Source organism: Ciconia boyciana, chromosome 1 (assembly GCF_034638445.1).
Source record: "Ciconia boyciana chromosome 1, ASM3463844v1, whole genome shotgun sequence".
In the NCBI taxonomy this organism is placed as follows: Eukaryota; Metazoa; Chordata; class Aves; order Ciconiiformes; family Ciconiidae; genus Ciconia; species Ciconia boyciana.
The window spans coordinates 54,960,754-55,020,193 of NC_132934.1; the positions used below are offsets into that span (position 1 = coordinate 54,960,754).

Here is a 59,440-nt window from a genome sequence, read left to right on the forward strand (position 1 = left end):
ATTGGTAAGTTAACGTGCTTGGGGGGTACAGGGTATGAATATTATCAAACTGCAGTTGTCCAAAGAAAGAGTGTCAAAAGGTTTTGTGCATTTGAAGGAGAAGTGAGAGTATGTCCTTCATTTGTTTTTTGCCCTGAGATCTGAGTACTGGCTTGTTAATGTTTCTAAAGTATACACCAGTAGCCTTGCTGCTACAAGCTCATTCCAGGGCATTCCTGCTAGACTGCCTTTGGCTTGGTTTTCCATTCTCCTCAAGTATTCAAAATGCAGGTCTCATCCTTCTCAGTACAGCTTGTCTGCGGTCTGTTTTGTTTTGCCTTTTTTTTTTTTTAGGGGGAGGGAGGGAAGGAGGGCATTCTTCAGAGAGTCTGACTCCATTAGTCTTATTTAAAAACACTTTGAAGATATCCTATGAAAGAGTCCTTCCCACAAAGCAGTCTGCCTTTACTTCTCTTAGGCAAAGAATCCCATTTCTGTAACGGATGACTCTCTTGTCTCTTTAGATCTCTTCCTTAGCTTTCATTCTAAACTTGCTCTTGTGATTTTGTTGGTAGCAACCCCTGGCCGTCTAGTTGATCATCTGGAGAACACAAAGGGCTTCAACTTACGAGCTCTGAAGTTCCTAGTGATGGATGAGGCTGACCGGATCCTTAACATGGATTTTGAGACAGAGGTAGGAATCTGCTAAAATAAGAGTTTGGAACACCAGATGAGTCCCTTTAAAATTGCTTCATACAGTCACATAGTAAACACTGAGCTGTTCCGTAGAAATTAATAGCAAATTGTGACTAAGATCTAATAATTGCACAAAAGTCTATGGTGGGAGTAGAACTTAGCAGAGTTCTGCAGAGCACTAGCAAGACAGTAGGAGGCATTTTGTCTCTGAAAACTACTGGTTTCTCTGGAGTGCCTGGCATTGACGCAGTTACTGTAGAACATGATCACACGCACATTCCTGCAGGAATATTGCCTGATACTTGCACTGCTATTGGACTTCTGGAGTTCACACTGCCTAACTGTCAACAAGCTATCGGCCTACACCTTCCCTTTAGAAGAGGGGAAATTTGTTCCTACTGTGAGTCTAAGTTGCACACATGCATTACTCTTCGTTTGGATGATCATTATAGTTGGAGGAGGCTTATGTCTTGATTGCTGTTGTATTCAGCATTTCCATTTCCTTTCTATTTTTACAGGTGGATAAGATATTAAAAGTGATTCCTCGAGACAGGAAGACATTCCTGTTTTCTGCTACCATGACCAAGAAGGTGAGAGCAGAGTACTCTGTTTTAGTTCTCCTTCCATGAGGCTATACTGTTGACTAGACTGTATGATACAGGTTTTTGACAAGATCTCTGTCCATCTAGTACTAACTTACATTGATCTTCCCAGGTTCAAAAACTCCAGCGTGCTGCTCTGAAGAATCCTGTTAAATGTGCTGTTTCTTCCAAATATCAGACTGTTGAAAAACTACAGCAGTACTACATTTTCATCCCCTCCAAATTCAAGGTAATGCCACTTCTGTTTCTTCCCTCTTCTGATTGTGTCGTGTCTTGCTGTTCCCACATCTGCCTGATATCTTGTCATCTTGTCTGGCTTATACTTACTCTTTAATGTGGCATATGTGGGGTTTTTTTTTTCTCCTTTCTCTGTTTCTTTACAGGACAGCTACCTGGTTTATATTTTGAATGAACTAGCTGGAAACTCTTTCATGATATTCTGTAGTACGTGTAACAATACTCAGAGGACAGCTCTACTGCTCCGCAACCTGGGGTTCACTGCCATCCCTCTCCATGGGCAGATGAGTCAGGTATGGGCATACCCCACAGAATGGAGTATATAGGACACCTGTCACTTGGGACATGGGCTGCACCATACTGAGTCACAGCTACCTTGCAGAAGGAGTATTTTGCAGACAGTGGACTGGACTGATCCCTAGAAATTTAATTAATGTGAATGCTGCCATTGATTCTGTAATAATTCAAAAAGAAATTAGAGAAGTGAGATTTTTGAGTAGTTTCTCCCCCAATTCCTCTGTACCAGTATTTCAACAAGAGCATATTAACCAGAATGAGCATTATTCTCTCATTCCCTTTTTGTCCTCCTCTCTTCCAGAATAAACGCTTGGGCTCTCTAAACAAGTTCAAGGCAAAGGCACGTTCTATTCTGCTGGCTACTGATGTTGCAAGCAGAGGTCTGGACATCCCACATGTAGATGTGGTGATAAACTTTGATATTCCTACACACTCTAAGGTAAGATAGTCTGTGTGCCAGCTGAGAGCTTCTGGTCACCGGGAGGCATAGTGAATCTAGACAAAGGAACAAAGACACCTTCTCGCTGTTCTGCTGACTGGAAGTCTAGTTCACACTTCTGTAGATTAAAAGATGTAGTTCAGTCTCTGCAATTGAGTTGGTATCTCAGTTTGGTTGGGTGGCCTCATCTGGATTGTAGAACTGATCCCATAAGTGAAGAGGCGAAGTGAGGGAAGTTCTGTGTCTTTGTATTTTTGCTCTTGTATTTCTGCTCAGAGTATGTGTTTTGCCATATTACATTAAAGGGCTTCTAGACTTTGAAAATAGTCTTGACATATTACTTGTTTCAGGCAGTCATCACTGTTCCCGTGATCCAGGTCTGCCTTCACATTTTAAACTGTGTTTAAAAAAAGATAAGTAAAAATTCTCCCATCAATGAGTATTTGATCAAGAAAGATGTCTTTAATATATTTCACCTTCATATCACAAAAGTACAGCAGACTGAAAAAAAAAAAGTGAGTTACTAACTTTCTACCTTACAGAAAGTATAGTATTATCTTAGGGGTGTGACACTGTTTCCCAGCCTAGTTTCAGAAAGCATACCATTAATATGCATTTCAGGAATTGCTGTTGTGCCTTATAATGATCAAAGATACTACACATTGCAAAAAGAAGAAAGTATGGTGGTTCTTTTGAAGACGCTACTTTTGACATTGTAAAAGGACAAAAGTTAAAAAAAAAATGGTGTGGGCAGCAGCTTGAATGACATCATACAGTTTTTGTGCCCCTCCCTCTTGTCTAACCATGTCACAGAACACATCCTTTCTCATGATGCTTCCTTTCTCCACAGATCCTGCATGGAGAAGGGAGTATTTTAATTTCCATAATGCAGTATAAAACCTGGAAAACAGCCTAGAACCATATAAACAGAAACCACTCAATAGATCAGACGCTTCCAAATTGTTCTCATTCATCCTCCCTTTCACTGTGCTTGCCAAATTTAAATCTACTTGCCAGAGAGTTTGTCTGTACATAGACTGAAAATGCAGGCATTGGCTCAATTCAGATATTAGCTTTTCAAGGAAGTGATAGTTCATTAACAAAGTCATGTCTCACAACTTTTGTCCTGCAGTCTTGAATAATTGGAGGTGGTCTTTTCCTTTAGAAAGAGAATAAATCAAATGTTGAAACCAAAGATGTGCCTCCGCAAGTCAGCATCTTCTCAAATCTTAATCCTGCGCATGATCCCAAGTATTTGATCCTGGCTGTGTTTTCTTCCCACTTTCTTGTTCTTTCCTAAACAACAATTACATGGGATGGTTTCTCATAACTTCTGTTTTGTGTTTGGTGCACATATCTTATTGCTTATCAAGAAAATTGTTTTCAGGATTACATTCATCGTGTTGGGAGAACAGCTCGAGCTGGGAGATCTGGCAAATCTATCACCTTTGTCACACAGTAAGTATTAAAATGTGGCAGACTTGTTTTTCCCAGCTGTGTTTCGGAGCAGAAAACATCTGACCTCATCCTAGGTGGGAAGAAAATACTACTTTTCATTTTGAGTTGCCAGTTAGATTTATTTAGTTAAAGGGGAGATAATTCAAAGCCCAGGGTGGGGAGGGAGGAAGGTCTAGGATAAATTCTAGAAGCAGGCATGTTATGAGCAGAACTAACTGTTCATAACTTGATTGTACAGTATACATACGTTTTTATAATATATAATGCAGGTTAAGTAAGTGTGGGGTTTTTGATAAGCACTGAAGTATTTGTCTAAAAAAAGTCTTTGCCAAATACTTCTGAACAGAGATGAGCTGAATAAATCACTGAAGCCATCCCAAACGATGGCATCATTCGAATGCAATTAAGAGTTGCCTGTGAGACCATCAGCACAAACTAACAATATCTGTGGGCTGGAGATAAGGAGTGATGTCTATGGGTGGTGACAGCTGAAGCACTCTGAGGAGGGCTGATTCAAGCTGGTGTCTTGTCTTTTCTCAGGTACGATGTAGAGCTGTTCCAGCGCATTGAACACCTGATTGGCAAGAAGCTGCCAGCATTCCCCATGCAAGAGGAAGAAGTTATGATGCTGACAGAGCGTGTGGCTGAGGCCCAGAGATTTGCTCGAATGGTGGGTGGTGGCTTTTTGTCCATCTACTTGCTGTTGTAGTCTGAATTTCCTCATGTGCCAGGACTCTTGGCCAATCTCTTGATTGCATTGCAGGAGCTGCGGGAGCAGGGAGAGAAGAAGCGATCTCGGAACGATAATGATGATGACACAGAAGAAGCTCTTGGTGTCAGGAATAAGGTGGCAGGTGGGAAAAAGAAGAAAAGGAAAGCCTTCTAGCTCAGTATTTGGACAGACTTTTTTATTTTTCTTTTTATGGCTACATGAGCTCGGCAAAAACGGTCTACCAAGCCTTCTCCAGTGGATTTTTTTCAGAACTACTTACTATGAAATTGTGTGGTCCACCTAGAAGACAACTTCCTCTCTCCTGCTTCACCAGTTACAGACTGAGCGTCATCCATTGTGGTACCATGAGACCAGGCTTCCTTTCAGAGACACCAGACCATCACCTCTGGACCTGAAAGCAGCTGTGGTCTGGTCATGCTCATTCACAAAGAGATGCAGTGTGTGTGCAGCTTTCCCACTGCTGCAGCCTGTCTCGCTGCCCAAACTCACTGAGTGCATCTGGGGTCAGATAGGCCTGTCAGAAGAAAGAGAGGAAAAAGTTGAAAGAAGCAACTGCGTTTCCACAGCACAGCTGCGATGTCCTTGCCTTAGTGAAGGGACATGTGACATAGAGAACTCCAAATATATTTTGCTTAATTTTAAAGCTACTTGGTTTTCCTTGTCTTAGCACTGACCTGTTCTGCCCATTTTGAATATCGGCTCTGCCAGAAGGTTTTCTTAGTAGGTCAACCATAGCGATTCACATGTGACATCACTACCTTAGATGTGTCAGCCGAAGAGTGGCCCAGCACAGAGAGAACCTGTTTCAGCAGGATTAGGCTATTCACTGCCTGGAATTCGATCCAGAATCTGTAATGATTGGCAAGGTCAAGGAGAGGTCTGGGTTTTGGGGTGGGGTTTTTTGTGGTTGATTCTTGTAGTACTTACAAACCAACACAAGAGGGTGGTCTTTACATAGGAAAGCAGCTCATCAGCTGGGTGATGAAGAAAAACGGGTATTATAGAGGCTCTTTCTGTGTTTCCCTATTTATTTCTCTGTCTTAGGCAGAGTTCAGTGCCACATAAGTAGACTCTTGCAAGAATGGGATAAATGTACTTATCTCCGTATCAAACCAAAAGGTTAGCGCTAATTCCCATTGACAATAAAGATTTTCACACTGGACATTTGTCCTGGTTTCAGCTGAGATTGAGTTAATTTTCTTTAGAGTGGCTGGTATGGGGCTATGTTTTGGATTTGTGCTGAAAACAGTGTTGATAATACAGAGATGTTTTAGTTGTTGCTGCACCAGTCAAGGACTTTTCAGCTTCCCGTGCTCTGCCAGGTGCAGGAGAAGCTGGGAGGGGACACAGCCAGGATAGTTGATCCAAACTGACCAAAGGGCTATTCCATACCACATGACGTCATGCTCAGTATATAAAGATGGGGAAGAAGAAGGAAGGGGGGACATTTGGAGTGATGGCGTTTGTCTTCCCAAGTAACCATTACGTGTGATGGAGCCCTGCTTTCCTGGAGATGGCTGAACACCTGCCTGCCCATGGGAAGTAGTGAAGGAATTCCTTGCTTTGCTTTGCTTGCGTGCGCGGCTTTTGCTTTCCCTATTAAACTGTCTTTATCTCAACCCTCGAGTTTTCTTACTTTTGCTCTTCCGATTCTCTCCCCCATCCCACCGGGGGGGAGTGAGCGAGCGGCTGTGTGGTGCTTAGCTGCCGGCTGGGGCTAAACCACGACAGTCCTTTTTGGCGGCCAACGTGGGGCTTGAAGGGTTTGAGATAATGACAGATTTGATTGGAATGTGCCAGATAGAATTTATAGCTGTTATTGCTGTTTAGCTATTAATCAGCAGGCTTCTGTGCTTGCCATAGGCTTGCTTGCCTTACTGTATGTTAGAGTCTAGGGCTCGTTAGTGGCTGCTTTTTGCTTTCACTGCTTGCCGTGCTGCTGTACTGCTGATCATCTTACTGTGCTGTGCCTGGGAACATTTTGATAACAGCAATGGCCTTGCGCCTGGGCTGGCAGATGGCCAGGACATCGCTGCTGTTTCTGTGCTGCTGTACTGGACAGGCTGGAACTCCAGTGTGAACTCGAGTCAAAGGGACTGTGACCTGTGGATGAATCCATGTGGGAGCAGGACACCCCGAAGCGTCTGTGCCCATGGATAAGCCCATGCCAGAGCAGGTATATCTTGAAACGTCTGTGGCCATGGTTATGTCTGTGCCACAGCAGGTATACCTCTGAAGGGATTGTGGCCCAAGGATAAGTCCATGCTGGATAAGGTGCACCTCGAAGCATCTGTGGCTGTGGATGAAGTCCATGCTGCAGCAGGTACACCTCGAAGCATCAGTGGCTGTGCATGAGGCCATGTTGGAGCAAGTTTACTTCTTAAGGTACTACATTCTGTGGATAAGTCCAAGCTGGAGCAGGGGCAAGGGGAGGACTTCATTGCTAGCCCGGCTAGCTCAGTCGGTAGAGCATGGGACTCTTAATCCCAGGGTCGTGGGTTCGAGCCCCACGTTGGGTGCCAAAAAGGACTGTCGTGGTTTAGCCCCAGCCGGCAGCTAAGTACCACGCAGCCGCTCGCTCACTCCCCCCTGGTGGGATGGGGGAGAGAATCAGAAGAGCAAAAGTAAGAAAACTCGAGGGTTGAGATGAAGACAGTTTAATAGGTAAAACAAAAACTGTGCACGCAAGCAAAGCAAAGCAAGGAATTCCTTCACTACTTCCCATGGGCAGGCAGGTGTTCAGCCATCTCCAGGAAAGCAGGGCTCCATCACGCATAATGGTTACTTGGGAAGACAAACGCCATCACTCCAAATGTCCCCCCTTCCTTCTTCTTCCCCATCTTTATATACTGAGCATGACGTCATGTGGTATGGAATAGCCCTTTGGTCAGTTTGGATCAACTATCCTGGCTGTGTCCCCTCCCAGCTTCTCCTGCACCTGGCAGAGCACGGGAAGCTGAAAAGTCCTTGACTAGTGCAGCAACAACTAAAACATCTCTGTATTATCAACGCTGTTTTCAGCACAAATCCAAAACATAGCCCCATACCAGCTACTATAAAGAAAATTAACTCTATCTCAGCTGAAACCAGGACATTGCTGGTGGGCAGAGAAGGGAGAGAAGCTCCTTTGTGATCACTCAACATGAAAAATTAATGTCTGTTAGAACCACTCATAAACTGTATTTTCTGCTACATGAAAAACAATGGTCAAAAGATTCCTTTTTCAGATCTAAAGGGAAAGCAGAAACTACTGCAGTAGTCAAGATGAGCGCAATGGTTACTTCATAGTGTCAGTATACACGTGTATGCTAGTCAGAATGCTTCTCTACTTTTGTTTGCGGCAGCACATCTTGCAAAATTACAAAAAACACAGCAGGGTTAAAACTAAGGGGAACATGTTTTTTATTTAAACAAGTTCTGTTGTCTTCATGAGGAACAAACATACTCTCTGGTGTGAGAGGAGTACCAGTGCTCTTTGTTCTTTTTTTTGTAGCAATTTACTCAAATCTCCTGAATACTCACCTTCAAGTTTGATAGCTCTAAAGCAGTCTAGGATCAGTGGCATATAAGTAAGGGTACAGATCTAGGGTATGTTGACTGCTAAGAGCATTCTTATAAAGCAGGAAGAGTCTATGTCTTCTATGGGTCTTAGTGCAGAGAGGCAGGGATGGAAGTCCAGTAATGAGAACATGTTAATTCTGCAGAGCCCTTTGGGAGGGATCCCCACAGGTAAGAGGAAGCAGCCCTAGAATGCACCAGAGAGAGGAATAAAATGAGTGAGCATATGGGTGGAGATGCAAATACTCATTCCCCATGGAGCAAGGGAACTCTCTCAACTGGTCTTCTGTCCTGTTGGATGCTTGAACAAAATTTCTTCTTTCACAAGTCAGACAGGATTGGTACTGCTATCAGCAAATTCCCTCTGGAAAACCTCTTGGTGTTATTCCCAGGTATGTGACAGGTGGCATGCAGAGTCAGTCCTGAACCAATCTTGTAAAGTGATGTGAAGGGCAATTTTACTGCTGGAGGAGGTAGGGCAGGGTCATTTCTTTCAGAAGTAGTATGAGGCTTTCTTTAATAGATTGGTGGAGTCTCTAGCATCTCTCTGTGTGCTTTCCTGTGTGGAAGGCTGCAACAGCAGAGGGGATCTGTCTTGCCCCTTGATGGGATCAAAGATTCTCTAGCCCTCCTCTGCAGTTGCAGGAATAACAGAGGAGAGAAGTAGAGCTGCTCCTTGTAAAAGGGTGCAGAGCCTCCTTGAGAGGAGTGACTCCTAGACAGCTGGCCACCTCCCTTGATTTGGAATGACAAGCCATAGAAACACTTGGCACTAGAAAAGCAAAGGTCTCACCACACCCACATTCTCACTGGTGCCTCACCTGCCACAGATATGTGCATTCAATTTCAACTAAAAATATCTCAACAGGTTGGAGGGGCAGGAAGTACTTTCTTACTGTGACTACGCCATGAGGACTAGGTCAGAGGATGTTTGTATAACTGAAGTAGAATAGGGAGTGTCTAAACATGTATTTGGTCAAAACAGAATTTGCAGCTAGGCTAAAGCAAAATCTGTAGCTGATCTAATGAAACATGAGGGAAAAAGAATGGAGAAAGACCTGTCTCTGGATAAAACGCAGTTCAGAAAATACCAGCACTGGTATGTGTGTGGCTGCATACTTTTGTACAACAACCGATGCCGGTGTGTTTGTTCAGTCAGGAGGACTCTTGAGGGGCAGTTCTGAAGCACACCTCTTGAGTCTGCACAGCAGGGAGCTGCAGTGGAGGATTAACTTCAGTGACGTAAGGCAGGAACTGGGCTAACACAACCTGTTGTTTTTTTGTGGTTGCAACTCAAGTGAAGTTTCAACAAAAGCTGTGTTCTCAAAAGATGTTCAGTGAGGATGTTTGCAGTTTGAAACAATTCTGCACTTCCCAAGTCCATAATGAGAAGGTGATTGTTTATATACTTGTAATATGTATTTTAAATAATGTTTTATAATGCTGCATAGCTGTCTACCTTGGGCAGTAAAGAATGGGGATATAGTGTCTTTCATTTACATGTTCTAGAGCTAGCAGAAGTGGGACAATCTTTTGGAGGGGAGGAGTAAAATTAAACACTGATGTCAGTGATGAAAACAGGGTGAAAGCAGTAGGAAACCAAAATTTGTGTTTCAGTTTTAACATTATTCCACATCAAGGTAAGTGAGGCTAGCTGTAAAAAGTAGCAGTCCCTGCAACCAGTGGTCCAGAGCAGAAGCTGTGCTGAATTGCCACGTCTGAAATGGATTTGGCTGTCTCCCTTCCCCAGTGCCATGCACTTTCTGCCCAGGAGCTGCAAGGGAAGACGTGAGCAAGGAATCACAGCTGGGAGCCAGGGTGGGGAATCCAGGGCTTTTTCTGTGGTGGCAGCCTGAGCGTATGTCTGCTTAAAATAATCATGAGGAACACAGGCTGTTCAAGGACCCAGCAGCCCCCTTCCCTTCCTGCCCCAAAAAAGTAGAGATGACCAAGAGAAAGAACTAAGTATGATGACTTTCTAGCAACACCATTAACTTGTACTGAGAAAAGGCTCAGTTTAGGAAGGAACTCTCGGAGTAAGAAGTGATTTGGAATCTGGAGGGACTTAGTTTACAAAGCAGGACTGAAATTAGTAAACATTCCCAGTTTAGCCAAGCACTGAAGAAGGAAAATATCCAACATACTTAAAAGCCCTTGGAAGTACTTGAGAAGGAATGGAGTTGATTGTATGACCTGTGAAAGACACAGGCATGTACCAAGCATTTCGATGTTGTATAAAGGTGAAGTTGTGGTTTGCCTGCAATGGCATGTGAGGAGCTTCTGTAAACATTCAAGTGAGCAATTCTTGTAAATGTTGCGGAGCAAATGCTGTAAAAATCCAGCTTTGGTGCCAGAAGTAGTCCATGTAGTCATTCTGAATTCTTGCTGCTCTTGCTTATGCACTTACCAGCAGATTGGGGGGGAAGCTATTACTGTGTAAACATGGAGAATCAGAATATGAGTTTCTGACAGAAACCCAAGCTTTGGGGTTAACCCCTGAGCTTTTTAAAAAAAAAAAGAATTCTAAGACACTTTCTTAGTCTTCAGATGGCTGCTTTTTCCTGGTCAGACTACGAAAGTTCCTTCTGAATAACTATTTAAAAGGGAGAGCTAAGGATGTTTTGTTCCTCTGGCACCTAAGAAATGGGAATGGTCACTTGCTCTCTGGCCCAGGGATGAATACAGCCATGCTTCCAGTGTTGTCTTTGTTCCTGACGATGATAATAGCACTTTCTCTGTGCTTCCAAAGCCCTCCTGGGACACAGGTACATGCCTTCCTGAACACGATAATCAAGTATACATCGTGTTTCATGGTAGGATGTGTGTTGGACTGTGCCAAGGTCATGCTTAGTTCTGCAATAGGAGACAGTGTCACTGTGCAGTCTTCAGCTGTTGACATTGTAGGTCCTCAGGGAGGGGTGGATGCCCTTGGAGCTTGTTCACCACTTTTTCAGGGCAGCATCTAGAAACTTGCAACTGTGTTTACTAGAGGTTAACACAGGGTTATTTTGCGTGCCCAAAGCGAAGAGGGCTATTTTTCTTTGCGTTCTCTGCTGGAGGATCCTCGTTGTTGCAGAGATGTACGTGCTGCTCTGTTGCTTCTCCTTAAAATAAAGTCTAGGGATAGGACTCTGTCAAAAGTTTCTGCCTGCCTTTGGGCTTGGTGCTTGCTAAGGGTTCTTGAGGAAAGAGAAATGGAATGTCAGCTTTCTATGCAAAAAGGAGGAAATGTTTTCTCTTCCCTTCAAATCCTAGCAAAGGCAGAAAAAGAACCCTGTTGACAGATTTCTCACAGAGACTATTCCTTCTGTCCATCGCTTCCTCCTCCCTATTTGATATAGTCAAGGAAGGCAGGTTTTTTTGGCTCGTGTTTCCCATTTGGACTGATTTAAGTCCCCTTTAATCCCCCTCAAGATTTTCACCCACAAACGCACCTCTGTGTAAAGAAAGGCAAATAGCAAAACTTGCTCTGCAAGTCATCTGTGTGAGGTAGAGGGAGGGTTGCATAGTAAGGTTGAACTGCTTTGGTTATGCTGGCTTTCCAGAATAAAATGATTCCTTTGTGTGGTTTTTCTTGTAGATCTGCTCCATCCCATGAACAGGGCTAAAAAATGAAATTTCTTGGCTTTGATGTAGGAAAACATCTTTTGCACAATGAGAATTGGAGTCACAAAAGTACCTTCTTTCCTGCAGTAGCAATGTAAGGGGGCACAGGATCCTGTGTGGAGGCTCATTCAATTTTACTTAAAGCAGCAGAAATTAAGGTACCCCAGTCAAGCATGTAATTGGATATACTTGGTCTTCTACTGTCTTTATTGTAGCTCCGTTGAAGGGAATTTATAACAGGAGATACCCAGCCTGATCTGTCCTTGCCAGCTTCTGGGCTTGATGTACCATCAGCAGGGAAGTAATAATACTTCTCCCTCAATATGTATTCAGAATGATAAATTTGCCACTAGTGAGTGATTTCTTATTACTGCTGCTCATGTGCATGCTTACAGGTGTGTTAAACCTTTATCTTGGTGCATGCTGGAGGTTCTCTTTGGTTGTTAAGGACTGGTCGTCTTCAAATACAATCAACAATATGAACCAGACAGCCTAATAGACTCCTTTGACAGAGCCTAGGCAGAATCAGCTTTCCATTCCTGAAATTGCAGGTCTCAAGATGCCTCTTAGAGATTCTGCAGAACTATGGACTATTTTCAATTGGATACACTCAAGTCATGTATGTGTATCTTAGTTTAGGCTCTCTCCACTCATAGGTGAGAATTGCTTTAGTACTACCTAGGAATCTTGGAGTCACCTTTCCAATTTTCAAGAAAAGTTTAGATAGAAATGCGAACTTTTAAAAATGCAAACAAAGTATTGGCTATGCTCTCCAAAATGGATAACATAGTGACAAATGTTTATAAAAGATCTATGGAAAAAATGTCAGAAATAGATTTGCTAGTCTGTTCTCTCTACGATAAAAATTAGAGATAGCCTCACTTCTGCCTGTGTTCAGCTGGCTGGCTGCAGCCAGGCTTGCTCATCTCAGTTGACTTTGTTAAAGAGCCCTTCCGTGCAAAGCATACTAGTGTTTTGTGTCCCTTTGGTTCTTCCAGGGCTCCCACTCAGGTATGACTTCTTTTACTCCAACTACACTGCCTCTGTCTAGTTCAGAGGATGACTTTTTGAAGATCCATCCTCTGAATGCCAGGCTACCTCCCCTCTGTGAAAATACTAGCGCTGCTTTCACAGGTCTGATGCTGCCACCTGGTCTGGCTTTGTGACCACTGAGGAATCTCCCTCTCCATCAGGGCTGCATTAAGCTGATGGAAGGGGAATTGCTGTAATTGCTGTCACTGGTCTTTTTGGTCTTGTCTTTGCATGGATTGTTTATGAGTATGTGATTGCCACGTGCTCTGTTCTTTCTTGGAAAGGAAGGCAGAACCCCTGAACTAATAGTGTTTACTTGTCCTGTGACAAGCAGGACACACAGATAAAGACTTTGAGAGCTCTCCTTTGCCATGTTCTTTAGCCTCTCCTACTTGGGCCAGGGCAGCCTCCTGGTGGAAGTGTTCAGCTTTGCTGGACATGTCAGCCCTTCGCTTCTCTGATCACCTGAGATCTACAGGACGATGTACACGGGTAGCACAGAAAATGCACTGCAGGAGATGCTTTTCTGCCTCACAAACCTGTGGGTTGACATCCAAAAATATGCTTAAGTCTGTGGAAAGGACTGTGCAGTAGTTATTGGCATGTAAAGATACAGGGATAAAGAGGAGGACTGATGGGGGGAAATTCCTCTTTCAAGCTGGATGGTGAGTTGCATAGAGCTGTTATCTCTCTTGGTGGGGAAAGATCTTTGACAAGCAGAGATCTGAAGCCAACCATGGCTGGGTGACCTTACCTTGAAGTGGCTTCCATGATCTGGACACTCATCTCCTTGGCCTTTGCAGTGGCAGGAAAAATATGTAACTTTCTGGCAGCTTTGCTAAAGTAAGGTAAATCTCTGCACCAGAAGCCATGCTGAGCCTTGAAATTAATCCTGGATAGAAGGAAACAGCTTGTGAGTTTGTGCACTGCCCCAGGTCCTGCTTCAGCTGGAAGGCTTTTCTCTGTGACTGAAGTGGACAATGGGCTGAGCCCTGTGGCAGAAGTCAGGACTGCCTGACACACGTGGCTGTACTGGTACACCAGAGCAGGTTACCCTGCTTGCTCAGCACATCAGCAAAATCTCACTGCCCAGATAGGCAGAGTTTGCATCTTTCTGCTCTTCTGCATTGTCTGCAGGATTGCATCATTACCCAGTCCACTCCCATCATCTGATCAGATAAAGCTGACCAAGGGACTCCACTAACCCTTGGAAGCATTCAGTGACGGAGATCCTGGGGTGGTGGTGCCCGCAGGGGCACACAGCCGGGGAGACACCTCTTGTGCGGTGGAGGGAGAGGGAATCTCCCCGTGTGGCCTAGGATAGGGGAGCCCCTCCGCCCACGAGTGCCTGGGTGCAGCCTCCCTCCCTGCCTTCAGGCCTCTCTGCAAGGACTGACTGACTCCTTTGGAAGCATCGGCCAAGGCCTCCCTTCACATAATTAACTGGCAACCGCGTGCTTTGCTCCTGCAGCTGGTGCAGGCCTGCTGAGCTCTGCTGAGATCCTCCCCGAGCAGGGTTCCCTCATGCTCAGCATTCCCCACAATGTGTTGCCTTATTGAGCTTCATTATTTGGTGCCTTTTTTGGGACCTCACATCTTCTCCCCCGCACCATTAGCCATTCCTACATGTCTGACTCCCTGCCTTCACCAAGGCGGTCTCATGTATGTGTCCCCCTTTCTAAGAACCTCCGACACTCTGTCCTGCTCACTTCTCCTCAGCCTTGCCCCACCAAGCAGCCTGCAACCAGGTCCTAAGCTGCCCCAGGGCTGGTTCTTTGCTATTCATGCTGCACTGCAATATGGTTCTTCAGGCTCTTCTCCCAGCCAATGGACAGGTGCCTGGCCAAGCTGTTTCCAGCTCTGCCCTCCTTGTGTTGTCCAGGCTGCAGTAGAGATGTGAGCTGCCTCATGGCTCCCCCATACCTCAGCCTCCTTGCATGGCTCTCCCCATCTTGATGGTGTTTTAGGAGACACCTCTGTGCTTTGAAGCCACTTGCCAGAGGAAGCTGCTACAGCCCCTGTGCAGGTGGAGGTCCCTCCATTGCACACCTGCAGGCATATCCCACCTTGGCCATCCAGGGACTGACTGGGATCTGTGTTCACAGATGCTCTAGCAGATACAAAGCAATGAGGTAAATGACAGAAAGCCATGAGGATCCTGCTGGTCTCTCTGGGCAAGTCTCTCATTGCTTAATAATGTAGGACTGCTTGTTAGGAAGAGATGGTTCATTTATATTCAACAACTTCTTTCAACTCATTAATTGTATTAGTCTTAAATCCTTTTGATGAGTAAAGGGAAGGATGGTTAGATTTAGGGCAAAACTATCAACATTTTGCACTGTCCTGGAAGGTTAGGATACATCCTAACCAATAACAGACTCAACACTGTCATTTATCTGCTTGATGATTATAAATGAGTAGTTAGGGAAGTCGGATTTCAATTGGTCAGCGGAGGTTTTAACCATGTGTACATCTAGATTAACTGCTCCGGAGATTGGGGATTATCAACTGTTATGTAATAGCAGACATTTTTTTTAATTGGAACAGGACTGCAACAGATGCTGTGTTTGGTAAAGAAACCAGACTCTCAGAATGTGTGTTTTGTTTGGCAGAATCACGCACATGGATTGCTGCTTTCCTTTGCTTTCACCTCTAGTAAAGCCACACTGCTGATCAGACAGGTGAATCATTATAGGTTGGATTTAGTTCTTATTTGGGTTGTCAGGCAAGAACTGAAGTTGGTTTAGTTCATTTCCAGTTCAGCACAGCTTCAGATCTACTGTGTGAGTTCAGTTCTGGCTGAGGAAAAGCTAACCCCATGTAATGCAAGATCTCATGGTAACTTCACCCTTATGTACATCATGGCTCTGTAACTTGCTAAAGCCCTTGGAGTCAGCAATAATGTTGCCCAAATCCATAGCATATGTGGGGTCCCTTCATTCACATATGGCATAGGCTTTTTTTTTCCCCCAAGAATATACTTTAGCTTATCCCACACATGATGGGATGTGTTGTGTGCCAAGCAGAAGGTCAGAGCCAAAATTTGTAGTGATTCCTTTTGCCTTTTAAAATGTAAGCATAAAGGCAATGAATTGTCTGTGTGATTAAATGAACCTCCCTGCAGGTCCCAGAGATGGAGTATTGCGTGCCTGCTGAAATGTATCGGCACTGTCTGGTGCCCAACAGCTGCCTGGTTTTACCCTCGGGTGAGGTCCTGTCTGCAGCCAGGGATTCCTGGAAAAAGCACTTTGCAGCCTTTTCAGGAGAGCTGCTTGTGTGCCAGTTGGTATTTCGTTACTGCAAATGAATGTCTGTTATGGCAGTTTGTTAATAATGAACACGGAAGGGATTATCGGGCAATGCAACAATCCTGGAAGAGGAGAAGAACCTGCTGTGGGGAAGGCTGAAGCTTCCCTTTGCCATATCACGCACACACTAAGAGCTGTCCCTCATCTCTGACGCTTTCCTGGGTTGCTCATACCATTAGCTGAAGCTGTGTTTGCATTTCTGAAGAGGTAAATTGGCAATTAAACCTTCACTAAACCCTTCCCTGGGGTATGGCTGTCACTTAGGGGGTGTCACTTTTGTTTACCAAGTGAAACAGCCAGGGCTGCTGAGTCTGGAGAGCAGCAGGGAGCCCAGGGGCTCCCATGGGAGAGCTTGCTCATCCTTCCCACCCAGGCGCCAGCTAAGTGGGAGGAAAGGAGCACAGCAGGGCCTGAAAGGGGCTCCTTTGGTTGAGGTTACTAGTCCAAATTGAAGCACATGCTCTCTTTCTCTCCATACTGCAAGCCAGAAGCTTTGTAAGCTTCCTTCCTTCCAGCCAAGTCCTCTCTATTTGGCTACTAATAATGGCTGTGCACTGACATTCTTAGGGGAGCTCCTTGGTTGTCAAGAAGGTTGGAAGAAAAATAATCGAGGCCAGAGACTTGGCAATCGGCTGTATTTTCTGTCTAGTTCAGACCTCGCCTCCTCCCCGCCCCAGGCACAGCATCCAGGCTGGAAGTACATGGAGTACAGAAGTTTCTACTTCACATTCAACAGTGTAATGCTCTTTTCTATCCCAGCGTTGCTGCTTGTTTAGATTCATGCAAACATAGCAAGTTTACAATATCTTTAGTGACCATCAAGTGAGATGGCAGATGTCCCCACAGGCTTATCTGAAATCAGGAGAGGAGTTAAATGAAGGCGTAAGGTGAGACAGAGAAACTGTCCCAGCAGCAGATCAAGAGACACTTTGACTCCTGCCAGCTGGTCTGAATCATCAGTGGAAATTTCCGCTTGAACTTTCGATGGAATGATGGATTTCTGGTTAAAGGAGTGAGGAAGAGTGTGTGTCTGTTCATCCCTATATGTGCAACTGTGTGTTTAAGACTGCATATTTGGAGAGTTATTTTTTTGTTTGCATTTATCAGAAGACTTAAAACAGTAAGAGTAGGAATTTTATGCACAGACTGCATTTTTCAGTGAACTCTCCCTTTGAGATTTCCACTCTTTATTCTGTACAAAATTAAAGGGAGAATAATGAAATGGATTACATTAGGGCCTCAGCTTCAGTTCTCAAGTACTTAATCTCTCTGGCTAGGATTCAAATCTATGGCCTCAAGTACTCCATCTTTACAAAGGGCAGCCACTGAACTGGACAGCATTTAAAGAGTACAGATCTTTCAGATCTGGCTTCACCAAGCAAGCAGAGGGGTTCTATCGAAGTGCAGCATGTGCTAAACATCCTGCAGCGAATTTTCTATGGAAAACCATTTTCAGTGGTGCTCCTGGCTTGCGATTGACCTTTCTCTCTTTCTCTTTCTCTCTCCACCTGCCTGGCTACTACTTCCAGCAACAGCACTCTCACACCTTGCAAGTCCCGCATTTTTATCTAGTTTTAATAGATACTGCAACAACAGAAGCAAACACGCGGCAGGCAGTGCGAGGCTGGGTGTGGCTGGGCTGCTATGTGCACGTGTTTGTGCGCAGGTATCCGTGTTTGTGTGTGGTTATGTGCCCACTGAGACTTGTAGAAACCGCAGAGAGGCATCATTTTACAGAAGCAAGCAGCTGGAGCAGGAATGCCATCAGGCCTCTTAAACACACCCATTTAAATTTTTGCTTTAGTTAAGCAGATAGAATAGAGCACTGTTTCCCCCTCATTTTCCCTAAGTACAGCTACTTGAATGTGTATTGTTATGTCATAGATTTTTATGCTGCTTAACTACCAGATGCAGCAGGCATGCACCAAATGAACATTGCTATGTCCCTTAGGGAGTTTAATGTCACTGGTGATACTAGGAAGCTGGAGATCTCGTAAAGCACCAGTTGTGATCAGCAAGTAGGACAGGAGGAAACTCAGAAGACCTTCATGATGATGCAACAACTGATCTCTGCTGGCAAATATTGCACTGGGAGAATCATTGAAGAAAGGATTTTGGTGGGAGGAATGAAGAGTTGAACTGCAGTCCTGGGCCTCTAATGAGGCAGTATCTGGGGATACTTATGTGCCTGTGTTGTCCTCAAAGTTAGAAGAGCAACCCATTCACCTTAATGTACAACATGATGGAAGAAGCGGTGGAAGGAGGCCTGCATGCATCATCTTGTGCCAAGTGAAAGGAAGGCACCCAGCAATATGCTGGCCTTTTAAATGGAGGATACCAAGCTCTGTTGCCCAGCCAGCTCCATAACCTCCACCCACCATGAGGGTCCTAGGCTACCACCCGCATTCCCCCTGCGATGGTGGGGACCCACTGCCATCTGTGCATGCCTGAATTGTGCCAGACCTCCAGGCTCCCAGGGCATGCCATCTAACTGCCAGAAACCAAGTGCTTCCAGGCTGCTGCTGTCTGCAGAGCAATTCCCTGGGTTCCTGGGTTGGCAAAGGGAGGGGAGTCTTCAGGATTTGAGTGAAAAGGTGTTTTGTGCATGCTGAAAGCATGGCCCTAGCCCTACCCTGATGAACCATTCTGTTTTTCTCCCATCCCATCTCTCTGAGTGTTTCCAAGGCTGCATTGGCCTTTTTGGCACATGGACGCTGAGCTGGGGAAGGACTGCTGAGACACATGGGCTGAGCTAGGGCTCCCCTCATGGTTGCTGACATATGAGTGCTTGAGGTGCCCTGAAAGGCATCTAAGGAGTTTTATGGTCATACATAATCATGGTCAAGCAACAAACTTCACCTAGGGTGAACTAGGAAGCAGAACTGAGGCGTTGGCTTTATAAACCATTTATATGTATAATCTGGCAACTATTACTCACTATTTCTGCCAGGTCAGCAATGGCATGGCACTTCCAGCAGTCTCCAGCTCAAGCCCAGAGGACCACAGACCATATCCCCTCAAATCACAGGGACCCACAGACTGTAATGCCCACAGCTGCAGAAGAGAAGCTCCTTCTCCCAGGGCTGCAGTAAGATGTTCTTTATCAGGGCTAGCACCAAAGCCTTGTGTGTTATCACCTTCCTCAGTTACATTTCTCTGAAGCCTGACTGGGACTCCCAGGGACCTATGTGGCTCTTCAGCAGCTCTCCAGCTGCAAGAGGTGACACTGGGATTTGTGGCACCCAGAGATCAAGAACTGCCTGCCCTGGGGACCTGCTCTAAACTGCAATAAAATATTCAGGAGTAATAGGCTGTGAATTCAATTACTTGACCTTACCTTACAATTGTTCCTTATATTTTTTTCACCCACTGCCCATTTCCTTCAAGAAAAATCACAGCATCAATTAGTGATTAGCTTTGGTTGGATAACACACACCGATTAAAACTGCTGGCTGATCCCAGGCCATAGTTCTGCAGTCAATAGCAGATTTGTGCACAGCCATATCGCTCAACAGGATGTGTCTGATTAAGATTAAACATGCAAATACAATTGTATTTTTGGTAATTTAGCCAGGATAGACAATACTGAGTTAATGCCAGTTTTTATGATGGCTGTGTGGGGACACAGTTCTGTACCAGCATGAAGCTTGTTGGTAAAAAATAAAATCTATCAACACTTCTTTTTCTGATTAAGTCTAAAAGGGAGGAGTGATTTGTGTTGGATCTCAGCTTTGCTTTGTGCCATTGCAGTGGTATTTGATCCAGGAGCAGTAAAGCAGAATTTTCTGTATCATTGAGTAGGGAGTTTTTGTGTGCAACCTGATTCCCAGGAATGCTTCTTGCATGGAAGCAGTCCTCGGCAGAGCCTCTTAGCCAAGGCACTGCTGGCAGGAGAAATCAGCCTCAGACTCCAGGGCAGGATGGCTGTCTCAGAACATCTATTGCTAAAAGCCACCCATGTGAGAGAGGGCCTAGTCCTCTCTCAGTGAGAATCTCAGCCAGTCATCTCAACCCCACAGTGTGGAGTGGAAAAGGAGGGAAAAGGGAAAACTACTCCAGGCACAGTGGGCAAGCAGTACCAAAGCCACCATTAGGGGCTAGGCAAGGGTACCAAAATGAGGACTGGCACACAAGGAAAGCAAAGGCTGACTCCTCCTGGAGTGCTTCGCTGAGAGCCTCTCTGTCAGACTTCACCAGCTAAAGATGCAGTGGGATATCCCCTCTCTCCTAAGTCATTTCCCCAGCCTTGGGATCAGCCTTTCTGGGAGAGAAAATGCAGGTTCTCCTGGATCTCCCTTGGCATGTCTTCCTTTCTGGCGGTATCAGGCAACATCCTCACCAGTTGGTATGTTTTCAGATCCCTTGTTTCCTGAGAGTTATGCACTTCTCCCCAAATGTCTGTCTACATACAATACCCACTCATCCATATCAGTGCAACTTGCTGCTTTGGGAATACATCAGCACAAAAGCAGATGAGGTTAATGCCATAAAGGAGGACTGGAGCCTTCTTAGCTGCTCTGGTAAGTGGATGGGCACAGGATACCTCCAGGAAACTACATCTGGAGGAATGGCTCAGTTGTCATGAGTGAAATGTTTATCAGCATACTGTTGAAAGTCCTAAAGGAGATGATAAATCTAATTTTTTTTTAACTTGCTCACAGCCTTCAAGAGCACCAGTTTTGTTGTATTAGAAGGCTCTTCCTAGCCAAAGTGATCACAGACACAGGTGCTCTTAGCTGCTCTCCACTTACTTCGGCCTGTTCTTGCTCTGGCTTCCACACCTGTGGAGTACGAAAGACAGTGTGACACCTGCCCCTGTGGGACAGGAGCAAGTCTAAGGCATGAACTCAGCACAGTTTCGGAGGGTGCTCCAGGAGCCACCCCCTACTCCTGGGTTTCCAGGTACTAGGCTGGCCGTACCTGGGATTGCATACAGAAGCGTTCCTGTTTGCAGCACAGCAGAGCATTATGTTCCTAGTGGAGGACCAGGCTGTCCATTTCCATTACATTTCCAGAAGCAGGGTCTTCTCACCAATTAGGGATGCTCTGGCAGATAATTCACAAGTTTGAAAGTTTCTGGTTATAGGACATACTCAGTAGCACTGATTTCAATATTTTAACAAGTCTCCTTGCCCTTTTCTTGCCCAAATCTCTCCCCCTACAAGTAAATGAACATCCTGTACCAGGAATCTGGGCATTTAGGAGCCAGGAAGAGAAAGGGGTTGGCCAAAACCTACTCATTTAAAGAAGGGAGCTTCTTTGAGAGGAGGTAGCAATCAACACTCAAAACAAAGCAAAGCACATCACTGTTACATACTAGAAATGTTTATTTTGTTCCTGAGACTGAAAATGGCAGGGAGCACAGCATGCAGTTTGGTAGAGCTGATGGCTGCAGAGACAAGTAACAGCTCTGAAGGACACCAGTAGGAGTTTCTTTTGCAGTTTTCTTAGGTAACATATACTTTTTGGTGCCACACTCTTCATTTCCAAAGGAAAAGGATTCAACTGTTAGACAGGGTTTTTGGTAATCCTTGGATACATGTTTTCAGAGCCAGAGCACAGGGGATTCAGTGACAGGACTCCCAGGAGAAAGCCCAGTGTTATGCGGAGGTGCCACGTGTCCCTTTCCAGAAATTACACCCCCTGCCCTTGTCTTGGCTCCTAAGGCAGAGGTGCCCTGAGTTGGTTGCCTGGACTGAAGACCCGGTGCCTCTGCGCCAGGCTGTTTCCAAGGGTGTCATAATGTTTGTATCTGAACTGATTTAAAGACAAAGGAAATGGACAGGGCAGGACAGGGTGGAGGCTGCTGTAATGTTAGCTCGGTATGATTGTGATAAGTGCTGGCAGGGGGGATTTTTTCAGGGAGCGAGGCTGTTCTTGTGTTGTCAATATACTGCACAGGTAGCTAAGCAGAAGGAATGACACAAGCATATTCACAACGCAGCCAATATCAGTGACCAAAAATAAACATGTTATTTAGACACATTCCAGAGCGTCAAGCACCGTATTTCCCCAGGCATCTACTTGCTTTATTAACTTGGCTTAATAAAAGATACTAACTCTGTCCCTGAACCTCCTAGAACCTGAACCTCCTGAACCTCCTAGAAGCTGAACCTGTCCCTGAACCTCCCTGAACCATGCTCTCTCCCCAAGACATGGCTGAGCTGAGAGGGGCTGCAGCGCTCTGCCCTTCACTGGCAGCTCAGCCCTGTGACACTGAAGCTGGGGGAGCAGGGCTGGCCCAGGGCACCGTGGGCAGCACTGGGCATTGGCACCCCACGGGAGGGAGCAGGGCCAGGCAATGACAGCAGCAAGAAGGGGAAAGGAGCGGAGCTGACACAGAGGGAGAGCCCAGCCCTCCTCCTCTGCCTTGTCCTGCTGCCTGAGGAGTGGAAGGGGAGGTGTGGGTGCCTGCTGCCCAAAAGGGTCAGTCCCTGCTGCTGTCCCTGCCTCTCCTTGTCAGCCGTAGCCACTGATCCTTCCCATTCACCAGCAGACAGCTTGCTTGTCCAGGGCTGCAGTATGGCCAAAGCAAGCTGTTTTGCTGCCAACAACCTCCCACCCAAAATGACTTCCAACATTACCAGCATTTTGCTACTGGATTGTGTTGAAATGATTTTGGAGACTTGCATTTTGGAGACTATGCAATTCAGCTGACAAGTGTAAAGATCTGTATCTGAATTCATTATCTTGTCTCCCTTCACCTCTGTTGGAGAGAAACAGATACTTCTCAGGTGTGATTTGGTTTGTCATGGAGCAGGTCATCTGAAACTCCCCTGATATGCCTCTTTCTCTCAACCAACTATAGTGGGAACCTGGATGACTGCCTCTAATGAAGAAGTGTGCTCTGTAGACACCTAGGAATCAATTTAATTGTCCACATACTACTGCCTAGGACCATTTGAGATCCCCTAGGTTATTCAGTGTGAGCTGATGCTCCAGAAGGGTAGTTTCCCACAGCTCTTGTATCCTATATGCCATCCCTGTGCTAGTGACTGAGTTACAGGTGAGTCGAGCTACAGTACCTACAGTTAACTGTTTGTCTATGCTGAGGCACCAGAATGAAGTCCATATGGTGGACATCTACATCTAGGTACCTACATATCAGCTGGGCATCTCACCTCTGAAATAGCCAGTGGAGATTCATCACTCAATCCTTTTGCTCTTACAAAGGTGATTTGAGATGCCTAAGGGTATCCAAACCATCTGCACAGGACTGCCAGATCAGATACAGGAGGTATGGGAGACCCATGTGCTCCTGCAGTGGTCCCTAGAAGTTGAGCAGGATACCCTGTGGCATCTCAAACGACACTCTATGGCAATGTGCAAGCAACTAAGGTGAGGCCCCAGGCAATCCAGCCAACCACACCTGTGAGCATTTCAGTGTACACAGAAATAGGCATCTGCATCCAGTCAGCTGGGCCAGTCCTTCTGACCTTTTGGCTGTTTGGGAGCTGAGACACCCAGCTCACATTTAGGTAATAACCATCAGACATCTAAATTTAGGTGCCTCTATCTGCAAGTTGCATCCCATCCCTAAAGCAAGGTGACAATCATCTCACCTTTCTGGTGTGGTCGTTGTGCTGTTTGTACTCACCTATGCAGACCAGCAATGCTTCTCCACCCTCCTTGGCACAGCATGAGGGCCATGGGCACCATTTCTCGAGCTACCTAGCATGAGCCAGCAGCACTTGGGCTCCTAAGTCTAAAGACTGTCTAAGGAGTCTAAGGACTCCTTAGTCTAAGACTAAGTCTAAGGTCTAGGAAGTCTAAGGACATCCTAAGGGACGTCCTAAGGGACTCTCCTAAGTCATCCTAAGGGATGTTTTTTTTAAACGTAGCCCCATTTATTAGCCTTTTGAAAGTACAGGTTATGTTTGATGACTGTCTCTCAAGGATTTCTCAGGCATTCTGGAAAATGTCAGTGTTACTCTTCTTATCTTTTCTTCTTTTTTCCCCCAGATATAATTTGACACGCTGCCTTCCATGGGGTTTTGTGTGTCTGTGTGAATGTAGGGAAGTAGCTGGCAGTCCATAATGTGCTCTGACAAGATGCAAATAGGCTGGTGGTGACCAGTGACCTTTGAAAGATTCTTGGGATGTCTTCCTAGACAGGTTGGTTCCCACTGAGCTAGTGCTGAACTCCTCTCCATCACTCCTTTCCTCCTCTCATTTTTCACAACTGCCTCCTTCTTGGCTGGCTCACTAAGCCTGAGACCTACTTTAAGTTAAGATTAATTTAATGTAAGGAAACCTGGTATGTCGTTTCCTAAGAAGCCTCAGGATTTTACACTGAAATGAAAGTAGGAAGGACATCCTAGGGCTCAGCATGGCCCACCCTGCAGTGACTGCACTGAACGTTGCCTTTCACTCGATGAGCCACTCATCCCTGCAGGCCCTCGTATACTTACACGGGGTGTGCAAGAGAGGACTCTCTTGTATGTGTTTTGTGGCAATCTCCACGTGTGACATTCAAAAGGGATCAGCACCCAAAAAAAGCCAGGGGCCCTAAAACAAACAAACAAACAAAATTAACATGTAGATGAGACAGCCGCGGGCAGTCAGACCACAGCACTGGCATGTACAGCTGCTCCCCCAGTTTTGGGAAGGAGCACAAGCTCCACATGGTGGGAGGGATTTCCAGGTTTAGGGGCTGTGTGTAGGGACTGAGTGCTTGGTGTGGATAGGCCCTGATATCAATTCCTTAATCAGAAGAATAAAACACTCCCAGTGAGTAATATTTAAAATAACCGATGAAATTATGAACACATTGGAGATACCCAGGGTTTTGAATAGGATTGCGCCGATAGGTGTGTCAGGCCAGAGGCACAATGTAGAGCAAGGGGGAATTTGTCATTGTCTTCATTCATTAACTGTTTGGGCCAGCAATTTGGACAAAGTGACTCAGCGCTCACGAGCAGACAGAACTGTGCCTTCAGAAGCAGGGCTGGGCTCAGCAAGACACCAGGAAAGACAAACTGCCCTTTTCAGGAAAGGAGCCCGTGGCTCTCACTGGCGCAGGTGGAAGGGATGTGCGAAGCAGACGTGCTTCGCTGATCCAGCAAGAGCCCCAAGGAAACTGTCTCTGGAGGCGGGCTTGCAGCCATTCTCCCTCCAGGTGCTGTGAGACCATTTGCGTCCCACAACCTCCTCGTCTTCCACCTTGCAAGCAGTTATCTGGCAAGAAAGCATGCAAAGAAGCAAAAGGCTTGGAGCAGGGAGAGGGACGCACTGCTATTCATAGCCGCAGTCCCCACCCACGGGTGCTAGGAGTCAGAGAGGGGAGCACCTTATCAGGCACTTGGCTGCGTAGCATTCAATCCTGTCCCAGGGCTGGGACAGGCAGCGGCTCCATCTCCACCCCAACGCAGGGGTGAGTGCCTCGCTGACGTCAGGAGGTCTTACTTCATTTCCTGGCACGGGGACCGTATTTTCATATCTGTGTCCCGTCGGAGAGGAGAGGCTGTGGAACGCCTATTCCAAGGCGTGCTCAGCCACACCTCCTCAGCCCTACAGCTATTAAAGCTCCCAAGGAGGGCGAGCGCAGGGTTGCTGCTTGGCTGGGGTTAACAGGAGCGGAGGTGACTGTGTTACTGGTGCACAGGGAAGTTGCCTTTTCTAGCCGGAGCTTCCCTGTTGCCTTCTCCGGGCAGGACCCAGAAAGGTAATTCAAGGCAATGTCCTACAGGATCCAGGGCAGACCTGCCTTCTGCGGCTGGGGTGGGATGGCGTGCAGGACCATGGGTCTGGGGGGTGGGAGAGCAGGGGCATGGGGTGTCACAACGAACAGAGACTGCCTCCCACCCTTGACCCTAACATGGGATTGCCAGCTGGAGCTGGGGGAGTTATGTCAGACTTTCCTGGGAAATTATTTGAAATTTGTGGCTGGATGGGTGTATTTTATGCACAACTATCAATGAGAGAGGAGGCTCAGGCTGGAGGGAGAAGACTCAGCACTACACTGAGAATCACGGTTTGGGGTGAGCTGTGATGTGGACCCAGCAGTAGTGAAGTGTCCGCAGCACAGGCTCCCTTGCACAGGCTGCAGAGCCCCTTGGAAATCCCAGACACTTGTGTAGGTGCCGGATGATCAGACTTGGCTTCTGGGGGGCAACACTCACCCAGGAGACAGGGCAGAGACTCTTCATGCCTCACAAGACATCTACCCTGGAAAAATTAAAAGGGAGTAAAAATCAGCACAAGTGGCCCAGTTCTCCAAGGTGGCGAGATTCTTCCCATCCTATTTGTTCCAAGGGCTGTGGCAGCTGACTGTGTGGCAACTGGCTGGTGCAGTAAGCACCAGTCAGGACCCAAAGCTACAGGTGTGCTCTGTGCTGCCCTGGGGTCTCACACTGGCTTTCTGGGCTCTCCACCTGCTCCAATAGCAGGCACCAATCTGTATCTGCCAGAGCTGTGAATAGATAAGCTTATCTGATCAGCAGTAAATTTCTGTGGTTAAAATTGTAGCATTTTCTCTCCAGATTTTCAGAAAGGTTTGTTATTTATTACTCACAAATGTCCAGATAACTCTCAGCTATTTGTGCAAGAGATCATAGATCCCCAAAATTTTATGAATGATGACTTGTGAAAACTCCCGCATGCGTTATTCACCAATTCCATTCTCCTCATGATGGTCCAGAGTTCCTGCATATTTGCATAATTCGCATTTTATTGTAGCCAGCTTTTTGAAGAGCTGCACATCTCCTTTTACACAGTGAGGTTAAAAGATGGAAAAATAGTCCACCATTTACAAGCAGGTCACACTGAGGCATATCTGGGGCTGAGAGTGAGTCAGTGATATTTTCTCCCTTCGTTCATCCTTTGATTAGATCAACTGCCATTTATTGAAGACTCAACCTCCCCTCCCTAAAATCTATTGGCAGGCGTTTAGAACCAGCCTCATAACTGCAGTGTGTTGTTCTGGAGGGGGAAAATGAAGGCAAATGGCATAGCGAGCACTAAACACTAAATTTTGCAAGGGGGACTTTTTTTCTTTATATCTCAGAAAAGAAAGCCCTTGATTTTCCAGTGTGGGTCACTATTAAGGCCAGATTCCCCCATGTTGCATGCTGATATTCTATCTAAACTCCTCTTTTGATAGATTTTAGAGACCTGAGCCTAACTGAGCAATTTGGTACCTAGAAAGCAGTACCTGGCCCCTGAGATCTAAACTCACTCAGTGCCTGCATCATGGGCCACAAAGTGCCCAACATCCTCGTGCAGTGGTTTCTGTACATGCTTCAGGCTCCCAAGAAAGCAGGCAACTTAATTCGCCTTGGCAATGGGCAGAGCTCACCTAAACAGCCCTTTTATCCCCTGGCAAGACAGGCTTAAACCAGGCTTACTCAGACAGCACTGAACTCCTCATGATGAGACAGCAGGCATGCGCTGGGTGCATTAGAGACCTTGTCCATCCTTGACTCCTGGACTCCTCAAGCAGTAACTTGGTGGTTACTTCTCGTGCAATGAACAGCATTAGCTCTGACATGTCAGGCGTCCAGCAAGCGCAAGGAAATATCCTGGGGAGGGTACTGAGGTCTTTGAGACAGTTCTTATTGCCGTACTGCCATGAAGAAGAAGGAATATGAGTTTGGGGCTCATGGTTGGTGGCCTATATTTGCTATTTAATTTGGAGTGAGAAGAGCTGTGCTGGAGGCATCCAGGTTAGTTATCTACAGGGTAGAAGGCAGTTAAAGTTCCCCTTCATTCATACCCATAAACCAAAGCAAAGAGTGTTTCAGAGTAAGTAATAGAGGGAAAAGAAACAGAGTAATGAGCTACCTGTTCTGCATTTCTCATCTCTGAAGTTCACTGGTACAAGGTACTGATGTTGTTTGAACTTGTCAAAAAAGCGTAAGCTGTATTACAGCTAACAGCTGCTCTTGTATCACAAAAGTGACAAGGCATCTCAGTCTCGGTGCTGCAGGGCACCAAGCTACAGCCTGCGAAAGCGCCTTACCTTCTCCCTGCTCCCCACGCTCCTATGACATTGCACAATGCCAGGCACGGTACAGAGGACACGCAAGGTGAATCGCCTCCTGCTAAGAGACTTGGCTTGCCCTTGACAAAGAGCCAATGCCACAAAAGGGGATGGCTCTGCTCCCACAGCCCCATGTCCTTAGCACTGTGGTGTCCTTGTCCAGTGAGGTGGGGATGGATGTCTGTCCTGCCTGTCTTTCCCCTCTGCTGGCAGCACCCAGGTGGTTGATATGACAGCCTGTGTCTTTTCTTCTTCTGCAGCTTTGGGGAAACATTTCACGGGGAGGTTGTTCAAGAAGGCAAGAGGATGACGACATCGCCTCCCCGAGGCTGCAGCAGCATCGGTGCTGACTATTACCTGCTCTGTGACATGGAGAAGGCCTGGGGGATTGTCCTGGAGTCGCTGGCTGCAGCTGGTGTCCTCGTCAGCATTTTCCTCATCTTCTCACTCTTCTTTCTCATCTGTAAAGTCCAAGACAACAGCAAGCGGCACATGATCTCCATCTATTTCTTCTTTCTCTTAGGCTTGCTCGGCATTTTTGGTCTCACTTTTGCATTCATCATTAAACTCAATGACAGGACTCGCCCCACTCGATTCTTCCTATTTGGAGTCGTCTTTGCTTTCTGCTTCTCATGCCTCCTCACCCATGCCTTCAACCTCAACAAATTAGTGAGAGGAAGAAAGCCCTTCTCCTGGCTCATGTTGCTGCTCCTCATTGTTTCCTTTGCCTTGGTACAAGTCATAATCAGCATTGAATACTTAGTCACCATGCTAGTAAACCAGAAAGACAGATTTCTGAAGCTGTCTGCGGAGGAGACCAACAAGGACTTTGTCATGCTTTTGATCTACGTGCTCTTCTTGATGGCTCTGACCTTCTTGGTTTCCATGTTCACATTCTGTGGGTCATACAAAAGCTGGAAGAGGCACGGGGCACACATCTTTGTCACTGTCCTGTCCTCCATTGCCATTTGGGTAGTGTGGATCACTATGCTTACAAAAGGCAATAGAGTTTTAAACCAATATAGCTGGGATGATCCTGTCGTGGCCATTGCTCTGGTATCCAATGGATGGATCTTCCTGATAATGTATATCGTCCCTGAAATTTGTTTCCTCACCGCCCCTCTGAGGCTGGGGGACTACCCTCCAGAAAATGACTCCTGCCAACCCAAGTTCATAAAGCAGACAACTGGAGTGGACAACCATGCCTATACCCAAGATGAAATTGTGCAAGGTATGAAGTGAATGACTCCACTGTCCCTCAGCCCTAAGTACACGTGCACCACTCATGAGCTAAAAGGGGTAGGAGGGCTACAAGAAAAGATTTGAAGATGATGGATAATTTAGAGGTAGGGAAAAGTTTCAGACTGATGAAACTTCAGAAATGCAAGTGAAAATTAATCTCCAGAAAAGAGGGAAAAGAGTAAGGACCCATGCAAAAGCCAGAGATGTGTAGGAGGAGTAGGAGACTTACTGGGTGTCAAGGCTGGGACATAACTCCTTATGATTCTGTTATGTCTGGAAATTCCATGTCAAAATTCAGGAGTTTTTTTGTTTGTCTCTTAGCAATGCTCCAGCTCTTCAGACCTTTCCAGGTTATACCTTGGAGGTTATTTATTCCAGTTCTGATCTGGTTCCCATTATCTATTTAAAAATGAGCCCATCATCCAAAAAGGAGGCAAGGAGGTCTTACTTTTCTGTATGAGTCTCATGCCTACTTGAACAAAGCAAAATGTTTCATCAGTTGAGGCTTCCCAAATCTATGGGTAGGAGATGTGACTGGATCTCCCCATGGATCTGCTACTGAGATCACATTTGTCCCCTGGAGTCAGACCTCCAGGTTTGTAAAAGAATAGCTGAGAAAGGCTGTGCTTTCCCAGGGAATACCGCAGAGGGGGTCTTGTGCATGCAAGTGGGAGGGATCTGGCCAGTGATGATGACAGTAATTGTGAGGCAACAGGAGATTTCTAAAGTCCAAGGCCACCTATGTCCTGTTATTTACAATACCATTCATTCCTGCTTTCATAAGGAAATATTTAATAAGCCACCCACCTACAGATTTTAACACATTCCTGCCTGCATATTGCATAGCTTGATCAGTCTAAAAGCAGCTGCTAATGTAGCCACAGGCCCTTTGAGTCTCCCTTGATGTGGTATTTCCAAGCTACCTTATAACACTAACTCACTAACTTTCCCCCCTCTTGTCTTGTGACTCAGGAGACACAGGAGACCTCAGCTATTCCCCATACTCTTCTCACTTTCAGATGAAGGTAAGCTCACGCCCCCCTGTCACCCGTTTCACCACATGCAGGCTACTATTCAGGCGCCGAAGGGAAGGGAAGGAGAAGGGGCAAAGGCAGAAGGACCTAGAGCAGGCTTTGTGGAGGCAGGTGCTTCGCATGGAGCTGGGCAATACCATGGCATGCGTTCATGGAGGTCCCTGTGGCTGCGGGGAGGGAGCTGTGACATGTCCAGGGACATGGGGAGGCAAGAGGGGCCCAAGGCAAAGTCTGAGGTTGTGGTTTTCAATACTTCTGGATTTGACATCACATAAGAATTCTTCTCTTTGAGCACAGTTCCTGCAGTAGACTGTGCCCTTTCCTCAGGAGATCATGCTCCTTTCCCCAGCCCGTGACCTGAATGTATTCCCACCAGCAGTCACTGGAAGTTGTAGTGGAGATCCAGAGTGGGCAGTCTGCATGTCCCCATGTCCATTCATGAGTCCTCCTTCAGACCACAGCCTAGCGAGGTCTAGTAGCTCACATCATCTCCCCACATGTCCTCTGGTGACAAATCTCCGTTACTAGTTTGTTGTGCCAGGATCCTCTTCCACAGCCCCATTGATCACACTCTCAGGAAACCTTCAGCTCTGTTTCTCCCTCTCCTGTTTTGTTTTTTTTAAGCCCCATTCTGTTACTTCTCTCCAGTTTTGAAAGGTAAAGACTTTCTTGCTTCCTTTTCAGACCATCAAACCCCAAAATGATTTCTCCATCCCTCGGCCCAAGGCCCGGACAAGCCCATACCATGACTATACCGGTGGGAAAGGCTACATGTAGTATCTCCGCAGGGAGCAAAGAGACTAAGCGCCCGTCAGCAGAGGCGTGGGGAATGGGCCACGTGGTGACAAGCGAGTTGATCCTGCAAAAGAAACAGAAAGATCCTGCAGAGTCAACCGACACTGGCAAAAGAGGAGAGGGGTCCTCTTTTCCCCACACAGGCACCCTTGTAGCCCCCCTCATTCCTCAAACACAGCTTTCAGACACCGTTCTGGCCATCCTGTCCCTGCTCACTCCATTTCTCCATAGGATGGAGTTCATATCTTCTGACAGAGGAACGTGCTGGGAAGAGCCTCTCCTGGCCTATTTTCAGCAGGAATGCTGTAGGGCTAGAGCAGCAGGAAGATCATCAGCCAGGTCTACAACTGGCTCTGCCCCAGCCAGGACTTGCTTTGATCAGCTCGCGGGGATGCCTGCACCCCACGTCTGACAGGAGAAGAGGCAGGAGTAGGAGCATCAGCCCTACACATCCCCACTCCTGCCCACCCATGAACACATCTCAGGTACTACCGAGGACACCTTTCTCTATCCACCATTACTTTTGTGCCCACTCCCAGCCCTTCCTGGCTCCCCTCCAGAGATCAGTGGAGAAGAGACAGAGAGAGAGAGAAAGAGTATTCCTTTTTTCTTCTTCATGTTCACGTCCAACCCCTTCCTCATCACCTAGAGACCATGGTGGAGAGGGGGAAGAAAATTTAAAGGCCTAAAAACATCTACACCTATTTACCCTGACACATTTTCTGATTTGCGCTCTAGCATCAGCCTCCCTCCTAGCTCTGACCAGTCGCCCCAGCTGAGCTCTCCAGGGTGCCTGCCCAACCCTGCAGACCCTCCCTCCCCACCCCTGCCACCCCAGGCTGTGGATCCCTGCAGACAAAACCTCTTCCATGTAGCTGCTTGCAATACCCTGGTGGGATCTAATCCGTGCAACTTGGAACTCTGCCTCCTCCCGAGTGTCTGTGGCATTAACACGAACATTTCCCAAGCAGCCAGGTTATAGAGGGCGGACACCCTTCTTCCCAGGAGTGAGCCAGCATGAGCATGTGCATGTGTGTGCATGCGTGTGTGTGTGTGTGCTGTGTGGATTGCACTCTGGCAATGAGCAATGAGTCTGCAGAGTTGACACGTTCTGTAGCCTGCTTTGCATTTGGTAAATAGCTTTCCATGCTATTTCATATATAAATACATAGAGCTCTCCAAGTGGGTGTGTATGTTACACTGGTGTCTGAAACAGCTATATATTTATTTAGTACTTTGTATGTGGAATATTTAATTAATAAAAACCCAAACAGCCGAACTACAAGAGACTGTAGTGGTGTTCTTCCTCGGGAATGTGATTCCTCTAATGGCTGGTGGGGTGACAGCAATGGCTCTCCATGGGTTGGAGTGGGCCACCTGGGAGATTGCAGCTGTGGGGGGAAATGGCGAAGAGATGCTGGCTTCTTCAAACCTGCCACTGTGGACCAGAGATCACCTGCTTGAGAGTGCAGAAGAGGGTTAGTAGCTTCTCCATGCTACTTTTCTTGAATAAAGAAAGCTGATTCAATGTTAGAAGTGCTTAAGAAATGAAGAAATGTAAACCCAAGCCACAGCAAGCAAATGCAGGAGGAAGGACGTGATCTTTTCATCACTGCATGTATCTGTGTCTGCTGTGTCTATATTCCTGTATTTATTCGCTTGTGTCTTGCTGGGTACTTGCATAATCAAGAATAGGAAAGGAGCCTGTAGGTATTTAATTCAGCTTGTAAAAATAGGTCTTTCTGATGTTCTGAACATACATAATATTTTTATTTGAAAGTAGAAACAATATCAAAGCAAAATAATGATGATGATGGTGATAATAATAATGATAATAATATTATTAATATTTTTTAAAACCTCCTGATGGTAGGAGGCTGTAATCTCCCATTTTAGAGGCTTCCTCTCCCATGAGTTTTTACATGGTATGTTATGCTACCACATATCCGTATGCTTCTGGCAAGCAAACCCCCTTCCTCAGGCACAGTGCTGTCTAGAATATGCCAGGCTGGGCCTTCCCCACTCTTCCTACCAGCACTGAAGGGCAACACAGGGACATTTGGGTCTTCTGAATCCCTCAGCATGAGAAAGAGCCCCCCTAGGCATTGGTTTGAAATGCATCATGGGACATTTTGCCTTTTTCTAGTAAATTTGAGGTGGAAGTGATGCTTACCCTCCCCTCCTCCTCTCTCCTCCACCTACACAGTTCCACACATGTACCACAGAGGATGGGAGAGAAAACTCACAGATACTAACGTATCACTGGGGAGAAGACTGGGGAGGGGGTATATGAAGCCATGATGCAAGCTGTTGACTTGCAGACTGAAGGTAGGATGGATGTGCTTGAAACAATACCAAACTTTCAAGAAATTAGGTTTTCAGCTGATGTGGTGCCATTGATGGCTTAAATGTAGCTAGAGTATGTCCCAGAAGGAGCCAAATATGTGTTAAAACAGAGCCGGCTCCCCTGCTTCAGTGGCATCTGGTGGAGCAAAGGGACAGCTAACAGGAGAAATAAGAGTGAAGTGTGCTCTTACTGTGTGTGTTTTCCGCATCCCAGACACTTATAAACTCCTTCACTGACTGCCACAGGTCAGAAAGTGCCTCCCAAATGCACCTTGGCCCCAGAGACAGCAGAACTAGGAGAGATGAGGGTCACCATATGCACTGCCATCAACTCAGGGCACAGCGATTTTCTTGATTACTTGGTTGTCACTGTGCATGCTGCTCGGCAGAGAATGAAAATCTCCTTCCAAGGATTTACAGCGCCTTTTAGAGTAATTTTTTTAAACATCTGTAATGACACAAATACTAATCTGCCCAGAGTTATTTTGCACTTGTTCAATATTAAGGCAGCTTTGGGTGAGGGCTGATTTAAATGCTGAATTAAATACAAATTTCTGTGGAACTTGGCACTGGCGGGAAAGGAGTGGTGCCACTCTGCAGGTTTCTCACACCTTGGGAGAGGCTTTTGGGAAAGCAGCAGTTTCCCCTTTCCTTAAAACTGAGCTTAAACCAAACCAGTTGGCCACTTAGTCACACACATCCCAGGGAAATCCTAAACTGGTGGGGCCAGACAGCCTAGACCCGAAAGGAACAAGCGAGTGGAGGAGGCAGGAAGGTTGCCTGATCCTTGTGCTGGTTTTTCTTAAAATCTGCCCACTGGAAGGCCAGTAAACCCAGTAAGGCTCATCCCTACCCTCTCTCCTGCAAAGGGCTCCCTTGGTGGTGGGGGCGGCAGGTCCGCTGCCTTCAGGGCCCTCCGGTTTCTGTTCCCTCCTCTCCCTGTTCAAGGAGACCAGAGTGCCAGAAGTGTACACAGCGGAGAAGGGTTGGCACGGAGCACACCTGGATTATGAAAGCAGCCAGGATTATTGGGAGGTGGGATAAACTCAGCTGAACTTCAGGTCAAGGATGTCATGGGAAAAGGGCAAAGAAGGCCAGAGGCACCGCTCAGACCCAGGACTTTCAGGGTCACCATCCTGTGGGCTTGCCAGGGCTCTAGGGCTCCACATGCCCAGCCAGGTGTGGGAACAGAGGGTGTGGTAAACCCTTGGGGCAACAGACCCAGGCCGGTGGTGCCAAGGCCTGGGACAGGGAAGGACCTTGCTGGGTTCACCCCCCAAATGCTCCCCAGCTTGCCAAAAAAGCTCCCCTTTTGGCAGCTGGTGCCAGGGTCACCCTCCCCAAACAAGCTGTTTCTTTGGGAGGGATTCACCCTGTCCCCACAAGCCCTGTAGCCCGTGCTGTAGCACAGGGGTGGTAAATGAGTCCCCCTGCCTCAGCTGGGGCAGGAGATGCCGGGGACTGGTTGTAGGCAGGGAGGAGCACGCTGCCAGCCAGCGGGGCTGCGGCTGGGTTGTGTCCTCCTTCAGGCTCTGGAGACAGAGGTGTTGGGGAGCATGTCCAGCTCCCATGCCTGCCAGGCTGACCACAGACCGAGAAAGCACACGTTGGTCTCCTGGGGTGGCAGGAGGCAGCTGCATGGGATGGGGAACCCACGATGCCTTGTAAGCCCCTTGTGAGCCTGGGGCACCACTTGCACCCCCCAGCCTTTTCTGAAGCAAGTGCTGAAAAGCTGCATCCCCTCTGGCCTGCTACATATGAGTGATGGGGTCACTGGCAGCCACCCCTGCCTCCGTCCCTCAGATGTCCCCTTTGCTGCCATCTGTCCCCTCCCTGTTTAAGTATTCAACACAGAGCAGTGTCCAACGGTGACTCAGGCTGTGCATGGGTAACTGGGGCTGGTGGGGAGGCTGGCACAGCCTCGTGCATCCACACTCTGCAGGCTTGCAGGGTCAGGGGATCACTTTAATCAGATCTGCTCCCCAAGGAACAGAATCACAGGGCCACATCTCGGATGTGGAGACTGTTGGCCCAAGTGTGCGTGGTGCTCCTTTGCCAAAGGTGACTGTCCCCACAGCAGGGCTGATGGTACAGATGGTGTGTCCAGTCCCCGACGACAGCAGTCACCTTCTCCCGTACAAACTCTACACTGTAGGTTTCAGTGCATCTCATCACACTGGACCAGAAATAGAGGTAGCTGAAGAGCAGAAATGCCTCCCTTTTTCCTGTCCCTGATACAGGCAAGGTGAACAGCTAGGAGCAGAGTCTCATTCAGCCACCCCAAGTAGCTGCACTACAGCCTGTGAGCAGCACCTAGAGGGGACCAACACCCAGAGGAGCAAGTGGCAGCATCAGAGCATCAACCCCCTTCGCTACATTTTCATCCAGCCAGGCGGGTTGCTTAGCTTACACTGTTCTCCTCGACACACACACACTCCCCAGGGAGGGACTGGCTTTGCAGTGTCTTAAAGACAAACATGAGATCTAAAAGCTGCCAGTGATAGGTCATGAGTGGGTAACATGTGGGATGCCTCTTCCTTTATTCTGCCCCAAGCTCCCTTCAAAGCATAAACTCCCACACGTGCAGGGAGCTGGTGGTTCCGAGAAGCCACAGCATTCCTCCTTGTTTCCAGCACTTTCCTGGATTTTAGTAGGTTTAGCGGAATTACAGAGTCACACAAAGGTTTCAGTCAGATGGGACCTCTGGAGAGGTCTAGTCCAGCTTCTGCCCTGAACAGGGCTCACCTCAGAGCTAGACCAGGTTGTCAGGGCCTTGTCCAGATAAGTGTTGAATATCTCCAAAGGTGGAGATCTGACAGCTTCTCAGGGCCCCTGTGCTGGTGTCTGATCACTCTCAATGGGATTTTTTTTTAAACTTGTTTCTAATCAGAATTTCCCTTGTTGCAACTTGTCTGTCACCCCATGTCCTTTCACTGTACACCTCTAAGAAAAGTCTGGTCCCATCTTCTCTATAGTATCCATTTACTTAATAGACAAGAGCAAGTGGATCCCCCTTAGCCTTTCTTCTCACAGCTAAGCAGGTCCCTCAGTCTCTCCTCTTGGCAACATACTCCAAGCAGCCCCCGACTGTCTCAGTGGCCCCCCTGCTGGACTTTTTCCACTTGATCAAGCTCTGTTGCACTGAGAGACCCCAACTGGACACAGTACTTCAGATACGGCCTCACAAGTGCTAAATAAAGGGGAATAACCACTTCCCTTGTCTTGCTGACTTTACCCTTACTCATGCGGCCCAGTATGTCGTTGGCATACATTGCCATGAGCGTGCACCACTGGGCAATGCCTTCTTCAGGTTCATTTTCCCCAGCACCAGTTACTTCTTTTGCCCTGGAAGAGCTTGTGTGGTTATAAATAGAGGGGACTGAATGGTCCTGAGGTTCCATCTCTAAAGCAGGTGGTTTCTGGCAGGAGCCAGAAACAGCACCCAAGGCCACTCATGAGCTGAGGGCTGCAGCAGCAGCTGCCTCTCCCAGCAGGGAGTCCTGGAGAAGGAAGTTCAAGGGCCCCTGCTGGCATTTGCCTGCTTGCTGGGGGCTCTGAATGCAAAGTGGAGGTGTACCTCAGTGGCAGCAAGCCCAGCCCTTGTGTACCAGCTGGTCTGCATCACTCCACCCACGCTGGGGTTGGTGAGCTGTTGGTGACCAGCTGCACTCGATGAATCTGTGCCCTTACTGGGCCACCCAACCACGGGGACTTGGCCCCCTCTGCCCCAAGGCAGTCTTTGCCACTGCACTGAGCAATGCAGGACAGTGGCCATGGGAGTCTCTCCTGGGGGTCCCTGCCCCACTTCCGCCACCCTGGTCCCTGTGTGCCTGGGACTTGTCCTGTCCCCTCTCCCTACCTGCACCACACTCACCTTTCTGCAGCCAGGGCTGTCCTATGTGGGATCCTCTTCCTCCCTTAACGTCAACATGCCCTGCCACCCGCAGTTTCTAGGGAAACTGGTGTTTGCTTTGCTTTGCTATGGTGACGAGTGAAGCACCATGCTAGATATGAGTGCCATTTTCTGCAAAACACTTTCTGAAGTGCCAGGCATGGAGCAGGAGCTGCCCTCCTGGCTGGCCAGGCTGATCTTATCTGGATCTGTCTCTGGAGTTAGCCAGGGCTCTGCCTGGCTGAGGAATTTCTCCCATCAAACCAGTAACAGGTGCATTTGAGGAGAAAGCAAAGGCTGTGGCTTACAAAATGGGCATTTGTTCTCTCATGAATTAGTCAAGAGCTGAAATAGAATGCTGTGTCACCAACATACGGCGCCGTCTGCTGTTCCCCCCCCAAACAGTCTGCAGCGAGGCTCAAATGCTGGAGCAGGAATGTGAAGAAGTGCTGAAAATTTTGGGTGAGATCTATAGTCATGGGGAGAAAGGGACCTGGGTAGCATCCTTGACTCTGGAGCTGCTCCTTGCTCGGCACACATTTTCCTGCAAGTCAGCTCTTTACTGATTTTGCCAGACTGAACACATTTGAATCTCAGAAATTAGATGCCTCGGTTGTTGCTCAGTGTCACTTAGTCATCCCAGGACCCCTCTATATTCAGAGTAAAAAGACAGGCTGTTCCTGCAACCAGTCTGGTTTTAACAGTGCCGAACCACCCTCTCTCATTGCCTGTTTGCCCAAAGGGAGCCGGCTGCGACCCTCAGCCACCTGAGACTTGGTGCCAAGGGAGCAATGAAGCACGCAGGGTCCAGGATGCCCTCAACATCCGCCTGGTACTCACGGTACTCTCCAGACCCCCCCAGGGGTGGGGGGAGGCTGGTTTTTAGGCTTCTGGTTCCGCAAAGGAAGCGCAGGCAACGCCAAGGAAGTCGGTGCGAGGGGACAGCGGCCGGGGGGATCGAACCCCCGGGCGGCTCCTCCTGCCCTTCCGCCAGCGGCCGCCGGGTGGCGCCCTTGCCCCGCGCAGCCCAGCGCTCCCGGCCGGGCTGCGGCCGCCGCCGCCGCGCCTCGCCCCGGCGGGAGGGGGGGGGGGGCCGGGGCGTCTCCACCTCCCCGGGGTCAAAGCAAAACGCTGGACTCCTCGTTGTAATTAAAAACAAAACAAAAAAACCCCACACCACCCCGCATCTCATTAAAGCTTTAATATTAAAACCATTTTAAAAGTTATTTCATGGCCTTTCACTGAACTTTGGTAAAATTTGCAATTTTGCTCCCACGAAATGATTTATTTGACTCAGCATGTTCCAATTAAAAAAAAAAAAACCACCACACTAAAACTTTCCATCCTAAAAAGGAAGCTTTTCCACTGTGACGTTCAGCTTGTTTTATACAGCAATACAAAAAGCTTGTCTCTGAACTCATTTTATTTTAGGCACAGTTTGGTTTGATTTCAACTAACCTCTTCCTGACTGGCTGCACTTCAGCTGCTGGGGAGAAATGACTGCCTGGAGAGCCTCCTGCCCAGCTCTGGTGAGGTGTCTATGCGCAAGGAAGATCAGTCAGTTCCCAGACCCAGGGCCACAGACCCCAGGCCACAGACTCCTGTAAGTAAGACAGCAAATGGGCAAGCAGGCATGCTTCTGGCTCTCAAGGCAGGTTATGGCTCACCAGCTCCGCTCCCCATCCTGTCCAGCCTCCCAGATGGAGGCCACCAAGCTCCTGGGCCTGCCTAGGTGGGACTGTGCTGGTCAGCAGGACAGGAGGTCCCCAGTGCCAGAGCTGGTAACATCTGGTAGCGACATGTGCAGGACAATTTTATTACACAGAGAAGTGCCAGGTAGATATAACATTGCAAGAAGCTGCAGGTAGGTAACATGACCTGTCTGTGTCTCTTCTCCTCCTTACCCATCACCACCATCATCACTATGTATCGAGGCTGTGTTGTGGTTCCCCTTGTTACATCCAGACTTTGGGGTTTAAAATGGCAAATGATTTGTGTGAGATGAGACTTTGGCAGGGCCAGGATTAAATGCCCAGCTTTTAAGCGCAAGTCACCTCACAAGCAGATGTAGTCACTGATGCAGGGGTGTGTGCACTGGTTTGAACGGGAAAGGGTAGACAAGTGTATGAACTCATCCACCTGGCTCTACTGGGTGGTCTACGGACAAGATAAAAGCATAAGGTTTTTCCAGCATGACAGACCTATCTGTCAGTTTCTGGCAGCGTGGCAAGCTGTTAGGTTGTGAGCCAGGAGTCTGGTGTGCTCGGTTCTCCATGGCACAGGCTGCTGCTAGGCTGCTGGAATGACTGTGGGGCAGTTATAATGCTGCTTCAAATGACCTGGGATCCTGCCCGTGCAGCTCTCGCAGTATGGCAGTGCTAGTGTCACCCTCCCTGCTGCCCTGCTCCTCTCCTAGGAGGAGATCGGCTCTGCCATCCGCTCTGCTTTAGCATATTCCCTGAAATACAAGCTAAAACCTGTCTTGTGTGAGGACCTGAAATACTGAACCGGCTCATTTTTCCCATGGCATTGGGCTCTTGTTCTATAATCTTCAGTAACCAGGCGGGGGCACTGCGGGACCTGCATCCACCGTGGACACACGGTCCCGTTTCTGCTGAGTTAACCAGCTTGCATGAAGATAGATCATGAACCTATTCAAACCGCTCGAGTGAGTTAACAGCAGATCAGTGCTTCGTGTCTTGGTGGCCATCACATTTTTCATCCGACGGGAGGAGTCCTAAAGCCAGATTTACCGAGGTGTCCAGCCCTGGCTTTAGCTACAAGGGATTCTTCCCAAATCCTGGAGACAAGTGGGGTGGGAGGAGGGGAAGTTTCGTTATGCATCTTGCCTTTTTTTGAATATCATTTGTCTTTATTGTCTGGTGGTAATCTCTAAAAGTGGAAGCAACTTTGTCTATATTGAATGAATGGGGAAATGCTGAAAGAAGCTGTATGTTCCTTTACAGGATCCCAAAGAGATGAAACCCTTGATAGTGTCTCTCCTGATTTCTCTTTCACAGTGCACTCTTCAAATGTAATCAGCTTTTGGGGCATGCTCTGCCTCCAACTGTGCATACAATGCTCACATTGAAATTAATAGAAGCATGATGATACATTTGAAGTGAGAATCTGGGACAAAAAAGTTAAATTCTTGCTGGTAAAATCAATGACAAAAGTTGCTTTGGCTTTAGTTCTTACTTTAGAGGCAGCTGTATGTCTAAGTCTGGAAAGAATCATTTTTATGGGTATATGTGTCTTAGCAACATCCTAAGAAATAAAAAACCATGAACTTTGGGTACATCTTACACAAGGAGTTTAGAAACGTGTCTTTGTGGCCTCCCTCTTAGCAGAGATTTGTTGCTGTGTTTAACCCCACTGCCTCAGCCCCAGTTTTACCCTGGGGGATGGGGAATTTTTTGTGATTGATGGGATCATCATAATACATGTGGACAAGGTGCTAGGCTTGAATTTGTATTGGTGACCTCAGATCTGGTATTTATGAATACTCCTATTGCGTTTTTGATGTGTCTGTTGAATTGCTAAGAGTCCTACAGGAGATCTTTCACGTGCTTATCCTTCCATCATGCCAGCATGATGAGGAAATGCTGTTCCCTACATTCAGGGCACAAGGTCAAGAGCAGATTTCCATCATGCCTAGGTGGCTGCTCATCCTCACACCCAGGTGAGTTGTTCTGTGTCCCTCAGAGAACGGATCCAAACCTGGCCTGCTTCCAGGCAAAGACTCACGCTACGGAGCCCTCCTTCCTCTCCCCTTAATGGAGGTGGTGTCTGTATAATTGCACATGCCCTGCAGTCCCCTGGCTTGACTCAGAGGTGACTGCAGGGGAGCCGGAGGCTGAGCCACACCAGCTCCTGCAAACACACATCATCTCACGCACGCACAGGCTGGGCCCCCAGCTGAGCCAGTGGCTCATCGTCATCCGGGCAGTGATGGTGTCGTGGTTTAGCCCCAGTCAGCAACAAAGCTCCACGTAGCCACTTGCTCACCCTCCCCACTCCCAGTGGGATGGGGGAGAGAATCAGAAAAGCACAAGTAAGAAAACTTGTGGGCTGAGATAAGAACAGTTTAATAATTGAAATAAAATAATAATTGATAATAATGATAATAATAATAAATCGTAATTAAAAGGAAAAATAATGAGAGAGAGAGGAACAAAACCCAGCGAAAAACAAAAAAAACAAGTGATGCAACCACTCACCACCTGCCAACTGATGCCCAGCCAGTTCCTGAGCAGCGATCGCTGCCCCCAGCCAACTCCCCCCAGTTTATATACTGAGCATGATGTCCTATGGTATGGAATAGCCCTCTGGCCAGTTCGGGTCAGCTGTCCTGGCTGTGCCCCCTCCCAGCTTCTTGTGCACCTGGCAGAGCATGGGACGCTGAAAAGTTCTTGACTGGTGTAAACATTATTTAGCAACAACTAAAACGTTAGTGTGCTATCAACATTATTCTCATGCTAAATCCAAAATGCAGCACTATACCAGCTACTAGGAAGAAAATTAACTCTATCCCAGCTGAAACCAGGACAGAAAGACACCAGTCCCAACCAGCAAGTACATTGTTTAACCGGGGAGCAGGGGCTAGTCACAGCACTGAGTTTCTGGCTCCTTTTCCATTTTTCTTAGGATTAACTCTTGTCATTGGGTGTTGATGTGGTGAAGCTAAGCAGCGAAAGATCTCAGACCTGAAATTATCCCCATCTCTTTGTAAGGGTGGAAGGAAGAGGGACCCAGTGGAGTGGTGGGGAGCCAGGCAGGGATACTGTGTGCCCCCTCTTGGCTCACCCTTCCAGAGTAGCAGGCAACACAAATCCCAAGTGACTTCAGCCATGGGACATGGTCCCTGCAGGTGCAGTGCCATCTTCCCCACCACTCCATTCAGTTGCTCTGACCACTGTCACAGCAGAGGGGCATTGATCCTTGACATGCTCCCATCCTTGCAAATCTCTTTGCATGCAGAGAACTGAATAACTTCTTGCATAATTAGCCTCTCCATCTGTTAAAACAGCCTGAGACCCAGCAAAGCTCTCACCAACAGCTGGCTTACAGGACAGATAGGACAAAACAGAGTAGGACAGCTCTTCTGATCTGCAGCCTCACTCAGAAGGGCCACTACTATCAAGTGTAAGTCAGTAGGGTTTAAGGTCCCTTCCTGAAGGAGGATGTCCTTGCAGCTGGCACTGATCATTTGCTTAAATGGGAATCTCTGTAGGAAGAAATGAGGAGAGCCAAAACACCTGGATGCTCTCATGGCATGAAGTAAGGGGATGCTTGGGACAGGCCTCCCCTTTCAGACTGTCCTGTCCTCCCTGGCACTGACTGAATCATAGCCCATGCTGGCAGCTGGACTTCAAGCTCTCTGTGGACTCTCCCCCCCCAGCCCTGACGATTTGTTCTGTCCTGTCCTATTAGCTAGATGAAGCAAGCACAGGTTTCCCAGAACAAGCTGCATGCTTGCCAGTTCTGCTACATAAAATCAGCCAGCAGCAGCTTGCTGTAGAGATTTCGTAAGAGGGAGGAAGTCATGGGCTAGAGGCACTTGGTCGAGGGTTTCTCTGGCTGCAGTTCCGCCTGGAAGAAGCTCCTGTCCCTTGTCTTGTGAGCCGGACCGGATATGCAATCATGAACAGACAGCAGGGGGGATGGGAGTATTTTCCAGTCAGGCAGAGTGACCTCCTGTTTCTGTGGTCAGGACAGCTGAGACGCAGCTCCCTGCACCCAAATCATCCATCCTTCCATTGCACCATGGCCTCCTACTTAGCCTCCAGCTGGTGCCCTGGCCAAGGGGAGGACAAAAGCAGGAGTGGGATGTAATCCTGTCACCTTGTGCTGACAGTGAGCATTCATCCTTTGCAGCTTCCTCTGAGGATGTGTAGCACTGATTTTCCTGTCTCAGCTCTGTCCAGCTCTGCAGGTGAATTCCCGAAAGCACTGTGAACTAACTGTGCTTCCTAAAGGTCTGAAGAATGAGGACATTATTTACTTTTGGCTGTCGATGGGCATCAAATGGTGTGAAAGAAATGTATGCCTCAGCTCCATCACTATCTGGGACCAAAATAACAGATAAAAGAAGAAAATCAGTGGGAGTTATCATTATATGGAGTTGCCATGGAAATAGCATGAGAGAACTTGAAGGAGAGCTAGCACACCATGTCTCCAGGAGGGCATAAATCCCCTGCTAGCCTCACTCTTTTTTATCACATTAACAGGCAATATTTCTTGCTTTAGCAAGAGGTGGGAAAACATCAAAGCACAGTTCTGACATTTTTGTCTATCCCTTCATTTCTCTGACCAAGACCTTCCTGACCCCTCAAGAAGTAGAAATGTAAACCCTAGTGCTATTGGAAAGTTGTCCTGGAAACCATTTGATAATTTCAGTAAAATGGTATATTCAGTAAACAGGGATATAATTTTCCCCAGAAAATATTTATTGACTTTTGTGAAATCATATGAAAAAATGAAAAAACTTCTTTTTTAAATGTACTATTCTTTGAAAAAAGTCATATTTTCATTAAAAGATTTTTTTAAATGCTGATTTCTAAGGAAAAGCATTACAATTTAAATGATCTCAGAGTTTTGGTGAAGTTGCTGTCTTGTGCTGTTGCACCATTCTGGGAAGCCTATTTTATTCTCCTCTCTGAGTCGCTAAATCCTGCTTTTAAACTGCCTCATGCCCTCTGGTCCGGACAGGACAACCGTGTCTGCTCATGCGCTATATCCTGAGACTCCACAAACACAGCTCTGAGGCATGAGGTTGTATGGGGGTCGCATCCTCCAGCACACACATCCAGTTCTCCACCTTGCGCTTCCCGGCGGGCTGCGGGTCACTCCTCTGGAGGGTAGTCCCCAACCAGGACTATCAATGATGGCGGTGGCAATCTGACCCAGAGCAAACTACCATTTGCATGCTAGCATCCAGCTGCTTATGAGTACAGATATGCGAGTGTGAGTGAGTAAAACCAGTTCTGTTCTCAAACTACATCATTGTCCTCTCCTATAAGGCCTCACACTGAGTTCTGCTGCATTATCATGCCAATGTTGCAATATTTTTTCCCTGGATACCGCTTTCCCCACCCCTAGCTCCTACCCTTCCCTAGGGCTTTGGCCACTATGGGATGTGACTGAGCACCTTTAGAGATAAGAAGGACCCCCAGCCTGCAGCCAGGCTCCAGAGGGGAGAGGGCAGACAGGAAAGCCTGGGATAGGGCAGCAGTAAAGCCTTTATATTTGTATCTGCTCCCTTTCAGCAGAGACAATAAGTGAGAAAGGAAAGATGCCCAGGAGCCTCCAATGAGGCCTCATCTTCCTCATCCACCAGTACAAATGCTTTGTCTCTGTATCAGTGCTGCAAGGGCAAGTGAGATGAAAGAAAGCAGAATGACAAGAGAGGAAGCCAAAGAGTATGGTCCCCAAATGCTCCTTTAAGAGCCAATTCAAGTTATGTCCCAGCTACTGACCCCAGTTCTGGCTCAGAGCCCCATTTCAGCAACTGAATTTCCATCACATTTGTGACTCCACTTGCAAGAGCTGGGACCTCAAGTGATATACAACCCTGCATCTGGAAACCTCTCTCCTACAGAATAGCTAAAGCTGTGGAATTGATTTGTGTAGGGTGACAACTCTGGCCCGGGCTGCTTCTTTGGCTTAGAGTCATCACATTTGCCATGACAGCAGTAATTTCAACTTTTTTCCCTAAAGATGTCTTAAAGAAAGAAAGGAAGGTGGGGAGAGGGGAGGAAGGTCTCTTTTGACATCTGCATTTCTAAGGCAAAAGTCTTACAGTTATCTAAGGTGTTACCAGCAACCAAGATTTCTCCTCAGAACAAAACTTGTGTGCTAAGTTCTTGTTGATTGTTTTGTCTGTTTGCTCAGCATCAATTTAAGATAAAATTATACACATAATTTTATAAATGCTATTTATAAAGCTGTGAATACATATTATGCATATTTTGTCACAAAATGGATCCATTTTTACCCCTATGAAATGACAACTCCCAAACACTGCATAATTCCAAAGGGGCTATTTTTATGGCACTTGGTGGTACATTTGTTGCTGAGTAGCAGCTCTCTGTCTATAGCCATGGGAATAGACATCATTTTTAGCTTGTCATAATTCTGGAACTGGATTCGTTCCAGAAGAGTTTGTCATAACAGTGGGCTGTGCATTGGCTATTTAGGATAAATGGATTCGTGGATTATGGGATGAAACATTTTGGAAAACAATTGTGTTTATCTTCACATCAGGACTGTCTGGGGAGCTCCCATTCATCCCCTTGCTGCATCTCCCAGGACAGGGAGCTGCAGTCATCGGGAAACTCTCTGGCTGAGTGGCAGTTCCCAGGACAGTCTCCTCATCTCCCTGGTGTGCCTGGTCGTATATTATTGCTTTCAGTAGAGTTATTTGGAAGCAGCTGCCTCCAGTGTTTGTTCAGGATTTTCACCTATTTTCACCTATTTATTTCCAGGGAAAGGGAAAACATCCAGACCCTTTTCAAATGCTACTGCCTTAGCATCAGGAGCGGGAGTAATTTGAAAGGTGAAACGAAAAATCCCTGTCTGTATCTATGCAATTTTTGCTACATTCTGTGCATTCTGGGCTTCCATTCAAAATAAACAAATTTTTTAAAGCCAAAAACTAAATCATATGCTACAGAAAAAACTTTAATTTTTCTCTCTTGTTCAGAAATAGCACCATCGCAATGTAAAATAAATGAACTCCTGCCGCCTGTTAACAAACCAGCTCTGTGGAGAGCTGTTTCCAGCCAAACGACTCCCCTAGTTCAAGATCTGGCCTTCATTCCTGGATCCAGAGAGATCTCCTGTGCAACCATTAAAAAGCTGATACCAACCATGCCTGGAGCTTGCATCTGAGGAGCGAAGCGTGGAACAGGGCACTGCCTGCCCCGAGGGTGAGCAGTGCCACCGCCATGCCCAGGGAGATGGGAGAGGCAAGGCGTGAAGCTACATAGGGGTCAGCACACAGTCAGACCAACAAATACACCTGAGAGGAACAAAACCACCCCTGGACACCTCGTGTGCCTGAAACCGTACCCATTTTTTCCAGCTCTATTTGCTCCAGCCCCTGTTTCCCCATTCAGACCAAGCAAGCACTCCAAAACCTGCAGGGCTGCCTTCATCATTTTGAAATCGGCTGGGCAGGTTTCCAACTGGAGGGTGTTTTAGGCCAGGTTTCCAAGACAGAGTATCTCATAAAATCAGTGTTTCTGTTCTTCCCCTCCCTGGGGCAGGGAGGGGTGCTCAGAGCAGTCTCAGCTGCTCTCGTGGCTCAGGATTTTGCCCCTCCTGGGAAGCGGTGCTGAGAATGCCCTCAGAGAAAGAGCACTGCTCTCCACAAAGGTGTATACCAAAGTCTTGCGCAGAGCACATGGCAACACACCAAGACCAGAGTTGTGCTTGGGATTTCCACGGAGATCTTTGTTCCCTGGGCCCTGGTGTAGGGAGGAGACAGGGTCTGGCTCAAGGCAGGGCTGGAGAAGCTGGGAGGCATCTCTGGTTCGTCTTCTATGTTTAACTGTACTGCAGCCATCACAGCATAAACCCTTATCGGAAGGGGTTTGGCTGTCTCCCCTTCCCCACCAACGTCTCCCCCACCTTTGCTGGCCCAGGCAAAGGGCCAGCACGAGTTATGGGGCACCAAAAACACTATGTCCAACTGACCCACTCTCACACCACCCTCCCCTGAGACAGCACAACCAGGGCATCAACCTTCTCCCTTCTACATCTCCACAGCATTTTTCCTCCCCCTTCAGCTTGGGTTTCCCACACATGGGTACTGGCGTGCAGGTGGAAGCAAGGAATTGGAGAATGAGAGGCATGGTTTTACATTAACTTAATTACCCAAAATAAACACCACTGCAGTAACAAACCCCTTCAAAGTACTCTCGCTAAATAATACTACAGCTCATGAAAGAGATTTCAAAAAGCCAGAACATGTTGATTTGGAAAGATGTTCCCTTGCGAAGCTGAGTCATAAAGAGGATTGAGAAACTCTGCAATAAGTGATTAAACAGCTAGAAAGACCTGCCAGCAGGAAAGTGTGCCCAAAATTGTCATGCTGTACACTACCTTTTATTTCAATGCTTTGCTTTGGGTAAAAGGTTTCATTTGTTTAATTTGTCTGAGCATTTCAGATGCTCTCCTCTCTTATTCACAGCAACATTCAATTCTGTTGATCTTGTACTTCCTCAGTCATGTGGGAAGGTGACTGAAATTTTTGTCTAATGGCAGAAGATGCTTCAATTGCTTCTTTGGACTCCAATTAGGAAAGGCCTTAAATTAAACACTAGGGATATAAAAGAAAAATTAATGAGATTGGAAAACTCTGGAAAAATACTCAAGGGAGAGTAGTTGCCATGGCAATGCTTCTCTGTTTTCTCTTGGGATAATAGAATTATGTGCTGAAGAAGACACTTCCCCAACACACACCTCACTTAGACCCAAACCCACTTAGCTTCCAAGTCTGGGCATGGACAGGGTGGGTGGTGCGGCTGCCCACATAGCACAGGCGTGGGCTCTACTGTCCCACCACAGGGAGCCCTAGTGTCAGGTCACGCTGCCAATGTCACACTGCACAAACACCACCACGCTGTCACTCAAGTCACGACGCAGGTCAGAGCGCTGCAGCGCATGGCTGAGGAACTGCTTTTCCATACTGGCTGCCCCTCAATGGTCTCATAGCTCCAGAGCATCTCTGCTGCTTCTTGGTCCCACAAAGCAAGCAGGGTTGGTGAGAAGCTCACAGCTTACAATGTCCAGCTGCATCAGCTTGTGGGATAGCAGTGGGGGGAGAAGGGCCATAGCACTTGAAAGTTCACACTGCAGGCCAGGCTGCAGGGGATGTAAAACAGGAGGCACTGGCCTGATCCTGTGCTTGGTACATGGCAGTGAGTTGATCCGTAGTATGAGACTCCAGATTCTCAAAGACATTGAAACACCTAAACCCCAGTGATATCTTTCAGGATGTGGTTTCTGGGATCTTTCACTTCCATTTGTACTTTTGAAAAATCTGCACCTAAAATTCAGGCTCCTCAACCCAGTCTGCTCACCAGGACTGCAGAGAAGATACATTTGAGGCTGCCCCGGGACCTTGGGCTGCTGATCAGCCAGACCTCACACTCAGTCTAAGAACAGCAATGCTCCTTCCATTCCATTCACCCAAGTTTCTCCTCACGGAAACTGGGGGGTGGGCAGCAGTGAGGGGTAGGGGAGCGGCATGCACCCAACTCTCACCTAGCCGTGAGCTCTGGATGTGGAATTAGACAGACAGCACCTTAGGAATCAAGCAGCATTTGCACTGACCCATCTTCTGCAGCAGCTCCCACAGAGAACTAGGAAAAAAGCATCCGCCCTGGATGAAACCTGTCTTGTGCAACAGATTCTGCTGAGAGCCAAGCAGAGATTATGAATGAGCTGACAAAACCAGCCTGCTGTTGGCATAGGCACCAAGCAGAGACGGAGTAGCTACACTGGAAGCGTTTCATCCATTACTGTCAGAGAAGTCACTTTTACCACTGATCCTGCTCCAATAAATCATGTTGCCAAGCAGTTTTATAGAAGCGTTATACATCCAAAGCTACTTATGGTCCCGTTAAAAGAGATGCATTTCTTTTTTAGCTCAGTGTGGCTGAAATGCTGTTACAGAAGAAAGAGAGTCAGTGCTCAGAGTGCTATTTTAAAAGAGGTATTACTGTAATTACAGCAGGAGGGACGATGTGAGCTAGGAGCCACCATCTTCTTTCCCTGTCCCATTGCCTTTGGGCAGCTTTGCAAAGCCGAAAACTTGCTACCACAAGCACAATAGCTGCTCACGCACCCTTTGCCATGGTGACTGATGAAAATGGGGAAATAATGATGTTACTTCCCCATTCACCATAAATCACCCATCTCCTCAAAGTGACTAGAGTATTGTAAGTCTGGCCAGATTTATACGCACAACTTAACCAATTAGCTCTTTTATAAAGGCTGTCGTCTTCTTAATGCAGTGTTAGATATATTTAGGCATGTGTCTACAAAAGAAAGTATTTCTTTCCGAAGCTAACAAAGCTCTCATTCTAGCAGACTTAAAACCTCGGTCTGCAAATGTTTGCCCTGTGGCTGTGTTTGCATTAGCAAGTTATTCAGTGACAGCAGAAGCCAACCAATAGATCAAAGCGGGGGGTCTGGAGGCCCCTACATGTACCCTACATATATACATACACATGTACATCTACACGTACACATACATATACACATATTTATACAGGTACACATGTACATATATATAAATATATATGGTTTGCCACTGTTGAGGCCAGCATGAAAACTCTCACAGGTTATGTTACTAACAAGTGGGGCAGCTTAGGAAGCTGGTACATCCAGTACAGCTAAATCTACACGGCATGTGTATAATTTCCGTCAAGATTATGCTTTTGAATTTGGCTCTGTTTAAATGTGGCCCTTCCTGTGGCCATCCCTATCGCTGTCACACCGCTGCTCCGCACCGTGCTGGGAGGGACCTGCCCAGCTGCTGATTAGCAGCAAGGCCACTCCTGTCTCTGGCAGGCAGAGATAATTCCCAAGGCCATTACCCCGCTAAGCCCGTCCGACCCAGCAGGCAGCGCAGGCAGCCATGGAGGTGCTCCTCTTCCCCACGAAGCGGGGCGATGGGAGAGGGCAGCAACACAGCCTTCGCTGTGCACACCCAGCACACCCCAACAACCCAGCAAGGCAGCTGCCGACAGCACCAACGGGCCTAAGCAAGAAGAAACGTCCTTCTTCCAGTTTCCCCTGCACGGTCTTCTTAAATCCACACACAACAGTTGATATCATGACTCACTGTCGAACATCAGAAAAGCACCGAAATGTCCCAGTTTCAGCGTTTGCTGGAGACAGAAAAGGGCACTGCACAGGCACAGAAGAGAAGCAAGGAGGTCTCTAGGCAATCTGCTGCACTAGTATTCCTCAGAGAACAAATACTGAAGGGGAAAGAGAAAAAGCTTTTTTTTCTAACATCAGTTCAGGAGTCAATTGCATGTAACGGAGCAGCTGTGACCGTGCTGGCCTCGGGTCAAAATCCAGAGTGCACCTCTTGACTCCTGGCCTTAGCACAAAGAGGTTGCTGGAATCCCTCTAATGTCAACGGCGAGTCTGGCTGTCCAAACAAACATGCACCCGCAGTGACAGAGGCGTATCAAAAAGCTGGCTGACCCAACTGCCGCTGGAGCAGAGAGACAAGCTGCTGGAAAACCTCAGCCAAAGAGTATTTCTGCCCTTCCACACGCAAGGAACTCCTTGCCATAGGACAAAAGGATGCCGCGGATAGTAAACTTACCTAGTCTAAAAAGCAACCGGACAAATGCATGGGATAAAGTCTATCAGGGTCTACCAAGAACAATAACAAATATCCGTGAGCCACACTGTACTGAAGACGGGGGAATATGTAGAGGAGGTATCAGCCCGCAGTTGCACTGATCCTGTAATCTGTCTCAGGTGTCCACTACTATCCATCACTGGCAGCAGGGCACTGAGCTAGATGGACCTCAATGTGACAATATGTCTAACATCTCCAGATAGTAGGTTGTGTTGAAAATCAGTCATGAATATTTGCCTGAACACTGTCCGAGAACCCCACCCACAGGAACACACAAGTGAACACACAATTTTCCTCAGGTAAGCAGGCCCCCTAGTTTCTACATTAACACAAATACATCAGTCAAAGACTCTCAGTGGCTGGGACCAATGAAGAAGGAGATTACTCCATCAGCTCCCATCTTGCACAGTCAGATAATGCAGGGCCACACCAGGATACCTAAAATAGCAATTTATTGGAAAAAGCATTATGACTATTCATAGACGCTGCGACATGATTAGTACCCCAAACAGAAAGATAAACTGGCAACCTAAAGTCTTTCAAATCAACAACTCCCACTGAGCTCGCAAAGTCAATGATCAGCACAAAAATTGTAACTCACAATATTATCATTTTTTTATTTATTTAAAAACTCTAGAAAATGCAGACAGAACACAGGCATCTTTGCTTGTACAGTGTCCTGGTTTTGGCTGGGATAGAGTTAATTTTCTTCCTAGTAGCTGGTACAGTGCTGTGTTTTGGATTTAGGATGAGAATAATGTTGATAACACACTGATGTTTTAGTTGTTACTCAGCAGTGCTTACACTAAGTCAAGGACTTTTCAGCTTCTCATACTGCCTGCCACCGAGGAGGCTGGAGGTGCACAAGAAGCTGGGAGGGGGCACAGCCAGGACAGCTGACCCAAACTGGCCAAAGGGCTATTCCATACCATATGACATCATGCTGAACAAAAACTGGAGAGGTCAGCTGGGACGGCGGGGCCACTGCTCAGGAACTGGCTGGGCATTGGTCAGCGGGTAGTGACCAACTGCATTGCGCACCGCTTGTTTTGTATATTATCATTATTATTATTATTTTCCCTTCCTTTTCTGTCCTATTAAATCGTCTTTACTCACCCCATGAGTCTACCTTTTTTGCAATTCCCTCCCACTGCAGGGGGGAGTGAGCGAACGGCTGTGTGGTGTTTAGCTGCCTGCCAGGTTAAACCATGACATACAGGAAAGGCAATTCTGTTTGCATAAGCTTTTCATATCAGTTAACACTGTTTATGAAACTGTACCCTGCCTACTGTATGCAAAAGGCCAGTATCGGGGCTGCACAGGCAGAGCCTACAGACGCGATTGCTCTCACTGTTGGGTCAGAAGCTCTCGCTCTCTGTTCAGAGTGTATGCATGTCATGAAAAAAACCCCACGCTGCCGAGATGTGCATCTCTGTTCATACCAGGTTTATTATTGGTCTTCCTAACATCTGAGATTTCACAGGAGAAATTTTGAGAAATTTCAGGATTTTGATCATTGCAGGACATTCACCACCGGTAGCCAGAAAGGACTGTATCCACAGTCTACATACAAATTCCAAAATGAACCCAGGAACGCATAAACTAGGCAGCACTGTGCCCCTCCATTCCTCACCCACAAAGGTAAAAATAATCTGGGACATGAATAGGTCCCTTTGGATTCAGGAACGGCCTTAGAAGGGCCTTTGTTCCTTAAAAAACTCCTTCAAAAGCCTAACTCTTTGTCTGCCTTGATTTCCCTTTTGATTCCTCCTCCCCTGCACTGCAATCACTAGCTGCAGCCAATAGCTTTTCCCTTGTTTTTTTTTTAAATCAAATGATATCTGCTCTTTTTACCCATCCTGACTAGCTGCTCTTGCACAGAGGTGACTGAAACTCTCTCATGAGGTCCACACCAAAGCTCTTCTATGGCTCAGCAAGAGAGAAAAGGAAAGCACATCAGAACCTGCTGAGATTTGTTCTCAGAAAGCAGGCACATGTGAAACAGCTCAACCGGCCAGAACCCGGGACGCCATCTGACAAATCTCTCTTTCAGCTCCAGGGGAAAATGGCTTTTGGAAAGTGCCTGAACTTTGGGGCACTTAAGCATCAGAGGAGTACACCTCTTTTAGTGGAGGTAACGAATTATACAGGCACCCACAAGTAGCATGGTGTGGAGCGTGTTCCCACTGCAGGCATCCTGCTGCCTCCCTGGCAGAGCCGACAGCTAAAATGCTGGTTTGATGCCTAACAGTTAAACATTGCTGGTCTTCCTAAAACAAGACCCACCCTTATTATTGTATGTAAGGTTTCTGAAAGGCTACACATTATTTGACATAAATCCCTCTTTCCAAGAACAGTCAGGTCTTCCTCCTTCTTTAAAGAAGAGAGCTGCTCTGAGTAGCCCTTCAGAAACTAACATCATTTAAGAAGAGAGTTTTTTTAAAGATCTGCACCCACAGTAGTTCCACTAGATGCTCACCATTCTTCAAATGCACCCTCAGATCACAATAGGCACCTGCTTTTTTCACAGCCTGTATTTTTCTAATTCAATTAGATGACCACACACATTTCAGTGTTGGCCATTGTGTAGGCTAGTTTTAAAGAAATGTTACACCCAAGTAACAGGAAGGTGAGGAAATCATCTTGGGGTCTCCACAACACATTGTCCAGCTGCTAGCTGAGATCAGGACATAACACACCCCAAAATGTCTCACCTCAAACAGAGGATAGCTGCAAACGGAAACCTGGATCTTCCTCTAAATGACATTTCTCAGTCAGATGACAGAAGCATTGCTCTCCTCCACACTATGAGTCAACGTAAAGGATGCTTATTTTCACTGCGCTATGTTGGTAGCAATACCCGTGTCCCTTTAGACTGGTTTTGGAATGGCACAGATAAAAGCAGCATTTTACAGATGCAGCAAGCTCAAGAAGATGAAAAAGTCCCTGTATGCACTTTCGTCATGTTCCCGTCTGCCTCAGGTGAGACTAATAGCCTGCCAGCACTTGGACGTGACTCCTGTCAGGCACCAGTCTTATTAATTAAGTACTTTGGCTGTCTCAGCACTGAACTCTGGGAGCATGAGGGAGATAAAACCAAGCCACCGAGAGATCATGAGAGTCTGTGTGGTTGAGGACTTCGTCCGGAACAAAGGAGCAGGATCGTCAGAGGGCTCTGCAGTGTTCTTCTAAAATGGCTGGTCCATAAAAGACCAAGACATAGGTGTGGAGGGAGAAAAGGATGGTTTTCTGCCTCTGCCAAATTGTTAGTTTATTTTGAAGAGGACAGGGACATAGTGTGGGGAGGCTATCAGTGCAAGCCAGCAGCACTGGGAGCCAGATGCTCACTCTTTCACAAACCAGACCTCATTGCGTCGCCCATAAGGCTTCATGGGGGGGTCGTAACCATTGCAGAAGTAGAAATCCTTGTGGTATGCAGCTTCATTCCCCAGAGCAGATTTCAGCTTGGCAGCATAGTTCACGTAATCCACCTCTTTGGCATAGCCACCAAACTGCCTGCAAAGAAACCAAGCAGAGAGAGAGGTGCTGAGCAGTCCTGGCAGAGCACAGAAAGAAAGAGAAGGAAAACGATATATTGCCACAATATATTTAGCCACGCGTTTTGATCCAGGTCCTGCCAACATGCACTCGTGCAGGCGCTGTTCTTTGTGAACCAGCACACTTTGTGATAGATTAAGTCTAAAGGGTTACACAGACAGGGTGCATACACAGCCATTGGCAGACCCCAAACAGACCCCCCCAAACAGACCCATATATATCAGTCAGCAGAATAGCCCAGCCCTTTGAATCAACGCCGTATCAGAGGAACAGCTTCCTAGAGCACAAGGTTATCTCCAAGTCTGCTCAGCGCGCAGTGCTTACACCAACCATGTCAACAACCATGTTCACTGTGGTGTGAACAACCATCTGCTGGAAGCCAGATCATGAAAGGAAGCCAAACTCTAGTGAGTCCAAGGAAAAGGGGGGGTGGGAACAGAGATGTTAGCAATTAGAGCCCACAGTACTATTTAAAAGGGGTGGGCTGGAATTGGTCTGTTTTATGTTGACCTCCCACCAACAGGAACTGTTTCAACATCAGCCAGCACCTCACCACCCTGTCTCAGAGCCAAGGTCTGAGACAAAACAGCCTGTTCTTGCAGAAGTGGCCCACGCCCACAGCAAAGGTCAGGCAGCAGTCAGCAAGGGAGGAGCCAGACAGTTTAAAAGTCAGCCAAAATAGTTCAAGCAAGGAGGCATCCAAGGGGTTAAATACAAGGTGAAGAGCTTATTGCTATTGTGATGCCACTTTGAGCCCAGCATGTCAGTCAAGAGCTGAAGACATTCAAAACCTATTTGAAGCAATGCAATGGCTGCTTGTTTCCATGTTGGACTCTGCCATGAGTCCATCTAAGTGAGGCTTCAGCTGACACCTGTAGTTTGATGCGAACCACACCAAAGGACATGCTTGATGACCAAGAACCATCTTGATCCCAGGAAGTGGGGAAAACAATAGTTTTCAGAGATTAGGAATGACTCAGTACCTTCATATTCACCCTTCCCTGCTCTTCACCTCCCCAGGTGAAATGAAAAGGCTTTCAGGGCTAACCTTTGCGCTTGTTTTCCCAGTGAAAAAAAAAATCCATATTCTAAATGGGTGCAGCATGACCGATGATAAGAAATGCCATAAAACACCTGCCTTCAGTCTAGAAAGACCCCTCCATCTCCTTCTACCACATGCACCCATTATCCAGCAAGTCACCTGGTAAAACCAACACTGCTCTTCAGAGCACGCTAGAGATCTCAGCACTTGGGAATGGAAATCCCAGCATGCATTCCTTACGTGGAATAAATGGTCATCCCCTGTCTCTCTTCAATCTTAATGCTTTCGTCGCTAGGACAAGGAGGGTTGGCTTGAAACTGGCTTGGGATCCGCAGAAAGACCTTCACTTTCTGCTGGAGGGAGCCATCTTCAGCAGGAAAAGCAGTGATGGAGACAGGAGCAGTCATGCCCATTCCAACCCCTGAAAGAGACACACAGACATTACTAAAGAAGTCTAGGTTCTTGGGAACTCACAGAATTACCAGGAGATTCACAAAAGCTAATTTTAGTTTAGGAAAACTCCTCACACTGAACTCCTTGTATAGTCAGTCAAGAGTGGGGTCCTCTGGGGCATGCAGAACAGCCACAATAGGCTTCTGCTTGGGCCAAACTTCTCTCTCCACTGACTGCACAAGGATCCTGGGAGATAAGGGCCCCAGGTGACCTCTGGATGGCTTTTTATTAATGGTCCTGTTTCTGTGGCTCTTAACCATATAGCTCATGCCACTGAGACATTCTGTTTTTCTGACAAACCACCTCTAATACAACAGGGTCTACAGTTCCGGGGCAGGTCAGTGGTACATGTAAATCTACATCAGTATTTAAATTGTTATCATCTGCACCTAGTGGTGAGCCCGTAGCCAATACTGCGTGACAGGAGCTTTCTCCTAAACCCTTCCAAATGCTTCCAGACATCCTACAAGTTCCAGTGCCCCAAAACTCAGAGCTGCTCTGGCTTTCAGCAGGACTGTCCATGCTGTCCACCACTCCAGGAACAGCATGCTTCTTTTCTGCTCATTACTGCCTAGATGTACCACATGGCACTAAGGAACATTTTTCTTCCCTCTTGTTCTTTCAGTAGTAGGGAAGCTCCAACCCTCAGGATCAGGTTGCCACACAACCAGTTGAGATCAATCCATCTTCCTCATTTATTTTGCTCTGACACCATACCTGTCTCTGTGGCACACATTATAGAAGGCACCCTTTCTCCCACAGCAACAGCGATCATCACCTTTCCAAAACATGCTGCTGTAAATGCCATTTCCCTCTGCATCCAGCTCCTATGCCCATACAAACTATACAAGTCCCTCTACCAGTTGCCTGAGAAAGATGTGAAAGCAAATGTATATGCCTCAGAACCACTCTGTCGTCTTCTCCTCCTGCCACGGATGATTACCAATGCACATACTTTAGCAAATTGAGAATTAGAAGCAATCACCTAGAAGCACCGTTATAAAACATTACGAAGTACCATTAAAAAACAAGCTCATTGTTCATTATCTTTCCATGAATAAAAATAGCCAGCGTATATGATAAAATATCAAGGTCATAAAAGTTATTTCACTGCCTACAAGGGCATATCACAGAACCGAAGTGCCCCAGATACCCTGGCTTTCATCAGCTACCGCTCACCCAGGGAGCTGTGACAGACATACGTGTGATTACCCTCACACTGTCCCAGCTGCAAGGGAACTCATTCCTGCTTAAACGAATCACTTTTGAGATTTTTACCCCGAAACAGAGATGGGTTAGGAGTGGGCTCATAGCATGAGTTGGCTGGGCATGCTTTGACCTGTGGCAAGTTTGTTTTACCCAGCGAGAGGCCATCCCATCACAGACCCCCGGTGCCAGGAGCCGCAAGCCAGGCGGGCCCGCGGTGCCGTCGCCTCCATCCATCCGGCTTTCACCAAGCCTCTGCTAGCAGCGGTCGACCACAAACATCCGCCAAGGCCCGCAGGGCGGGGAGCAGCTCTCACCCTTGTCGTTGGTTCCTCCGACGTACTTGAGGAGCTTGAGCACCCCTTCCTTCGAGGCTTCGTCGAACGGCTTCCCCGCCACCTCCACCGCTGCAAACCGCCCGCCCTCGCACGCCCTCTCCTCGTAGCTGAGCTGCTCCTGGGGAAGGGGATGAGGATAGAGAAGCTGCCAGCTGCCCGGACGGGCTGGGAGGAAAGCGCTGCCCGGGAACATCCGCTCCCCCTCGCAGCGCCTTACCCGGCCCGGCCGGCGCAGAAACAGCCGGCCGCCCGCCCCGCCACCTACCTTCTCCCCCTTGCTCAGCACCCGGTAGGGCCATGCCTCCACGGTGCTCAGTAGGGAGTTCTTGATCATGCCCAGCATGGTGCCACTCCGCTCGGCCGCGCTCGGCTCGGCTCGGCCCGGCCCCGCTCGCCTCGGGCGAGGTGGGAGGGCCCGGGGGGCGCCCCGCCGCTTGCAGCGCGGCGCACCGCCCCCAGGGGGCGCCCAAGGGCCGCCTGCGCCGCGGGGGCGGGGGCGGGGGCGCGGGGCCGGGGCGGCCGGCAGCCGCGGTCGGTGGGGCTGGGCCGGGCGGCGATGCGGCCGCGGCGGGCTGTGGGAGCGGAAAGCCGGCGGCCCCGGGGGTGAAGTAATGGAGGACGCCGAGAAGTGTGAAGAGTAATAAAGTGCGGGAGCAGGTGGTATTCATCGGGGGGAGAGAGGAAATCTGAAGGAAATAACATACGAGGGAGGGAAGTACTGACAAAAGTGCTAATGTATAGCACGGAGGGGCACGGCTCTCCTGAAACTGCAAAATCTTTTTTTTATTTTTTTTTTTTAAATAAACGGAACTAAGGGGGATCACAGTTCTTGTCTTTTAAGACAGTGAAGGTAAGGCAGTGCTCCATGTCTCTCTGGATGTTGTAGGCTTTAGGTAAGGGGTAGATCTTAGAAGCCGCTGATGATATTTGCTCTCCCTCCACTGACCTCTGTGTGTGTTCACAGCCCAACCAGTCAACTCCGTTTAAAACTCCAGCCAGGACCCTTCCCAGAAATATATGTAAATGAACACAACACGGGGCTTGGGCAGCTTATATAGCTGGGTATGTTTATGTGCATGGACGACTTAGATCCTTCATGATCACAAGTGGGTTTTAGTTGTACAAGCCATGTCAAAGGACAAGTGCCAGGCAGAGAAAGTGCCTTGCCCAGAATCGTTTAAGAAGAGGGTAGCGGAGGCAGGAATCAAATACCGGTCACTGGGGCAGCCATGGATCAGACCAGCCTCACCAGGCAAATGATGCTATGTTTTAATAACTCAGGATGCCTGCTCAGCTGGACTTCTGCCTTCTCAAACAGAAGGTGAGGGGTGTGGGAGCAGGCTGATGCATAACTTTACTATACTCTTAAAAAGAAAAAGAGAAAATTATGAAAGAAATGTGCCATTAAAGCATTGCCATCTAGAGAGAGAGAGTGCTGCAAAGACAAAGAAGTTAAAGCAGCTGGCCATGGTCATCTGATCAAACAGGCCATGTTCAGGTCAGGGAGCAGGGCTGGAGCCTGACATGGACTTTCACAGAGTGAAGGACAGGGGCTGCTATCAGTGGTAACAAGGCCACAGATCTAGTAGTCATTTATTAGCCATTTATATAATTTGGTTTATTCACCATTATGCAAGAAAATGCAAAATTGTAATATACATTGCATGCTGCAGCTTATTTGTTCTCTTTTAAAACAGTGAATTTCTCCATTGAGCTGAGGAATTTTGCCAAAAATACCAACTTGCACATATCAGTATAGGAATACATGGACTGGGTTAGAGCAGAGGTCCATCTTGCCCAATCCTCTGTCTCTGGCAGAAGCTGCTGGTGGACATCTAGGTAAAAAGTGAAAGCATGCAGTGATCTGGTCTGGCCTCCCACCTCCAGCCATCTGTGACTGAGGGACTTCCCTGAGCCAGAAGTCTTACCTTTCTGTTTCACGTTGGATTTTATACAATTTCAGGTTGCCTGATGCTCATGTCTAAAATATGAACATGAAAGCTGATGTTTATGTTGTATTCTTCCTCTAGGTAGGCCAAAGTGACCAGCAGTCCCTACGGCCCCAGGCAAAGTGCGTAAAGCATCGCCTGGAGGGACCAGCAGTCTGTGCAAGTGTACAGCTGATGCTACAGCACAGCCTAGTAGCTCTGAATGCAGAATAACAAGGAGGAGGTTGATGGGGCCTTTCTCTCCTGTTATTCCTTGTAATTTAGGTAAAT

The 59,440-nt window shown here is 47.5% G+C and overlaps 3 protein-coding genes and 1 non-coding gene across 4 annotated transcripts in view; 3 read left to right on the plus strand and 1 right to left on the minus strand.

The window, feature by feature from the left end:
- The window catches only part of DDX47 (DEAD-box helicase 47), an 8,961-nt gene extending 3,358 nt beyond the window's left edge, over window positions 1–5,603 (plus strand). The window contains exons 4-12 of the mRNA XM_072867431.1: window positions 1–4; window positions 555–673; window positions 1,194–1,265; window positions 1,390–1,506; window positions 1,661–1,807; window positions 2,113–2,250; window positions 3,638–3,708; window positions 4,249–4,378; window positions 4,472–5,603. The exon at window positions 1–4 is cut by the window's left edge and continues 68 nt beyond it. Of these exons, the coding sequence (XP_072723532.1) occupies window positions 1–4; window positions 555–673; window positions 1,194–1,265; window positions 1,390–1,506; window positions 1,661–1,807; window positions 2,113–2,250; window positions 3,638–3,708; window positions 4,249–4,378; window positions 4,472–4,594 (921 nt within the window). The 3' untranslated portion in view covers window positions 4,595–5,603. The remainder of the gene's footprint in view (window positions 5–554; window positions 674–1,193; window positions 1,266–1,389; window positions 1,507–1,660; window positions 1,808–2,112; window positions 2,251–3,637; window positions 3,709–4,248; window positions 4,379–4,471) is intronic.
- A 1,284-nt stretch (window positions 5,604–6,887) lies between these two features.
- Window positions 6,888–6,960, plus strand: TRNAK-CUU (transfer RNA lysine (anticodon CUU)). The gene has a single exon. It is a non-coding gene; the product is annotated as a tRNA-Lys (tRNA).
- An 18,565-nt stretch (window positions 6,961–25,525) lies between these two features.
- On the plus strand, window positions 25,526–32,004 carry LOC140654301 (retinoic acid-induced protein 3-like). The gene is made up of 4 exons (XM_072867466.1): window positions 25,526–25,609; window positions 28,186–29,156; window positions 30,140–30,192; window positions 30,886–32,004. The coding sequence occupies exons 2-4, from the start codon at window positions 28,232–28,234 to the stop codon at window positions 30,976–30,978; spliced, it is 1,071 nt and encodes a 356-aa protein (XP_072723567.1). The 5' UTR covers window positions 25,526–25,609; window positions 28,186–28,231; the 3' UTR covers window positions 30,979–32,004.
- Window positions 32,005–51,116: 19,112 nt separating this feature from the next.
- HEBP1 (heme binding protein 1) lies at window positions 51,117–57,642 on the minus strand. The gene is made up of 4 exons (XM_072867517.1): window positions 57,487–57,642; window positions 57,201–57,339; window positions 55,465–55,645; window positions 51,117–54,140 (listed from the first exon to the last, which is right to left on the minus strand). Exons 1-4 carry the CDS (start codon window positions 57,562–57,564, stop codon window positions 53,969–53,971), a joined length of 570 nt encoding a protein of 189 aa, XP_072723618.1. The 5' UTR covers window positions 57,565–57,642; the 3' UTR covers window positions 51,117–53,968.
- Window positions 57,643–59,440: the final 1,798 nt, after the last annotated feature.

Bases quoted from the DNA above. Each gene is read 5' to 3' on its own strand.
- HEBP1 (XM_072867517.1), bottom strand. From the start codon at position 57,564: ATGCTGGGCATGATCAAGAACTCCCTACTGAGCACCGTGGAGGCATGG. The intron at 57,340-57,486 runs GTAGGTGGCGGG...CCCCTTCCCCAG, and splicing joins TGCTGAGCAAGGGGGAGAAG to GAGCAGCTCAGCTACGAGGA. The intron at 54,141-55,464 runs GTAAGGAATGCA...GTTTCTTTGCAG, and splicing joins GGGATGACCATTTATTCCAC to GCAGTTTGGTGGCTATGCCA.
- LOC140654301 (XM_072867466.1), top strand. From the start codon at position 28,232: ATGACGACATCGCCTCCCCGAGGCTGCAGCAGCATCGGTGCTGACTAT. The intron at 29,157-30,139 runs GTATGAAGTGAA...CTTGTGACTCAG, and splicing joins CCAAGATGAAATTGTGCAAG to GAGACACAGGAGACCTCAGC. The intron at 30,193-30,885 runs GTAAGCTCACGC...CTTCCTTTTCAG, and splicing joins CTTCTCACTTTCAGATGAAG to ACCATCAAACCCCAAAATGA.